Source organism: Triticum urartu, chromosome 3 (genome assembly GCF_003073215.2).
Source record: "Triticum urartu cultivar G1812 chromosome 3, Tu2.1, whole genome shotgun sequence".
NCBI classification, from domain to species: Eukaryota; Viridiplantae; Streptophyta; class Magnoliopsida; order Poales; family Poaceae; genus Triticum; species Triticum urartu.
This window is the reverse complement of record NC_053024.1, coordinates 714,250,426-714,322,236: the sequence shown is the minus strand read 5'-3', so window position 1 is coordinate 714,322,236 and position 71,811 is coordinate 714,250,426. Positions and strand designations below refer to the sequence as shown.

Sequence of the window (71,811 nt, the reverse complement as noted above, 5' to 3'; positions counted from 1 at the left end):
AAATGAGCACATACCTTGACATGATCTTGAAGGTGTTCAAGATGGATCAGTCAAAGATGGAGTTCTTGCCTGAGTTGTAAGGTACGAAGTTAAGACTTAAAGCTCGACCACGACAGAAGAAAGACGAAGGACGAAGGTCATCCCCTATGCTTAAGACATAGGCTCTACAGTATGCTATGCTGTGTACCGCACCTGAAGTGTGCCTTGCCATGAGTCAGTCAAGGGGTACAAGAGTGATCTAAGAATGGATCACAGGACAGCGGTCAAAGTTATCCTTAGTAACTAGTGGACTAAGGAATTTTCTCGATTATGGAGGTGATAAAGATTTCGACGTAAAGAGTTACGTCGATGCAAGCTTAACACCTATCCAGATAGCTCTGAGTAGAGATGCCGGATACGTATAATGGAGCAACAATTTAGAATAACTCCAAGTAGAACAGTTATTTGGAATAGCTCCAAATAGAACGTGGTAGCTGCATCTAGGAGATGACATAGAGATTTGTAAAGCACACACGGATCTGAAAGATTCAGACCCGTTGACTATAACATCTCTCACAAGCATAACATGATCAAACCCAGAACTCATCGAGTGTTAATCACATGGTAATGTGAACTAGATTATTGACTCTAGTAAACTCTTTGGGTGTTAGTCACATGGGGATGTGACCTTGAGTGTTAATCACATATCGATGTGAACTAGATTATTGACTCTAGTGCAAGTGGGAGACTGTTGGAAATATGCCCTAGAGGCAATAATAAATTGATTATTATTATATTTCCTTGTTCATGATAATCGTTTATTATCCATGCTATAATTGTATTGATAGGAAACTCAGATACATGTGTGGATACATAGACAACACCATGTCCCTAGTAAGCCTCTAGTTGACTAGCTCGTTGATCAATAGATGGTTACGGTTTCCTGACCATGGACATTGGATGCCATTGATAACGGGATCATATCATTAGGAGAATGATGTGATGGACAAGACCCAATCCTAAGCATAGCACAAGATCGTGTAGTTCGTATGCTAAAGCTTTTCTAATGTCAAGTATCATTTCCTTAGACCATGAGATTGTGCAACTCCCGGATACCATAGGAATGCTTTGGGTGTGCCAAACATCACAATGTAACTGGGTGGCTATAAAGGTACACTACAGGTATCTCCGAAAGTGTCTGTTGGGTTGGCACGAATCGAGACTGGGATTTGTCACTCCGTGTAAGCGGAGAGGTATCTCTGGGCCCACTCGGTAGGACATCATCATAATGTGCACAGTGTGATCAAGGAGTTTATCACGGGATGATGTGTTACGGAACGAGTAAAGAGACTTGCCAGTAACGATATTGAACAAGGTATCGGGATACCGACGATCGAATCTCGGGCAAGTATCGTACCGCTTGACAAAGGGAATTGTATACGGGATTGATTAAGTCCTTGACATCGTGGTTCATCCGATGAGATCATCGAGGAGCATGTGGGAGCCAACATGGGTATCCAGATCCGCTGTTGGTTATTGACCGGAGAATCTCGGTCATGTCTGCATGTCTCCCGAACCCGTAGGGTCTTACACACTTAAGGTTCGTGACGCTAGGGTTATAGGATAAATAGTATGCGGTAACCCGAAAGTTGTTCGGAGGTCCCGGATGAGATCCCGGACGTCAGGAGTTCCGGAATGGTCCGGAGGTTAAGAATTATATATAGGAAAGTGCCTATTCGGCCATCGGGACAAGTTTCGGGGTCACCGGTATTGTTACCGGGACCACCGAAGGGTCCCGGGTCCACCGGGTGGGGCCACCTGCCTGGGAGGTCCACATGGGCTGTAGGGGGTGCGTTGGCCTATATGGGCCAAGGGCACCAGCCCCAAGAGGCCCATGCGCCAAGAGAAAAAAAGGGGAGAGTCCTAAAGGGGGAAGGCACCTCCGAGGTGCCTTGGGGAGGATGGACTCCTCCCCCCCCTTGGCCGCACCCTTCCTTGGAGGAAGGGGCAAGGGCTGCGCCTCCCCCCTCTCCCTTGGCCCTATATATAGTGGGGAAAAGGAGGAGCAACCATACCTAAGGCCTGGCGCCTCCCTCTCCCTCCCGTGACACATCTCCCTCCTCCCGCAGCGCTTGGCGAAGCCCTGTTGGAATCCCGCTACTACCACCACGCCGTCGTGCTGCTGGATCTCCATCAACCTCTCCTTCCCCCTTGCTGGATCAAGAAGGAGGAGACGTCGCTGCTCCGTACGTGTGTTGAATGCGGAGGTTCCGTCCGTTCGGCGCTAGGATCATCGGTGATTTGGATCACGACGAGTACGCCTCCATCAACCCCGTTCTCTTGAACGCTTCCGCGCGCGATCTACAAGGGTATGTAGATCCAATCCTCCCTCGTTGCTAGATGACTCCATAGATTGATCTTGGTGACACGTAGGAAAATTTTGAATTTATGCTACGTTCCCCAACAGGCACGACTGATCCCGCAGAGTTCCTCCAGCTCTATGAGCTGGGCATCGAGGCTGCCGGAGGGGACGAGAAGGTCATGGCGAACTGGTTCCCCATGGCGCTGAAGGAAGGGGCTCGCACTTGGCTCCTGAATCTGGCCCCAGGAACGGTCTCCTCCTGGGACCAGATGCGCACCCGCTTCGTTGCCAACTTCCAAGGTACCCGCAACCGGCCACCTGCCGTGAGCGATATGCGCCGCATCAAGCAACAACCTGGAGAGACCCTGCAGAAGTACATCCAGCGCTTCAACAGCGCGCGCCTCAAGATCCCCAAGGTGTCCGAGGAGGCCATCATCTCGGCCTTCTCCGATGGCGTGCGCGACGTCAAGATGAAGGAGGAGCTGGCGATGCATGAGGACCTCTGCACCTCCCTGGAGCTGTTCAACTTGGCGAACAGATGCGCAAGAGCTAAGGAGGGGCGCCTCTCCCTCCTCGAGCTGCCTACTGCGGATCCAGAAGAGAAGAAGCCCAAGGCCAAGGACGTGAAGCGCAAGGGGGCTGCCGTGCTCGCAGCCGAACCAGACATCAAGCGTGGCAGAGATCTACCCGACTCCTCCAGAGGCAGCCGGTACTGCGTATACCACGACCTCCACACCCACAACACCAGCTAATGCCAAGAACTCCGCGCCGTGCGAGAAGGAAGGATCGGCCGCCGTCCTGACCGTGCTGACCGGGGCTACGGCCGAGGAGGAGGAAGAAACCCAGGGCGCTGGGAAGACCGCGGCCCGCGCCAGGGGTGGCGCGACCAACTTCGCGAGGACCGCTGGCGAGACCTGCCTCGCGAGGGGGACTGGAGGGATCAGCCTCGTGAGGATCGCCCTCACGGCAACGCAGGCCTGCCTCCTCTGCCACCTCCATCAAGAAGGAACGAAGACCGCCATCAGGACGAGGGGGCTGGGGGCTTCCAGGAGCCACGCGCAATCGCTTGCATCCTGGGCGGAGCTCAAGCCCCAGCCTCCCAATGCATCTTCAAGTAGTTCGCCCGCGAGGTGAATGCAGTCCTCCCCAAGCTCGAAGCAACGCGCCCCCTCAGGTGGTCGGTGTGTGCCATCACCTTCAGCTCAGCAGATCAACTCAAGTGCTCGGCTACAGCCGGAGTCCTCTCGATGCTTTGCTCCCCGGTCATCAGCAACGTGCTGGTCACCAAGACCCTCATCGACGGAGGGGCAGGGCTCAACGTCCTGTCCGTGGAAACCTTCAACAACCTCCAAGTACCCTACGACCAGCTACAGCCGACCAAGCCTTTCTCAGGAATCACCGACGGTTCCACGGTCCCAATCGGGCAGGTCCGCCTCCCTGTCACCTTCGGGGCCCGCAGCAACTACCGCACCGAGCTCATCGACTTCGACGTCGCCGACATCCGCCTGCCGTACAACGCCATCCTCGGGTACCCAGCGCTGGCCAAGTTCATGGCCGTGACCCACCATGGCTACAACGTCCTCAAGATGCCCGGGAGTGGAGGCGTCATCACCGTGCCTTGTGAAGAGAGAGATGCAGTGTGTTCTCTGGAGCGGGCCTATCAAGCCGCATCACTTGAAGACCCAGACCGCGGAAGCAGGAGGCTTCCGGAGACCACCACCAAGAAGAAGAAGATGTCGCCAGGCTCAGCCCCTCAGGAGGCAGGCACCTCAGGACCCATGCCTGCTCGGGAGGACCCTCCTTCCATCGCATAGGAAAGCGTGCCCGGCACCCTCCTCGGGCAAGGCTCGGGGGCTCTCACCTGGAGGGCCACCGACCTAGCCATGGCCACGAGGGAGGTGCTTGGGCGCCATGTGGAGGCGTGCTTCAAAGCGCGTCTCGCTCAAGGGGGAGCCAGGCGAGGAAGACCAGACCAACAAGAGTTCGTCAGCGAGGCCCTTCAAGAGCTACAGGAGGCAAGGATCATGAGAGGTTGCCGTCGCCCACCAGCTGTGCCCCCACATCCAGGCGAGGATGGTGGGCTGCGCGTCTGCGTCGACGCACCCGGGCTCAATCGGATCGCCACAACGGAGCGCCTCTGGCCCTCGCGAGTGGGGCGCTGCGGAGGACCATCCCACAGCCGTGCTCGCATGCCTCTTGGCCTGCCGAGCGTGGCTGCGGCGTGCCAGCGCCTCACGAGGGGCATCAGGGAGGCCCAGGAGGACAGGCGCTCCGCCGCCCTGATGGAGATGGAGGCGGCTCGCGAGGAGCCACCAGCGCCTCCGGAGCCTCCCGAGGCCCCGGGGCCTGGGGGCTCGTGAGGATCGGCTTCCGCAACCCACCGAGCCTACTGCACCGACACCACTTCGCCCATGACATCCTCAGGTGACATCTTCCAAGTTTCATTCTCAGCTGGGAGCGTCCTCCCAGGGTTGCGTCACTCCCAGGCCGCGTGGGTCCGTCCCCGCGGCGTGTATTTGCTTTTATCTTTCGGTCGTTAGTCTGCTTTGTTGGGGGCGCCCCTCAGGCTGCACCATCCCCAAGCCACTGGGGCTAGGCCCAGCGGCGAGTATCTTCATCGCGTCTATTTCCAACCCTGCATTTGCCTATCATGCATGATTACTCGATGCCTTCCTACGCCATCCCATCTTCTCCATGTCGGCTACTTGCATGTTAAAGGGGGGGTGCCTGAGCATCGCGACTCAGGGCTCTTACTGGCCCAACAGCCCTCACCCTCTGGTCTTGTCCACGGCATCGCGACCTGGCATACCAGCGACGGTCGAGACAAGCTCGAGGGCCGGGACCCGAGGACGTAGAGTACCGGCATGTAACCAAATTTTGCAGGGACACATTTCAAGACATGGCCCAGTGCCGGGCGCAACCCGCCCAGGGGTAGGGCCTCGTGAGTCCCGCGCTGGCTCACGGGTGCCCAAATACACCTCACCTACTCCAACCCGCAAGCTCCTGATTGACTAACGATCGACTAATGGCCCTTATGGCAGCATCATCTCCTTTCTGTGTTGACCCCGCAGGAACCTTGGAGAGAACTGCGCCAGCTAGGGCCCTCGCGAGGTTCCCTTCACCCTCGCCCGCGCGAACCGCTTGCACGTTAAAGGGGGGGCGCCTGAGCATCGCGACTCAGGGCTCTTACTGGCTCAACAGCCCTCACCCTCTGGCCTTGTCCACGGCATCGCGACCTGGCATACCAGCGACGGTCGAGACCAGCTCGAGGGCCGGGACTCGAGGACGTAGAGCAGAAAGGGAAGTGGAGGCGAGGGAGAAGGGGGGACTCGCGAGGACCTCGCCGGGCGGTTCTGCACCTCCAGCGCGCGAACCAGAAAGCAAACCAGGAACGATCCCTGACTCCTAAGATAAGTCACCGCTCCAAGCACTGGCTACCGTGGCACTACCCCCGCACTTAAAGCGATTCCGTGCTAGCAACGTTGCATCCCTTTCTCACCGAGTGATGGCTGCTTGGGCGCCAAAGGGGACCTCCTGAGCATCGTGACTCAGGGGCTCTTACCGGACTCCGGGTCACTCACCTCCTGGCCTTGACCACGGCATCGCGACCTGGCATACCAGCGACGGCTAACGCCGCCTTGGGACTGGGTCCTGTCGACGCAGAGCACCAAAGCCCTCGCGAGGTGCGAAAGGGAGGACCGAACTATGACGGAATTAGCAACTCGCACGGATCCATGGTAAAGGGTCATACATATCGACAAAAGGGGATTACAGACACCTTACAAGCCCCCACGGGGCGCATTCTGGTTCCTCGCAGGGAACGGATCCTAAGGGACGCTAACTACACAAGCTACAGCAGGAGACGCCATCATCAACAGTGGGCCATCAGGCACCGGCACCAACTCCATCCAGATCAGGGTCGGCCACGGCCTGACGGGCCCGCCCTGCTCCGGGAGCTACACCGGCTCGGGGGCTCATAGCTGTCGTCGCTCGTCTCCGGCGTCACGAAGCCTCCGCCGGAGTCGCTGGACCCTTTGGCACCTCTGCCAAGGGAGCGGTCGACGTGCCTGGCCCTCGCGAGGGCAAGGTCCCGGCTACCTCTCCCGCGGCAGCACTCCACCCAGCGACCAAGCGCGTCGAAGGCCTTGAAGAACATCACCCCCGCGCCGTCGTGCTCCAGGTGGACCGCGAAGACGCCCCTCTCTCTGCAGACCCGGGCGATCTCCCTCCAGCCGCGGGACATGAAGACCTCGCCCGGGGCGGCGACCACGATCTCCGCCTCGGTCGCGAGCGCGCTGCAGTCGGCGTGCTACAGCCAGAGCTCCAGGGCCCCCCCTAGCGGGACGATGGAGGCGAAGAAGTAAGGAAGGTGGACCCAGGACTGGAGAGGAATGGCGAGGTGGAGCACGCCCTCCTGGGAGGAGCCCTCGGCGTGGACTCCGGAAGGAACCACCCTCGCCTTCGTGACCCGACGATGCCGGCGCCGGCGCTGGCCGCGAGGATCAGCGTCAACACCTCCGGGGCCCTCGATGTGGGCATACAAGGGGAGCGGGAACCCCGGCGGAGCCCGCTCGCCCCAGGGCCTCGCCGCCGCCCGATGATCTCCTTCGTCACGGCTGCACAGGGCGAGTCGCTTCTTCAGCGGGAGAGGGTCTGGATCCTCTCGAGGAGCCTTCCCCTTCTCTGCCGCGGAGAACCGGCGAATGGGAGCCATCGCGACAAGACGGAGCAAGAGCAGAGGTGAAGGAGAGAGCAAGGAGTGACAAACTGGAAGGGCACGCGCAGTGCCATACTTATAGCCAGCCAAGGCCAACCGCCGGCCTCCACGATCGCAGGTAATCATAACATGATTTGCATGCAGGGACTCGTCCAACTCGCACGATCACCAAGGCGTCATGGGAAGTGGAGGCACCACGTCCAATCAACCGCCACGCGGCGCCCAAGGCCGCAGGCTATTAGGGCCCGCGGCGCTTCGCCCTTGCCCTTTCGCCTCTCGGCGCGGCCAAGTCCAAGCACGCCATGGGCCCGGGGGCTACTATCGGCGTTCTGGGAACGGGGGTCCCCAGACTTGCCTGCCTGCGGCCTGCGGCATGGCTCAAGTGGGGGCCCAACACGACCCATCTTCATCAACACAAGACTCAAGACCCTCACGAGGGGCCAAGCCTCGCGAGGCGGACGACACGGCACTTCCTCAGGGGCAGCCTCGCCAGGCTGGCTCGTGGGGAGGCGGAGATATCAAGGCGGGGTACCTCGCGAGGTGCCCATGACGTGAGCCATGACGACTCAGGGCGCCAGGCGGGTGCCAGCGCGCACAGCGTCCTTCTTTCCTCTTTGGTGCAAAGGGGACAAGCGCAGCCGCGGAGTACCGAGGCATCAGGCTAAGGTTGCCGTTCCGGTGCAACGAGACCAAGGCCAACAGACTACGAGACGGAGGTCACCATGGAGCCCAGCACGGCGTCATCACCAGAGCCTTTGGCAGGCGAAGACTGCTTTTGTCAGGATAGATGTACTAGCTGTCCCCCTTCAAATTAGCCCGCCATTGTTGGATCCCTTCCCGCTCAATATTTGGGAAGAGGACTAGGGCCTCTATAAATAGGACTAGCCACCCACACAGCAAGAGGGTTGGCCAGGGAACGATCATTGAGAGATTGGTAGAAGAGAGAGAGAGAGATAGGTGGCTGCATTCCCCCAGCAGTTCATCCCCCTAGCCAAGAACAGACCCTCGCGAGGCTGTTCTTCCTTGTAGTGTTCATCCTTACCAGCCCTAAGAGGCAATCCACAAACCGCACACTGGAGTAGGGTATTACACCACAATGGTGGCCCGAACCAGTATAAATCTCGTGTCCCTTGCGCGTTTCTTTCAGTAGCTTAGATTCTTGTGAGACGGAGAGGTTGAAGGCGTAATCTCCGTGCGCACCCCAGTGTTCGAACCTTAAGGGTCTGCCGGAACCCGAAATCCGACAAAGCTGCTTATATATTAGGCATCAAAATCTATAGAGATAGATCGAGACGCCTCATAGGTCTTTCACAAAGCACATACCTTGATAAGATATTGAAGAAGTTCAATATGGATCAGTCTAAGAAGGGGTTCTTGCCTGTGTTACAGGGTATGAAATTGAGCTCAGCTCAATGTCCGACCACGGCAGAAGATATAGAAGAGATGAGTGTCATCCCCTATGCCTCAGCCATATGTTCTATTATGTATGCCATGCTGTGTACCAGACCTGATGTAAACCTTGCCGTAAGTTTGGTAGGAAGGTACCAAAGTAATCCCGACAAGGAACACTGGACAGCGGTCAAGAATATCCTGAAGTACCTGAAAAGGACTAAGGAAATGTTTCTCGTTTATGGAGGTGACGAAGAGCTCATCGTAAAGGGTTACGTCGACGCTAGCTTCGACACAGATCTGGATGACTCTAAGTCACAAACTGGATACATGTATATTTTGAATGGTGGGGCAGTAAACTGGTGCAGTTGCAAGCAGAGCGTCGTGGCGGGATCTACATGTGAAGCGGAGTACATGGCAACCTCGGAGGCAGCACATGAAGCAATTTGGGTGAAGGAGTTCATCACCGACCTAGGAGTCATACCCAATGCGTCGGGGCCAATCAAACTCTTCTGTGACAACACTGGAGCTATTGCACTTGCCAAGGAGCCCAGGTTTCACAAGAAGACAAGGCACATCAAGCGTCGCTTCAACTCCATTCGTGAAAATGTTCAAGATGGAGACATAGATATTTGTAAAGTACATACGAACCTGAATGTAGCAGATCCGTTGACTAAACCTCTCCCTAGAGCAAAACATGATCAACACCAGAATTCCATGGGTGTTCGATTCATCACAATGTAACTAGATTATTGACTCTGGTGCAAGTGGGAGACTGTTGGAAATATGCCCTAGAGGCAATAATAAAAGCATTATTATTATATTTCCTTGTTCATGATAATTGTCTTTATTCATGCTATAATTGTGTTATCCGGAAATCATAATACATGTGTGAATAATAGACACCAACATGCCCCTAGTAAGCCTCTAGTTGACTAGCTCGTTGATCAACAGATAGTCATGGTTTCCTGACTATGGACATTGGATGTCATTGATAACGAGATCACATCATTAGGAGAATGATGTGATGGACAAGACCCAATCCTAAACATAGCACAAGATCATATAGTTCGTTTGCTAGAGTTTTCCAATGTCAAGTATCCTTTCCTTAGACCATGAGATCGTGTAACTCCCGGATACCGTAGGAGTGCTTTGGGTATACCAAACGTCACAACGTAACTGGGTGACTATAAAGGTAGACTACGGGTATCTCCGAAAGTGTCTGTTGGGTTGACACGGATCAAGACTGGGATTTGTCACTCCGTATGACGGAGAGGTATCACTGGGCCCACTCAGTAATGCATCATCATTATGAGCTCAAAGTGACCAAGTGTCTGGTCACGGGATCATGCATTACGGTACGAGTAAAGTGACTTGCCGGTAACGAGATTGAACGAGGTATTGGGATACCGACGATCGAATCTCGGGCAAGTAACATACCGATTGACAAAGGGAATTGTATACGGGGTTACTTGAATCCTCGACATCGTGGTTCATCCGATGAGATCATCGAGGAGCATGTGGGAGCCAACATGGGTATCCAGATCCCGCTGTTGGTTATTGACCGGAGAGCAATCTCGGTCATGTCTACATGTCTCCCGAACCCGTAGGGTCTACACACTTAAGGTCCGGTGACGCTAGGGTTGTGAAGATATGTATATGCAGTAACCCGAATGTTGTTCGGAGTCCCGGATGAGATCCCGGACGTCACGAGGAGTTTCAAATGGCCCGGAGGTAAAGAATTATATATAGGAAGTGCTGTTTCGGCCACCGGGACAAGTTTCGGGGTCACCGGTATTGTACCGGGACCACCGGACGGGTCCCGGGGGTCCACCGGGTGGGGCCACCCATCCCGAAGGGCCCCATGGGACAAAGTGGGGTGGGGAACCAGCCCATAGTGGGCTGGTGCGCCCCCCTAGGCCCACCCCATGCGCCTAGGGTTGAAACCCTAGGGGTGGGGGGGCGCCCCACCTTGGCTTGGGGGCCACTCCAGCCCTGGCCGCCGCCCCCCTAGGAGATCCAATCTCCTAGGGCCGGCGCCCCCCCTAGGGAGGGGAAGGAGGGGGCAGCCGCACCCTAGGTCCTGGCGCCTCCCTCTTCCCTGCTACACCTCTCTCTCTCGTAGAATAAGGCGAAGCCCTGCTTCTGTGATGCCCTGCATCCACCACCACACCGTCGTGCTGCTGGATCTTCATCAACCTCTCCTTCCCCCTTGCTGGATCAAGAAGGAGGAGACGTCACGCTGACCGTACGTGTGTTGAACGTGGAGATGCCGTCCGTTCGGTGCTAGGATCTCCGGTGATTTGGATCACGTCGTGTACGACTACCTCATCCCCGTTCTTTGAACGCTTCCGCTCGCGATCTACAAAGGTATGTAGATGCATCCGATCACTCGTTGCTAGATGAACTCATAGATGGATCTTGGTGAAACCATAGGAAAATTTTGTTTTCTGCAACGTTCCCCAACATTACCTTCACGTGAAATCTCACTGTGGAGACACACCTCATAATCAGCGATATCCAGGCTTCCGCAAAGCCTAGCTGCTACATCATACCCTGTAAATAAATCTAGTCAACGCGGTCATATGCCTTCATCATGTCAATCTTCCCAGCACAATATTCCTGCTTCCCTTTGTTCCTCTTCATTGAACGAACACACTCATAAGCAGTTAGCACATTGTCTGTAATTAGCCTTCCAGGGACGAAGGCACTTTGCTCTTCTACAAGCAGTTCATCTAAGATCTCCTTCAATCGGTTAGCTAGAGCTTTAGAACAGATCTCGTAAATGACATTGCAAAGAGAGATAGGTCTATACTGGGTAATATTTTGAGGGTTCTTTATTTTTGGTATGAGTGCAATTACTGTTTTATTCACTGCCTCCAGCATATAGCCACCATTTAAAAACCAAGAACCGCCAACGTCAAATCATCCTTGACGAGTTTCCAGTGGCATTGATAAAACTCGGCATTAAAGCCATCCACACCTGGTGCTTTGGAGAGGGCCCATTGAGAATAGCGCAGCCCTGACTTCCTCCGTACAAATTCATCCGGTCATTCACCATCGCAGGTACATGGTGCAGAACTGCATCAATGTTTGTGCCATCTTGGGCCTGATACAATCCCTCATAGAAATTCTGCACTTCATCATTGATTTCTTCCTTCTACACACACAAAGTTCCAGGTATTCGTGTTGTATTCGTGTTGAGAGACGTTCCGTTGTATTCGTGTTGTATTCGTGTTGTATTCCATTGTATCCCGTCCCCTCAAACAAAACAAAGTTCAGTTGTATTCGTGTTGAGAGACATTCCGTTGCAGTCGGGGGTGAAACTTATAAATACATGCCTACCATACACATGCAGCTATCCCATCTCCCGCCGCCCTCTGATAAAACAAAGTCCAGTTGCATCCGCGTTGGAAGACATGTAATTGGAGTCTGGGTTGAGCTTGCAATTGCATGCCTAATGTACACATGCAACTGTTCCCCCTCCCGCCGCTCCTCCGACAAAACAAAGTCTAGTTGCATCCGTTGGAAGACATGCAATTGCAGCCTGGGTCGATGCTTGCAATTGCATGCTTATTGTACACATGCAATTGTCCCTCCTCTCCTGCCGCCCTCCGACAAAACATAATCCAATTGCATCCGTGTTGGAAGACATGCAATTGCAGTCTGGGTCGACGCTTACAATTGCATGCTTATTGTACACATGCAATTGTCCCTCCTCTCTAACCGCCATCCGACAAAACAAAAACTAGCCGTAGGCATCTTAGAAAGGAGTTTAGTTGTAGCCGGGGAGCGACAACTGCAGTTGCATGCCTCGTGTACACATGCAACTCCCCCTCTCCCGCCCCTATGACAAAACAAAGTTCGGTTTCGTTCATGTTGGGGGGCATGCAGTTGCATACCTAGTGTACACTTGCAACTGCCCCCGTAGTACTGAACCCTATAAACAAACACATGGACTCGTTGACTAACAAAAAACAAACACCGCCAAGTTGCAGTCATGTTGATGACACGCAATTGCAGTCGGGGGCGACACTTGTAGTTGCGTGTTGGTGACGGACATGAAACTGCCGCCCTCCACAGACAAAACATCACTAAGTTGCATTCATGTTGAAGACATGCAGTTGCACTCAGGACGACACTTGAAGTTGCATGTTGATGGCATACATGCAGCTGCCCATCCCCTGACAAAACACCACCAAGTTGCAGTTGCGTTGAAGATATGCAATTGCAGTCGGAGCCGACACTTGCAGTTCCGTGTTAGTGGCAAACATGCAACTTCCCCCTTCCCGACAAAACACCACCAAGTTGCAGTCACGTTGAATACATGAAGTTGTGGTAGTTGCTGACACCTACATGTTCGTGCCTAGTGGTACACAGCAAATGTCCCTCGCCCAATGAAACCTATTGAGTTGCAGCCGAGGGGAGAACCTTTCAGTTGCATGCCTAGTGGCACACATGCTATTACCCTTTCCCCACAAAAGACACCATAGAGTTGCACTCACGTTTAATACGCGCAGTTGCTGTCGGGGGCGACACTTGTAGCTGCATGCCTAGTGGTATATATGCAACAACCCCTTCCCCTGACAAAGCACCATTGATTTGTAGTCAAATTAAACCCCAAAAAAGAGTTGCAGTCGAATTGAAGGCATGTAGTTACAATCGAGGACGACATTTGCAATTGTGTACCTAGTGGCATACATGCAACTACCCCTTCCCCAACAGAACCACCACATAGTTGCAGTCACGTTGAAGATATGCAATTGTGGTAGTTGCAATTGAATGGCTACTGGCATGCATGGAAGTGCCCCTCCCGACAAAAACACCAAAAAAATCCAGTCGGGACACGGCACTTGCAGTTGTGTGCCTAGTGGCAGACAAACAATTTTCCATTCCCCCGACAAAACTCCACATAGTTGCAGTCGCATTGAAGGCATGTAGTTACGTCGGGGCGTGACACTTGCAGTTACGTGCCTAGTGATAAACATGCAACTACCCCCTTACCCGATAAAGAACAATTGATTTACAATCGACGAAGTCAGGGAGATTGTGCAACCAAATGACAATGTTGTCAATTCAAGAATAAAAACTTGTTGCTCAATAAAAAATAAAAAAATAGGTGTGCAACCAGATGACATTCTTGTCAATTCAAGAATAAAAACTTGTTGCTCAATAAAAAAAATAAAAAAAGAATAAGGTATCTAGAATCGTGCAAAAAAGGTTTCAAAACAACCATAAAATGAAAAGAAAAGAGAAAAGCAAGAGAAAGGGTGAAAAATACAAAATTAAAAAATAAATTCAAACATGGCAAGGAACATAGACGAAAGAATCATTTAAAACACTTACAAGTAAATACAAAATTAAAAAATATACAAAATAGCTTTTTTAGGGGCCCTCGGTAGTCCTCAACCGCTTCCCCATCCCTATTCTTTTTTTTTGAGTAATCTCACCACTTTATTGATTAACAGGAATGTTCATGGGTACAATGCGCTGGTCCTGGGGAGTGACCAACCATACATGTCTTCCTGACTAAATATTACAAGCAAACTTGGCGAGATTGTGAGCCTCGAAATTAAAGTTTCTACACTCATGAACAAAAGAAACAGAAGTAAAGTTGTTTCTACGAACTAAAATCTCCTGAATGATAGCTGAGTGCGGTCCTCCTGTCCCTTGGTTTATATTGTTCACCACTCCTTGGCAATTCGATGGTATTATCATATGTGTCACCTGAAGATCGCTAGCAAGTGCCAACGCCTCCCTACATGCAAAAGTTTCCAAGGTAGTTGGATCAAAAACACCATGGTAAATCACCGCCAAAGACCCCAAATATAGGCCCGTGTGGTCTCGGCAGACCGCGGCGACAACACCGCCACGGCTGCGCCGCGCCACCGCTCCATCAACATTAAATTTCACCATCCCGGCCGGTGAAGCTAGCCATTTTTGTGGAGCTTCCTCCCTGACAGCAGTAGAAGCGCGAGGGGCTTCTGGTATTTTGATTTGTTCCAGCTCGCGGATGTAAGATTCCACAAAAGAGGAAGTCTGCATCGGAGACTGAAATATACCTTCATGGATCGCCTGCCTCCTCGCATACCAAACTGCCCAGAGTGCTACTACCATCTTTGTGTAAAGCTTGTGTTCAAGAACCTCCTGGAACTAAAATATCTAGTTCTTCGCTCGGGGTTCGGTGTTCTCTACCATCTTAGCCACCAGTTCAGGATCAGATAGCGTCCAGGTGCACCTTGCTGCCGTATAGGAGACTAGCACATGGCACCATGAATAGGTGGATCCGCACAATGGACACACGTCTCTGGTAGACATGTTTCTCTTATTGAGGATATCGGTTGTTGGTAGTGAATGCCGCGCTAGACGCCACAAAAATACTCTGATCTTTGGTGGGATAGTCAACGACCAAAGTTTGCACCAATCCTTCTCCTCTCGGTCATTGCTAGATGACCCGCTTCTGCCTTCTAGCCAATTCTCCCTTGTTATCTTGGTTTTGATTATGAACTTGTATGCTGAACTTACAGTGAATCTTCCCTTAGGATCTGGGTACCACAACAAGAAATCATCAACATTGCTCGTGCATACTGGTATCTTCAAAACTGCCTCCGCATCGGTTGGAAGAAATAAAGAACGGACAAGGTTCACGTTCCGGGACGCCATTGCTGGGAGTAGCAAGTCTGAAACAAGCTGTGCAGATCAGGGATCAAATAAGTAATGGGTCGGAGCGAACCCTCCTTTGGTAACCAGTTATGTGCCCATATGTTCGTCGTCTGACCATTGCCTATTCTTCGAATGATGCCTCATTTTAGAATATCCCGACCCTCTAAAACTGCTCGCCAAATCTGTGATGGCCTCGAACCGAGTTCAGCACTAAGAAAATCTGTATTGGGAAAGTAAGATGCTTTGAGAATCCTAGCACTCAACGTCGAGGGGTCTTGCAGCACCCTCCAGGCCTGCCTCACAAAAAGTGTTAGGTTGAAAAGTTCCAGGTCCCTAAACCCCAGGCCTCCCAAGTGAAGGAAATATGCCCTAGAGGCAATAATAAAGTTATTATTTATTTCCTTATTTCATGATAAATTTTTATTATTCATGCTGGAATTGTATTAACCGGAAACATAATACATGTGTGAATACATAGACAAACAGAGTGTCACTAGTATGCCTCTACTTGACTAGCTCATTGATCAAAGATGGTTAAGTTTCCTAACCATAGAGATGAGTTGTCATTTGATTAACGAGATCACATCATTAGGAGAATGATGTGATTGACTTGACCCATTCCGTTAGCTTAGCACTTGATCGTTTAGTTTTGTTGCTATTGCTTTCTTCATGACTTATACATGTTCCTATGACTATGAGATTATGCAACTCCCGTTTATCAGAGGAACACTTTGTGTGCCACCAAATGTCACAACGTAACTGGGTGATTATAAAGGTGCTCTACAGGTGTCTCCAAAGGTACTTGTTGGGTTGGCGTATTTCGAGATTAGGATTTGTCACTCCGATTGTCGGAGAGGTATCTCTGGGCCCACTCGGTAATGCACATCACTATAAGCCTTGCAAGCATTGCAACTAATGAGTTAGTTGTGGGATGATGTATTACGGAACGAGTAAAGAGACTTGCCGGTAACGAGATTGAACTAGGTATTGAGATACCGACGATCGAATCTCGGGCAAGTAACATACCGATGACAAAGGGAACAACGTATGTTGTTATGCGGTCTGATCGATAAAGATCTTCATAGAATATGAAGGAGCCAATATGGGCATCTAGGTCCCGCTATTGGTTATTGACCAGAGAGGTGTCTCGGTCATGTCTACATAGTTCTCGAACCCGTAGGGTCCGCATGCTTAACTTTCGTTGACGATATAGTACTATGTGAGTTATGTATGTTGGTGACCGAATGTTGTTCGGAGTTTTGGATGAGATCATAGATATGACGAGAAACTCCGGAATGGTCCGAAAGTAAAGATTGATATGTGGATAGTAGTGTTTGATCTCCGGAAGGGTTCCGGAATTCACCGGAAGGGGTTCCGGATGTTTCCCGAAATGTTTGGGCACGAGAACACTTTATCTAGGCCAAAGGGGAAAGCCCACGAGGCTTTTGGAAAGTGCAAAAGGAAGTTTTGCGGAGACCAGAGTCTAGACGGCAGGAACCCTGGCGTCTAGGGGGTAGACGCCGGGAACCCTGGCGTCTAGCCCTGGAGTCCGAGAAGGACTCCTGCCTTTCGGGTGAAACCGACTTTGAGGAGGCTTTTACTCCAAGTTTCGACCCCAGGGCTCAACATATAAATAGAGGGGTAGGGCTAGTACCAAAGACACATCAAGAAACATCAAGCTGTGTGCCGGCAACCCCGTCCCCTCTAGTTTATCCTCCGTCATAGTTTTCGTAGTGCTTAGGCGAAGCCCTGCGGAGATTGTTCTTCACCAACACCGTCACCACGCCGTCGTGCTGCCGAAACTCATCTACTACTTCGCCCTTCTTGCTGGATCGAGAAGGCGAGGACGTCACCGAGCCGAACGTGTGCAGAATTCGGAGGTGCCGTGCTTTCGGTACTTGGATCGGTCGGATCGTGAAGACGTATGACTACATCAACCGCGTTGATACAACGCTTCCGCGAATGGTCTACGAGGGTACATAGACAACACTCTCCCCTTTCGTTGCTATGCATCACCATGATCTTGCGTGTGCGTAGGAATTTTTTGAAATTACTACGTTCCCCAACAGTGGTATCAGAGCCAGGTTTTATGCGTTGATGTTGTGCACGAGTAGAACACAAGTGAGTTGTGGGCGATATAAGTCATACTGCTTACCAGCATGTCATACTTTGGTTCGGCGGTATTGTTGGATGAAGCACCAACTTGACAAACTATCGTTGTGGTTTTGATGCGTAGGTAAGAACGGTTCTTGCTCAGCCCGTAGCAGCCACGTAAAACTTGCAACAACAAAGTAGAGGACGTCTAACTTGTTTTTGCAGGGCATGTTGTGATGTGATATGGTCAAGACATGATGCTAAATTTTATTGTATGAGATGATCATGTTTTGTAACCGAGTTATCGGCAACTGGCAGGAGCCATATCATTGTCGCTTTATTGTATGCAATGCAATTGCGCTGTAATGCTTTACTTTATCACTAAGCGGTAGCGATAGTCGTGGAAGCATAAGATTGGCGAGACGACAACGATGCTACGATGGTGATCAAGGTGTCGCACCGGTGACGATGGTGATCATGACGGTGCTTCAGAGATGTAGATCACAAGCACAAGATGATGATGGCCATATCATATCACTTATATTGATTGCATGTGATGTTTATCTATTATGCATCTTATCTTTCTTTGATTGACGGTAGCATTATAAGATGATCTCTCACTAAATTTCAAGATAAAAGTGTTCTCCCTGAGTATTTACTGTTGGAAATATGCCCTAGAGGCAATAATAAAAGTATTATTATTATATTTCTTTGTTCATGATAATTGTCTTTATTCATGCTATAACTGTATTATCCGGAAATCGTAATACACGTGTGAATAATAGACACCAACATGTCCCTAGTAAGCCTCTAGTTGACTAGCTCGTTGATCAACAGATAGTCATGGTTTCCTGACTATGGACATTGGATGTCATTGATAACGGGATCACATCATTAGGAGAATGATGTGATGGACAAGACCCAATCCTAAACATAGCACAAGATCGTATAGTTCATTTGCTAGAGTTTTCCAATGTCAAGTATCTTTTCCTTAGACCATGAGATCGTGTAACTCCCGGATACCGTAGGAGTGCTTTGGGTGTGCCAAACGTCACAACGTAACTGGGTGACTATAAAGGTATACTACGGGTATCTCCGAAAGTGTCTGTTGGGTTGACATGGATCAAGACGGGGATTTGTCACTCCATATGACGGAGAGGTATCACTGGGCCCACTCAGTAATGCATCATCATAATGAGCTCAAAGTGACCAAGTGTTTGATCATGGGATCATGCATTATGGTACGAGTAAAGTGACTTGCTGGTAACGAGATTAAACGAGGTATTGGGATACCGACGATCGGATCTCGAGCAAGTAACATACCGATTGACAAAGGGAATTGTATACGGGGTTGTTTGAATCCTCGACATCGTGGTTCATCCGATGAGATCATCGAGGAGCATGTGGGAGCCAACATGGGTATCCAGATCCCGCTATTGGTTATTGACCGGAGAGCGATCTCGGTCATGTCTACATGTCTCCCGAACCCGTAGGGTCTACACACTTAAGGTTCGGTGACGCTAGGGTTGTAGGGATATGTATATGCAGTAACCCGAATGTTGTTTGGAGTCCCAGATGAGATGCCGGATGTCACGAGGAGTTCCGGAATGGTCCGGAGGTAAAGAATTATATATAGGAAGTACTATTTCGGCCATCGGGACAAGTTTCGGGGTTATCGGTATTGTACCGGGACCACCGGAAGGGTCCCGGGGGCCCACCGAGTGGGGCCACCTCTCCAGGGGGGGCCACATGGGCTGTAGGGGGTGCGCCTTGGCCTACATGGGCCAAGGGCACCAGCCCCAAGAGGCCCATGCGCCTAGGGTTTCAAGGAGGAAGAGTCCTAGGAGGGGAAGGCACCTCCTAGGTGCCTTGGGGAGGAGGGATTCCTCCCCCTTGGCCGCACCCCCTAGGAGATTGGATCTCCTAGGGCCGGCGCCCCCCACCTTGGCCCTCCTATATATAGTGGGGGAAGGAGGGCTTTCAGAACACGCCTTTGGTTGCCTCCTTCTCCCTCTCCAACACCTCCTCCTCCTCCATAGCGCTTGGCGAAGCCCTGACGGAGTACTGCAGCTCCATCATCACCACGCCGTCGTGCTGCTGCTGGTGCCATCTCCCTCAACCTCTCCTTCCCCCTTGCTGGATCAAGAAGTAGGAGACGTGGCTGTTCCGTACGTGTGTTGAACGCGGAGGTGCCGTCCGTTCGGTGCTAGGAACTTCGGTGATTCGAATCACGTCGAGTACGACTCCCTCATCCACGTTCTTTGAACGCTTCCGCTCGCGATCTACAAGGTACGTAGATGCATCTAATCACTCGTTGCTAGATGAACTCCTCGATGGATCTTGGTGAAACCGTAGAAATTTTTTTTGTTTTCTGCAACGTTCCCCAACATTTACCGTTGCCAAAGTTCGTCGTGCCCAGACACCACGTGATGATCGGGTGTGATAAGCTCTACGTCCATCTAAAACGGGTGCAAGCCAGTTTTGCACACGCAGAATACTCAGGTTAAACTTGACGAGCCTAGCATATGCAGATATGGCCTCGGAACACTGAGACCGAAAGGTCGAGCGTGAATCATATAGTAGATATGATCAACATAATGATGTTCACCATTGAAAGCTATTCCATTTCACGTGATGATCGGTTATGGTTTAGTTGATTTGGATCACGTGATCACTTAGATGATTAGAGGGATGTCTATCTAAGTGGGAGTTCTTAAGTAATATGATTAATTGAACTTTAATTTATCATGAACTTAGTCCTGGTAGTATTAGCATATCTATGTTGTAGATCAATAGCTAGCGTTTAGCTCCCCTGTTTTATTTTTTTGATATGTTCCTAGAGAAAACTAAGTTGAAAGATGTTAGTAGCAATGATGCGGATTGGATCCGTGATCTGAGGTTTATCCTCATTGCTGCACGGAAGAATTATGTCCTTAATGCACCGCTAGGTGACAGACCTATTGCAGGAGCAGATGCGGACGTCATGTACGTTTGGCTAGCTCAATATGATGACTACTTGATAGTTTAGTGCACCATGCTTAACAGCTTAGAATCGGGACTTCAAAGACGTTTTGAACGTCATGGATCATATGGATGTTCCAGGAGTTGAAGTTAATATTTCAAGCAAATACCCGAGTTGAGAGATATGAAGTCTCCAACAAGTTCTATAGCTAAAAGATGGAGGAGAATAGCTCAAGCAGTGAGCATGTGCTCAGATTGTCTGGGTACTACAATCGCTTGAATCAAGTGGGAGTTAATCTTCCAGATAAAATAGTGATTGACAGAATTCTCTAGTCACCATCACCAAGTTAGTAGAACTTCGTGATGAACTATAATATGCAAGGGATAACGGAAACGATTCCCAAGCTCTTCGTAATGCTGAAATCAACGAAGGTAGAAATCAAGAAAGAACATCAAGTGTTGATGATTAACAAGACCACTAGTTTCAAGAAAAGGGCAAAGGGAAAGAAAGGGAACTTCAAGAAGAACGGCAAGCAAGTTGTTGCTCAAGTGAACAAGCCCAATTCTGGTCCTAAGCCTGAGACTAAGTGCTTCTACTGCTAAGGGACTGGTCACTGGAAGCGGAACTGCCCCAAGTATTTGGCGGATAAGAAGGATGGCAAAGTGAACAAAAGTATATTTGATATACAGATTATCGATGTGTATTTTACTAGTGTTCGTAGCAACCCCTCGGTATTTGATACTATTTCAATTGCTAAGAGTAGTAACTCGAAACAGGAGTTGCAGAATGAACAGAGACTAGTTAAGGGTGAAGTGACGATGTGTGTTGGAAGTGGTTCCAAGATTGATACGATAATCATCGCACACTCCCTATACTTTTGGGATTAGTGTTGAACCTAAATAAGTGTTATTTGGTTTTTGCGTTGAACATGAATATGATTTGATCATGTTTATTGCAATACGGTTATTCATTTATGTTAGAGAACAATTGTTGTTCTGTTTACATGAATAAAACCTTCTATGGTCATACACACCAACTAAAATGGTTTGTTGGATCTCGATCGTAATGATACACATATTCATAAGATTGAAGCCAAAAGATGCAAAGTTAATAATGATAGTGCAACTTGTTTGTGGCACTGCCGTTTAGGTCATATTGGTGTAAAGCGCATGAAGAAACTCCATGCTAATGGACTTTTGGAATCCCTTGATTATGAATCAATTGATGCTTGCGAATCATGCCTCATGGGCAAGATGACTAAGACTCCGTTCTCTGGAACAATGGAGCAAGCAAAAGATTTGTTGGAAATCATACATACTGATGTATGTGGTCCGATGAATATTGAGGCTCACGGCAGGTATCATTATTTTCTGATCTTCATAGATGATTTGAGCAGATATGAGTATATCTACTTGATGAAACACAAGTCTGACACATTTGAAAAGTTCAAAGAATTTCAGAGTGAAGTGGAGAATCATCGTAACAAAAATAAAAGTTTCTACGATATGATCGCAGAAGTAAAGTATTTGAGTTACGAGTTTGGCCTTCAGTTAAAACAATGTGAAATAGTTTCACTACTCACGCCACCTGGAACACCACAGTGTAATGGTGTGTCCGAACGTCATAACCGTACTTTATTAGATATGGTGCGATCTATGATGTCTCTTACCGATCTACCACTATCGTTTTGGGGTTATGCATTAGAGACAGCTGCCTTCACGTTAAATAGGGCACCATCTAAATCCGTTGAGACGACACCGTATGGACTATGGTTTGGCAAGAAACCTAAGTTGTCGTTTCTTAAAGTTTGGGGCTGCGATGCTTATGTGAAAAGGCTTCAACCTGATAAAGCTTGAACCCAAATCGGAGAAATGTGTCTTCATAGGATAGCCAAAGGAGACCATTGGGTACACCTTCTATCACAGATCCGAAGGCAAGACATTCGTTGCTAAGAATGGATCCTTTCTAGAGAAGGAGTTTCTCTCGAAAGAAGTGAGTGGGAGGAAAGTAGAACTTGATGAGGTAACTGTACCTGCTCCCTTATTGGAAAGTAGTTCATCACAGAAATCTGTTCTTGTGACTACTACACCAATTAGTGAGGAAGCTAATGATGAAGATCATGTAACTTCAGATCAAGTTACTACCGAAACCTCGTAGGTAAACCAGAGTGAGATCCACACCAGAGTGGTGCGGTAATCCTGTTCTGGAGGTCATGTTACTAGATCATGATGAACCTACGAACTATGATGAAGCGATGATGAGGCCAGATTCTGCGAAATGGCTTGAGGCCATGAAATCTGAGATGAGATCCATGTATGAGAACAAAGTATGGACTTTGATTGACTTGCCCATTGATCGGCGAGCCATTGAGATTAAATGGATCTTCAAGAGGAAGACGGACGCTGATAGTGGTGTTACTATCTACAAAGCTAGAATTGTCGCAAAAGGTTTTCGACAAGTTCAAGGTGTTGACTACGATGAGAGTTTCTCACTCGTATCTATGCTTAAGTCTGTCTGAATCATGTTAGCAATTGCCACATTTTTATGAAATCTGGCAAATGGATAAACAAAACTACATTCCTCAATGGATTTATTAAAGAAGAGTTGTATATGATGCAACAAGAAAGTTTTGTCAATCCTAAAGGTGCTAACAAAATGTGCAAGCTCCAGCGATCCATCTATGGACTGGTGCAAGCATCTCGAAGTTGGAATATATGCTTTGATAAGTTGATCAAAGCATATAGTTTTATACAGACTTGCGGTGAAGCCTATATTTACAAGAAAGTGAGTGGGAGCACTACAGCATTTCTGATAACTATATGTCAATGACATATTGTTGATCGGAGATAATGTAGAATTATGTAGAATTATTCTGCAAAGCATAAAGGAATGTTTGAAAGGAGTTTTTCAAAGAAAGACCTCGGTGAAGCTGCTTACATATTGAGCATCAAGATCTATAGAGATAGATCAAGACGCTTGATAAGTTTTTTCAATGAATACATACCTTGACAAGATTTTGAAATAGTTCAAAATGGAACGGTCAAAGAAAGAGTTCTTGCCTGTGTTACAAGGTGTGAAATTGAGTAAGACTCAAAGCCCGACCACGGCAGAAGATAGAAAGAGAATGAAAGTCATTCCCTATGCCTCAGCCATAGGTTCTATAAAGTATGCCATGCTGTGTACCAGACCTATTGTATACCCTGCCCTGAGTTTGGCAAGGGAGTGCAATAGTGATCTAGGAGTAGATCACTGGACATTGGTCAAAATTATCCTTACTGGAGTAAGGATATGTTTCTCAATTATGGAGGTGACAAAAGGTTCATCGTAATGAGTTACGACGATGCAAGTTTTGACACTGATCCAGATGACTCTAAGTCTCAATCTGGATACATATTGAAAGTGGGAGCAATTAGCTAGAGTAGCTCCGTGTAGAGCATTGTTGACATAGAAATTTGCAAAATACATACGGATCTGAATGTTGCAGACCCGTTGACTAAACTTCTCTCACAAGCAAAACATGATCACACCTTAGTACTCTTTGGGTGTTAATCACATAGCGATGTGAACTAGATTATTGACTCTAGTAAACCCTTTGGGTGTTGGTCACATGACGATGTGAACTATGGGTGTTAATCACATGGTTATGTGAACTATTGATGTTAAATCACATGGCGATGTGATATAGATTATTGACTCTAGTGCAAGTGGGAGACTGAAGGAAATATACCCTAGAGGCAATAATAAAGTTATTATTTATTTCCTTATTTCATGATAAATGTTTATTATTCATGCTAGAATTGTATTAACCGGAAACATAATACATGTGTGAATACATAGACAAACAGAGTGTCACTAGTATGCCTCTACTTGACTAGCTCGTTGATCAAAGATGGTTAAGTTTCCTAACCATAGACATGAGTTGTCATTTGATTAACGGGATCACATCATTAGGAGAATGATGTGATTGACTTGACCCATTCCGTTAGCTTAGCACTTGATCGTTTAGTTTTGTTGCTATTGCTTTCTTCATGACTTATACATGTTCCTATGACTATGAGATTATGCAACTCCCGTTTATCGGAGGAACACTTTGTGTGCCACCAAACGTCACAACGTAACTGGGTGATTATAAAGGTGCTCTAAAGGTGTCTCCAAAGGTACTTGTTGGGTTGGCGTATTTTGAGATTAGGATTTGTCACTCCGATTGTCGGAGAGGTATCTCTGGGCCCACTCGGTAATGCACATCACTATAAGCCTTGCAAGCATTGCAACTAATGAGTTAGTTGTGGGATGATGTATTACGGAACGAGTAAAGAGACTTGCCGGTAACGAGATTGAACTAGGTATTGAGATACCGACGATCGAATCTCGGGCAAGTAACATACCGATGACAAAGGGAACAACGTATGTTGTTATGCGGTCTGACCGATAAAGATCTTCGTAGAATATGAAGGAGCTAATATGGGCATCCAGGTCCCGCTATTGGTTATTAACCAGAGAGGTGTCTCGGTCATGTCTACATAGTTCTCGAACCCGTAGGGTCCGCACGCTTAACGTTCGTTGACGATATAGTACTATGTGAGTTATGTATGTTGGTGACCAAATGTTGTTCGGAGTTTTGGATGAGATCACAGATATGACGAGGAACTCCGGAATGGTCTGGAAGTAAAGATTGATATGTGGATAGTAGTGTTTGATCTCCGGAAGGGTTCCAGAATTCACCGGAAGGGGTTCCGGATGTTTCCCAAAATGTTTGGGCACGAGAACACTTTATCTGGACCAAAGGGGAAAGCCCACGAGGCTTTTGGAAAGTGCAAAAGGAAGTTTTGCGGAGACCAGAGGCTAGACGCCAGGAACCCTGACGTCTAGGGGGTAGATGCCGGGAACCCTGGCGTCTAGCCCTGGAGTCCGAGAAGGACTCTTGCCTTTCGGGTGAAACCGACTTTGAGGAGGCTTTTACTCCAAGTTTCGACCCCAGGGCTCAACATATAAATAGAGGGGTAGGGCTAGCACCAAAGACACATCAAGAAACACCAAGCCGTGTGCCGGCAACCCCATCCCCTCTAGTTTATCCTCCGTCATAGTTTTCGTAGTGCTTAGGCGAAGCCCTGCGGAGATTGTTCTTCACCAACACCGTCACCACGCCGTCGTGCTGCTAGAACTCATCTACTACTTCGCCCTTCTTGCTGGATCGAGAAGGCGAGGACGTCACCGAGCCGAACGTGTGTAGAACTTGGAGGTGTCGTGCTTTCGGTACTTGGATCGGTCGGATCGTGAAGACGTACGACTACATCAACCACGTTGATACAATGCTTCCGCGAACGGTCTACGAGGGTACGTAGACAACACTCTTCCCTCTCGTTGCTATGCATCGCCATGATCTTGCGTGTGCGTAGGAAATTTTTTGAAATTACTACGTTCCCCAACACCAAGTACTTTGTCCTAGTCATGACCTCCCATGAAACCCAAGATGGCTTCCTCTGTCCCTGTTTGCGGCCCCACCAAAATTTTCTAATGATGGAGTTTATGTGATCCGCATAAACCTCTTGGCAGCTTGAAGCAAGACATCGAGTAAACAAGGATCGCTTGGGAAACTGACTTGATAAGTACTTCCTTGCCACCAGCTGATAAACACTTTCCCATCCATCCCTTTACCTTGTCTCATACTCGGTCACTCAAATATTTGAATGTTCCCCTCTTTGAGTGTCCCACATCTGTGGGCATGCCAAGATATCTGTCGCTTAAAGACTCATTGGGAACCTGTAAGCATCCCTTAACTGCGTCTCTCACAATCTAGGGGCATCCCTTGCTGAAGAAAATAGAAGATTTTTCCCTATTAATCCTTTGGCCCGAGGCCCTGCAATATGTATCCAAAAGGTGTGACACCTCATCCGTTCCATCTACACTAGCCTTGAAAAACAGCAGGCTATCATCCGCGAATAAAAGATGGTTCATCGATGGTGCCAATGGCGCCACCTTAATGCCGCTGAGTTGGAATGATTCATTTTGAGATTTCAAGAGGCACGAAAGGCCCTCTGCTGCCAGCAAGAAAAGGTATGGAGAGATAGGATCTCCCTGACGGATACCTCGAGTTGGTTTGAACTCCTCCAACTTACTTCCATTAAACAAGAATGAAAAAGAGACTGTTCTGACCATGTTCATGACAATGGATACCATTGTGCAGCGAAGCCCAACTTCTTCATAATTGCTTCCAAGTAATTCCATTCAACTCTATCATATGCCTTCATCATGTCGAGCTTGAGCGCACAGTGGTTATTTTTCTTTGACCGGTTCCTTTTCATAAAATGCAAACACTCATATGCTGAGATAATATTATCAGAAATAAGCCTTCCAGGAACAAAGGCAGACTGTTCCTCTGAGATAATGTCTGGAAGTATTGACTTTAGACGGTTGGCTAGTACCTTCGAAGCTATCTTATAAAAGACATTGCATAGGCTTATCGGTCGAAATTGAGATAACAGGGTGTGATTCGATACCTTTCGGACTAAAACCAACATTGTGTCGTTAACACAGGTCGGGCTCTCCTCCACCTGACTATGCTCAATACTGCTCTTGTAACCGAAGCTCCACATATATCCCAATGGCGCTGAAAAAGTGCGTCGGAAACCCATCGGGGCCGGGCGCCTTAGTAGGGAATATTTGGAACAACGCCTTCTTCACTTCTTCCTCCTTGTAAGGTGCCATGAGAGACTCGTTCATAGCAGCTGTCACTTTCGAAGGTACATGCTAGAGAACATCATCTACTCCTTCCACTCCTTCGGAAGTGTAGAGATTTTTATAGAATTCTTGGGCAAGTTGCTGCATCTCCGTGAGATCCTCTGTTAGTTGCCCATCTTGTTTCTGTAGAGCTTTAATCGGATTTTTTAGCCGTCGCATCGATGCCTGAAGGTGGAAAAAGTGTGTATTCCTGTCACCTGCAGATAGCCACTCCACCCTGGACCTTTGGCGCCACATCACCTCCTCACGCAGATAGAGCTCAATTAGACGATCATTAATTTTGATCCCTACATGGCTCGGGCCTACTCTGAGCGGGTTACTTCTGAGCCATTGTAGGTCCTTCTTTAGCCTTCTTATTTCAGCCTTGACATTGCCAAAAGTTGACTTACTCCACTCGCCTAAGTTGTTAGACAAGGATTCTAGGTTCGCACGAACCTCGGCCACCGTTAGATTAGGGCCGTTTGCCACCCATGCATGCTGGACCGTGGGGACTAACTCAGGGTGCGTGTCCCACATGCATTCATAACGTAACTGCCTTTCCTGTACCGGCCTTCTAGTTGGTGGATCCAGCTTTAGCAAAAGAGGGGAATGATCAGAGGTTGCAACAGTCAGGTGTTCTACCACAGCAAGGGGAAATTGTGCGCACCACTCGGCTGAACCGAGCGCTCTGTCAAGCCTCACCCTAGTATACGAGCCTCCTGCAGCTTTAGTTTGAAACGTCCACTTCTGACCCTGAAAACCAAGGTCCAAAAATTAAGCCCAAAACTAGACAAAAAAAAAAAAGAAACCTCTCAAGCCCAACCCATAGCGCATATTTGACCGAGACGAGAGAAAAGAAACAACAAAAGAAAAGGAAATTGGCCCATCGCGCACCTAAGCAATTGATTTCAATATAAGAGAGACATAGCTGCATAGATCTTGAAGCAACAACGATCTAACGGCCAGTGAGTAACTCCTGTATGAACCTAAACAGAGAAAAAACAAAATGAAAAATAAATAAAAAATAAAAATAATGGTAGAGAAAAAAAAGGCCTATGAACTAATACTGCTACTAACTAAGAACAAAAAAGCACACACAAGTCACTTGACTCTATCTGTTAGTTCCTTTCCTGTAGGAAAAAAATCAAAAATCAAAAAGAAACGGACCTAACCTTTTAGAACAACCGGCGAAATAAAGCTCAACACACAAAGAAAAAGACCCCCCGGCCAGCCCCGATGAAAAAAAGAATGGGCTGATTTACACGAAACAACAGGGCTGCACAGATCTTAAAGTAACACAAAGATCTCAGGGTCAACAAATCGACTAAGACTTGACTAAAAATTAGTCGACTGATTTTTATTAAGCCGTTTATCAAGAAATTTCCTTTTGATCATATGGCTGCCACTAAACAGTTAAGTTATTTCTTGTTTTCTCACCTGACAGCTTTGACTCTACCATGCATCAAGAGGATCGTTAACTGGGAAGTTGGTGCTCTTGGAGACGCTGACAAATGCTGTTTGGTGCAAGATGCAATTCGCAATTCGCTCGATCTGGTTTGCCGGGCCAAGGACCTCGCCACGCAAAACGACTCTTGTCCTCTTGAAGATCCTGCACCGCCTGCACTCCGCTACTCCATCTCGGTGGGCATCTTGGGTCTGGAGTTGGCTTAACGGGCGCCTCCTCCTGGAAGGCTGGAACCTCTGGCCGGCGAGCGAGCATTGGGCTTGCGCCTCTACCGTTCGCTCACCCGTGTCGCGGTGGGGGACGGCCAGACGAGTGCCTTCTTGGAAGACCACTGGCTCCCCTACGGTACGGGCCCATCCGCTGCGCCTTCCCCGCGCTGGCTACCATGCCACTGTTAGAATTAATGGGCTAGGCCCATAGCAATTTCTGAAATCTCAAAGCCCATGTGTAAAATGCCAATGGGAAGAACAAACCTGTTTTCAACAAGCCTACCAAGACTACTACCTTCAAGAAGAAGAAGTTCAACAAGGCTGAGCTAGAGTGCTACGCCTGTGGGAAGCCTGGACACTTTTCCAAGGAATGCCCTGAACGTGCAGACCGCAGAGGGAAAACAAGCTCCAAGACTGTCAACATGGTGACCGCTAGCAATACTGATGGGTATGGTAATTTACCTATTGTGCTTTCAGTATTTCAATCATCTTCGTGGTGGATTGATTCGGGTGCTAACGTTCATGTGTGTGCTGACATCTCCCTGTTTACTTCTTATCAGGTCGCAAGGGATTCTTCCATCCTGATGGGGAATGGGTCACATGCTTCTGTTCGTGGCATTGGCACGGTGGATCTGAAGTTTACTTCGGGAAAGATCGTGCAACTAAGGAACGTGCAGCATGTCCCTACTATGAACAAGAATCTAGTTAGCGGCTCCCTTCTATGTCGAGATGGATTTAAGGTAGTTTTAGAGTCCAATAAAGTAATCGTGTCAAGATTTGGACAATTTATAGGAAAAGGCTATGAGTGCGGAGGCTTGTTCCGCTTTTCTCTTTCAGATTTTTGCAATAAGTCAATAAACCAAATTTGTGCTAGTGTTAATGATGATGCAAGTATTTGGCACTCTCGTTTATGTCATATTAATTTTGGTTTAATGTCTCGGCTATCCAGCATGAGTTTAATTCCGAACTTCACAGTTGCCAAAGGTTCTAAGTGCCATAGTTGTGTGCAATCTAAGCAACCTCGAAAGCCTCACAAGGCTGCCGAGGAGAGAAACTTGGCACCTCTAGAACTCATACATTCTGATCTTTGTGAGATGAATGGTGTGTTGACAAAAGGTGGAAAGAGATATTTCATGACTTTGATTGATGATGCGACTAGATTTTGCTATGTTTATTTGTTGCAAACTAAAGATGAAGCATTAGACTACTTTAAAATCTATAAAGCTGAAGTTGAAAATCAACTAGAGAGAAAGATCAAGCGTCTTAGGTCCGATCGTGGTGGAGAGTATTTTCCAAAAGTTTTTGATGAATTTTGTGAGGAACATGGTATTTATTCATGAGAGGACGCCTCCCTATTCACCTCAATCAAATGGAGTGGCCGAGAGGAAAAACCGCACATTGACTGACTTGGTGAATGCCATGTTAGACACTGCTGGTTTATCTAAGGCATGGTGGGGGGAGGCTCTATTGACTTCATGTCATGTCCTGAATAGAGTTCCCAACAATAATAAAGAGAAAACCCCTTATGAGGAGTGGGTTGGGAGAAAACCATCACTTTCTTATTTGCGCACTTGGGGATGTTTGGCAAAGGTCAATATTCCTATTCCTAAGAAACGCAAACTTGGACCAAAGACAGTGGATTGTGTCTTTCTAGGGTATGCTCAACGGAGCATTGCTTATAGGTTTTTAGTGGTAAAATCTGAAGTACCTGATATGCATGTTGATACTATAATGGAATCTCGTGATGCAACATTTTTTGAGAACATATTTCCTATGAAAGATATGCATAGCATTGCTAGATTTTCTTCTGAGATAATTCCTGAATCTAGTACAACTGATGAATATTTCGAACAATCAAATGAGGAAGTCCTTGAGAAGGATAACAATGAAGTTCCTAGAAGGAACAAGAGACAAAGGATTGCAAAATCCTTTGGTGATGATTTCATTGTATACCTTGTGGACGACACACCCAAGACGATTGCAGAAGCATATGCATCTCCGGATGTAGATGATTGGAAAGAAGCTGTTCATAATGAGATGGACTCAATTCTTTCTAATGGAACTTGGGAACTAACTGATAGACCATATGGTTGTAAACCTGTGGGCTGTAAGTGGGTGTTCAAAAAGAAGCTAAAGCCTGATGGTACTATTGATAAATACAAGGCGCGGCTAGTGGCCAAGGGCTACACTCAGAAAGAAGGCGAAGATTACTTTGACACCTATTCACCCGTTGCTAGAATGACCACCATTCGAGTGTTACTTTCCTTGGCTGCCTCTTATGGTCTTATCATTCATCAAATGGATGTAAAGACAGCTTTTCTCAATGGAGAGTTGGAAGAGCAGATCTATATGGATTAGCCTGACGGGTTTGTGGTAAAGGGTGAAGAGAGAAAGGTGTGCAAGTTGTTAAAATCTTTGTATGGTCTGAAACAGGCACCTAAGCAATGGCATGAGAAGTTTGAAAGAACTTTGACTTCTGCAGGATTTGTCATTAACGAGGCTGATAGGTGTGTTTACTATCGCCATGGTGGGGGCAATAGTGTCATATTATGTTTGTATGTGGACGACATACTGATCTTTGGTACAAACATTAATGCAGACATACTGATCTTTGGTACAAACATTAATGCAATTAATGAGGTCAAGTCTTTTCTATCAAAAAGTTTTGACATGAAAGATCTGGGAGAAGCCGATGTAATTCTAAACATCAAACTTATTAAGGATGAGAGTGGGATTACATTAACTCAATCTCACTATGTTGAGAAGGTCTTGAACCGATTCGGTTTTATGGATAGCAAGCCTTCTCCAACACCTTATGATCCCAGCGTGACACTCAGAAAGAACAAGAAAGAAACGAGAGATCAATTAAGATACTCTCAAATTGTCGGTTCACTCATGTACTTAGCTAGCACTACAAGACCAGATATCTCTTTTGCTGTGAGCAAAATGAGTAGGTTAATGTCCAACCTGGGTGATGATCATTGGCATGCACTAGAAAGGGTCTTGCACTATCTGAGAGGTACTATGAGTTACGGAATTACTTATTCAGGGCATCCTGCTGTGCTAGAAGGATATAGTGATTCAAATTGGATCTCCGATGTTGATGTACTTTACGCAACAAGTGGGTATGTATTTACTCATGGTGGTGGCGCAGTGTCATGGAGGTCTTGCAAGCAAACCATATTGACGAGGCCAACTATGGAAGCAGAATTAACTGCTTTGGACACAGCTACTGTTGAGGCAGAATGGCTGCGTGAGCTCTTGATGGACTTGCCGGTTGTTGAAAAACCTGTACCGGCTATTCTTATGAATTGTGATAACCAAACGGTTATCGCTAAAGTGAACAATTCTAAAGATAATGCAAAGTCATCAAGACACGTGAAAAGACGTTTGAAGTCTGTCAGGAAGTTGAGAAACTCCGGAGTAATAACTGTTACGTATATACAAACAGACAAAAACCTGGCAGATCCCTTTACAAAGGGACTATCACGAAATGTGATAGATATTGCATCGAGGGAGATGGGTATGAGACCCATAGATGTTACACCATATTAGTAACCCAACCTTTGTGATCGGAGATCCCGTGAATTAGGATCTGGGAAGAACAAGCTATTGGTTAACTGAGGAGAGTAATAACTTATGATCGTCTCCAAGTGAAGATGCAAAACTCTCAGAGCTGTAAGGCTCAGATCTGTAAGGCAGGTCGGCAACATGCCTTAATGTGGTTCTATTGGCTATAATTAGCAAAGATGCTGTCCTACAGAGCAGTCTTGAAAGAACACACCTATATGAGTTCTGACTGTAAACGTCGCAGTCTATGAGATTTGGGTGATCTCTAGTAAACTCACGAAGAGACCAGGGAGTATGACGTATAAGCTCCAAACCGCGGGGTAGCCTACTGGCGGTCGGGTACTGGTTAAGACTTTGAGTGAAACCTGTTCACACAAAACTAGCAATTCAAGGCATAGTCCATTGTCAAGTTGTGAATGGATGTAGCTTAAAGTTCTAGGCAGAAGTTCAACTTAACAGTCTCTGCTGAAACACTGGTATATTAAACAAGTGGTGAGAGAAGGCAAATCTCTAAATGGGTATTTGAGATCTGGTGGGGGATTGTTAGAATTAATGGGCTAGGCCCATAGCAATTTCTAAAATCTCAAAGCCCATGTGTAAAATGGCAAGTGGTGGTGCTAAGTTTAGTCCCACCTTGGAAGTTGAAGAAGAGTTGGACCTCTTTATATAGTGGGTTCTCTCTACCACTCTAAGTGATGTGTGAGAAGAGAAAGGGAAAACCACACGCGCGCGGTCGCTCGCCTCGCCTCGCCTGGCCTGGCCTGGCCTGGCCTGGCCTGGCCGGGCCGTGGCGAGGCGGCGCGTACATGCGACATGCGCGTGAATGGTCCGCTGAAATCCGGTCCGTCTCCTTGCAGGAGCGCAGCTTCCTTTTGCCGTTTTATTTTTATGTCTTGGCAGACAAGTTTTTTTGATTTCTTGTCCGGTAAGTATACGAATTAGAAACCGAGTCGGTTTGGGATTGTGGTCGTGACACAATACCGCCTCTGGTCCTAATATATATACAGCTACCGGCTGCGGCCAGAGATACACCGAAAAACACCTAGGGTTTTGCCTCGTCTCACAACTTGCGCCGCCATCGTAGTCTACTCCATCCCGAACGCCGGCGTGCATCGGCGCGTGGGAGAGCAGGTCTCCGGAACCGTTCGTCTTTGCGATCCTGCACCGGGAGAGGACGAATTAGGTTTTTGGGAAGCGCTGTGCGCGACTGCTCAAATTCGTCATCACGGGTCGTCTTCCGTCCAAGTCGGGCGGTGCTACTCATCGTCGTATTCATCGCCGTCAGCAGCAGATCGTCGCCAACATCGTCATCAACACTGTCGCACCCATAATAGCTAACGATCAGTACGTCCAACATCCTCTGTTCATGTCTGTTTCTACAGCTACTGTTACGTGTTTGCTGCTGTTATGCATGTCTTGTTGTTCTTCTAGTTTGCTAGATTTTTGCATGCTAGTATCTCTTCTAGTCATGAATTATTTACTGGAATTAATCATGAACTTGCCTAATTTTCCAACAGCCACGAGCCCGCCCCGGAGGCGTCGGTCTGGGCTCGGCCTCCAGGCCCTCGACGCGGTCCTCATCCCGCGGCTTTCTGCCACGGCTGCCCGGCCGGGAACGCCTACTCTTAGATCCCTCTCATCGGACAGGGAGGTGATGCGGCTTCCGTCGACCTCCGGACCCTGTTGCTGTGCCAGAAAAGGGAAGGGGAGGTTTGACTCCAGCGGCGGCCTACAAGCTCTGGACTGGAGCTCCCCTGCTCCGTCGAGAGTCAGGTTCTTCTCCTGCGCAGAGCAGTTTTCCTCTACCAGCAACAATGGCTCGGCTATACTCGCAACCATATATATATATGCGCTGCGCCTTATGATTCTTTAATTTTCAAAGGGGAGAGTTCTTGTTCTTTCAGGCTTTAATTTGGAGCAAGTTGCCAATGCAGTCAATGGTCCTTTGGATGCTAATTAAGCTAGTGGGGGATTTCAACATGTATCGGCATGAGTATGAAAAATCAAGAGGGCGAATCAATCAACCGGACAGTAGTCATGGAGGATTTCAATGAGTGGATCAAACAATATGCTAATTTAGATGATATTGAGATCACCAACAGGAGCTTCACCACCCTGTATCAAGCTGCTGGATCGTGTCCTGGTAGTGGTCAATGCAGTGCTGCCTGGAAACTGGACCATCGATCCCTGATGTAACATCTGATTCTGATCACACTCCTGTTGTCGTGGACTTGAACAAGGACACTCCGAGGAGCAGGATCTTCCGGTTCGAGAATCACTGGCTGGGAACTCTAGCTTGCAGGAACTACTGAAGAAGGAACAAACACGTGGTTAATTATCTGGATATGCGGTGGAAGAATGCAGGCGGTTAACTGCTCTGGAACGTTCTTTGCGAGAATAAAAAATCTCAGCAACCCATTCTTTGGCAAATTGCTGCTTGGAGAAGAAGAGCTAAGCTGTCATCCTGGGTGTGTCTCTCTCTGGGGATGACAACTTTCACGCAACACACAAACTGTCATGCTCGGAAAAATTAAAATCAAGGTCTTGGTAGCTGATGGGGTCGAGCATTACGACAAGGGCAAAAACAAGCTGCAGTTGATCAGCCTGATGGTGCCACGACCTACTTTACCAGCAGCCTGTTTGGGCAGCGCAGCACAGTTTATCCCTGCCAACGTTAAATCCTAGTCCCCAATTATACAATCCGGTTCGTCTGAGCGTCTTTCTCTTTGGGGGGAGATTGTCTCTGCAATCAACAGATCGCCGAATAACCGATGGGTTCACAAATGAATTCTACAACAAGTTGAAGCATCTCTTAATCTTGTGGCAGATGTGCTATGTGTTGTCGGGAGTTCAATCTTCCTGAGCTTGTGCATCATGGAGCTTGGAATCATTGATATGCTCAAACTAAATCTGCCTCCCTTGGGACTGTATCTGATTAGTGTACCTTGAACTGGAGCTTGGGCTGCCATGACTTGCTCTTAGAGGACTGCCCTTCTTCCTTGGACATTCTCTGAAATCTAGCTACAGATAACTGAAGCATTGTCTCTTCTCGGCTGAATAGTTACTTCCTCAAACCTAAGGTGGAATGAAGATGATCTAGATCCATCATGGAGGTAAAGGTGAAATCCTCTACAACAGAACCCAAAAACCCTGGAAGGAGATATAGGAAGTGGAAAAAGGTGTCGAGATGTGTATCTGACTCAAGATAAGCAGAGGAAGAAGGTACGCGAGTCGTCAGACACAAAAGGATTTGATGTCTGCTCCCATGCGTCAGTTTCAGTTTCAGTTTCAGTGATACACGCATCGGCTCAGACACACGGGCCACTTGTGTCTGACGCGCGGCGTCAGCTTTTACACGGCTTCTGAATTAAGATACTTGTAAACTTTCACTATGAAGAATTTCAAATTCAACCTGATCGAGCACACTTTTAACACTCTACTTAAAGTACGGTTTCTGGTTTAAAATCGTGGAAAAGACTTGTGGGAATCACCAACCAAATTTAAACTGAATCTTGAACAACCGGGCCGGAGCCACATCCAAGAGGTGAACAAGTTGATTCTTCTGGGATGCCTTGTGGACGCTCGCGGTCGCGGCACCAGGAATGATTGCAGAATGAAGATACATGGGAGAAAACGAGTTACGCAGGGTGCCAGACACAGTGGAGCTTGTGTCTGCCGCCGGGCGTAGTCAGTTTCAGCCTCAGACACACAGGCCAGTTGTGTGGTCTTGACACCCCCGGCACCAGAGCAAAGTAGTACACTTGTAAATATATCTAAACTAATGTTTTGGCAAAAATCTTTTCGGAATCACCAACCAAAATTAAACTGAAACGGTGGTGGAGTAGGAGCGTATCTGAATGAAGACAAGGGAGAAAACGAGCTACGCATGGTGCCAGACACAGCGGAGTTTCAGTATATTCAACTAGCCCACGCGTCGCCTCAGACACACAGGTCACTTGTGTCTGACGCGCGGTGTCAGTTTTACTTCACCCGGCCACACGGTTTCTCACTCGAGATACTTTTAAGCTGTGATGATGATGAAGGATTTAAATCTCGACAAGAGCAAAGCACACTTCTAACTCTGATCTGAACTAAAGTTTCTGCACAAAATCGTGAAAAATCTTTTGCGAATCACTGAACGGAAATTAGATGACGAACAACTGGGCCGAATCCGCATCCGAGAGGTGAATGAGTTGAGTCTTCTGAGCTACTCCCTCTAGAGTCAGTACAAAGTCTGAGTCATCTATTTTGAAATGGAGGGAGTACCTTGTGGACAAAGGACATCACCTCCTCCTTGCCCGACTCACGCCCGCACCGTTAGTTTCTGCTCTTCTAACTGATCTTCTTCTGCCTGATGTTCCTTTGCTGTTCTGGGCAGAGCTAGTCACGGCAAGTTTTTTTTCTTTTTCTTTCATGGTAGTGTCCCCAGTTTTCATTATGTAGCGAAAAATAACATGTCACGAATCACATTTGCAAAAGCTATGCTACCTGCCTAATCATCAAACATGAAACTTCACGGGAAAACAAATGCAATCACCCACAAAAACAAACAAATGTATCCAGCAGTTTTACAATAGCAGAAAAGGCAATATTCCATACAAGAGAATATATTTCAAAACATAAACATCCATCTCCAGGTCAAGAGCAAATCCACCAGGATGATTCCACCATAACTATGCTTTGTGCTCTATTACAAGTTAACAAGAGACACGTGCATGATATCTCAGCGTGTCAAGATAGAGACCGTAGGGTTCGGCACATCATCAAACAATACAAGCAAGCATTGAATGTTTTGCAAAATTCCTTCACTGTCAATTGTATAGAAACAAAATCTTTCTGCTACCATTCTGGAACACATAGACTGCAACAAGGGTCTTCACATTAACCTCATTCCATTGGCATCCTCAAACTTTCCACAAGCTGCAATTGCACAAAAAATGAAGACATTATTTCGGCACCATCATGGAAAATGCTACCGAAACCTAGAGTCAAACATGTACTGCCAATATATATCCAGGTACAAATGGGAAGACGGAATTCCAACTGGCAGAAACAAATAATAATGGAAGTAAGTACATCTCAATGATCTCTCTGAAGAATCAAGCATTTGCATGTGTCAACTATCATCACCAAAAACGGAACCAGCCAAAACTGTAACTATGAAAACGCACAGCTTCGTCTCCACGTAACTGGAGCAGATGATATAGTGAGTACCTTCAAGCCCATTGTACCAAATGGCAACCAAAACATGCATTATTATTCAGGGATATATTCTCTTAATGAAGGAATCAATTTGAGATTTTCTACAAACTTGTATCAGTAATGAAGTTATTTACATCATATATGACAACCCAACCATTATGCCTAAAACTAATTCTCTCTTGAGGACCAGCCAGTCAGAGGTAGACACAATCTACACATGCAGAATTTTTTTTAGTGGAGATTTCCTTCAGAAACACTAGATGAGTGATGAGGTAAAACTTTCTAACACTACCAGGCAACTGGCCTCAAAAGGGTGCACCTAAAGAGTGCAGACCCAGCCTGCAGGGTCAAAATATCCATGCTGCCCAAAAGTATGAAACCGCAACTTCATGTATCATTTTTCATGCTTCAAGATGCACACACAGAAAGAGAGAAAGATAAACAATAGTACTCCCTCCGTTCCTAAATATAAGTCTTTGTAAAGATTCCACTATGAACAACATACGGATGTATATAGATGCATTTTAGAGTGTAGATTCACTCATTTTGCTCCGTATGTAGTCCATAGTGGAATCTCTACAGAGACTTATATTTAGGAATGGAGGGAGTAAAACATTATATAGTAATTTAACTACCATTAAAATGCTTTGCTACAACAGTAATACACGGGTGCTATAGCTCAATATTGAAAAAGAAGCAAAGTGCAGGGCATATACTGCTGGCACCAAAATAGATATTTTATGAGCTCACAAAACGAAATAAAGACGCAGTAATAAATGCAGAAAAGAACTTACCAAACTCTAAAGATGTACTCTTTCAGCGAACTGAGCCGCCACACCAGTTTGTGACATTTTATTCCAAATGCCTACATCACAGTCTAGTAACACACTCTTCAGAGCCGGCGGCTTAGGCAACCCGGATAATTTGCGGCATTGAAAAACACACCAGTGTATTACGCTTTTGAAACATAGAGGCGCTGCTTCTGACAAGGTAAGGAGTTCAGGCAAACCATGAAGCTCAACTCTTTTCAATCTCGGCAGTCCCAATTCTTCTGCCGCACTAGCAGAAATGAGAGTCCTCATCCTGCAGCAGTCCTTGATAACTAGCTCCTCTAAATTAACCAGGTTCAGAATCCAAGTTATGTCTGTTAACTTGTTACAGTTGTATATCTTCACTGATTTAATGTTCAACCCTTCGGGTTTCAAATCAATAGATACAAGGTTTGGCAGGTTACTAATTATAAATCTCTCAAGGCATGTGAAAATCTTTGGGGTGCTTTGAACCTCAAGATCCGTGTACACTAATTTAAGCACATGATGAGAGCTCTTAATTTGGAGTTCATGCAGTTTATCAAAGTCTGCAAGCAAGTACAGAAGATCAACCTTTTCGGTCTCAAACCTGGACAAGCACATATACAGTGGGCAAACTTCAGAGAGCTCTCTCAGTTCCCTCAATATATTTTCAGTTTCCACGGTGAACCCAGCCATGAGGCAATCCATTTCTAGCTCCTTTATCTCATTTATTAGTGATGTGAGCAGGCACCCAGTATCAAACAGATCTAATACTTTCAGTTCCTTTAGCTTGGCAATCACCCCTATCGGTATATGCTCAAGTTCAGGATTCCTTCGGAGAAACAAATACTTTAGTTTTGAGAGATCTCCCAAAGAAGAAGGGACTGAGGTTAATCCCGTGGATGACAGATTGAGGTACTCTAGAGCATTCATCTTGGTGACTCGTTCAGGGAAATTTGGAAGAGTGGCTCCCTCCATATCAAGAAATACAAGCTGGTGAAATTGGCAAAGATCAAATTTTATAACACAGCGACTAACCAACACAGTCACGTTAGACTGCAGCAACTTGGATCTCTCTTTGTTATTCTGATCCAGATAACATTTCCTCTTAAACATCTCAAAATCTTTTGCTGATGCCCAGACGCGCTGAGCTACAAGCCAAGTTTTCTCAGTTAATGAGGATCTCCAAGGCAAATCTGGAAACCAGTTCGCTTCCCTGTTATCCAATGTCTTTATAATGGCCTTGCGAATCATTGGGTTCATTCGAACATGAGTATCTTCACTTGAAGTGAGGGTGTTCTGCCCTTTCTCTAGTAAACATCGCTGCTGAAGCATTCTTATGTAAGCATATCCTTCTCTCTGTGCATTCAAGCCATCCAACAAGCCCATGCCTATCCACATTAGAATGAGGCTGTCGATGGGAATATTTGCATCTTCACTCCACAAGGAACAGATGAGGACAAGACACTCTTTGATTTTAGCTTCCAGCTCATCGTAACTGCACCGCAGCCTCTCAAAAAGGTTATCCTTTTTATGAGTAACCAGATGCAACTTGGCCTGTCTCAGCAGCTTTACAGCTAGTTCCCACTGTTCAGGTCCGTCTTTTATGGACATTGATAGTCCAACATTGCGCAAGGCTTCCGGCAGCAGACCACACTCCTTAATTAAGACAGAAGAAACCGCACAGAACCTTGAATCCTCCAAGGCCTTGGTACCCACTGCACAGTTGAAAATCTTAGTAGCATCTTCCTCAGTTGGACATGACATCTGCATAATACTGTCACACCCCATAGAAGCGCATATGGCATGCGTACGTGTTGTGAAGACAACCTTGCGGCACATAGCAGAGGCCGGGTCTGGAACAGGGACGCCAATTCTTGCAAGATCAAAAGGCTCTCGAACATCATCTAGCAGAAGCAAGAAATTGTTTTCACTCAAGTAACTACTGATGGTAAATGCCTTCACAGATTCAGTTACATCTGGCGTTAGCGCCAATCCCAGAAGGCCAAATAGTGCATTTTGAATCTTACAGATAGAGCTGTCCGAACCAGCATCAACGAACAGAATCTGGAAAGGGGTATCAGCAGCAGCATACTGTGAGTGGCACATAGAGATATTTCTTATGAGTACCGACTTGCCAACTCCTGCCATTCCCCATATTCCAAGCAGTTTAGAGTCTTCAGATTCATTTTTGATAAATTCAACGACCTTATCTGTATATGTCTTCATAATCTCCAATGGGTCTCCTGGTGATATTCTAGCAACAGGGCGTGGCCTTGGCTTTGACTCCACGAGGATTTCCTTGAATTGACTGGCCATGTCATCTGCCTTCTTAGTCTCTTTAATCGCTTTTCTGATATAATACCATTTCTTCAAAAATCCACCTTCAGCATAACTCTTGCAGATCATTTCTTTGTCCTTCTGTAATAGCACTACACGCTCCAGCCATTTGCCACCCTGGTGAGAAGTAGGGGATGGGTCGCTGAGATTGAAATCACGTTTCATCGCCACCACCCTTTGTACGGCATGGTTATAATCCGTCATATGGCGGCCAGGGTCAAGCAGGAAACAATAGCAATCAAAGATGGGATCCCAAATCTTGTTGAGGACCAGCAAAATAAATGCCACAGCCGGGCTAGTGAAAAGCCCAACTGTTTGTGGCAGCAGCCTTGCTCTGCAAATGAAAAAGACAACCGCACCAAAATTAGTGCAAGAGTGAGGTATTTATGGCAATAATAAGTCCATGGGAGAATGTTTACGGTGGGGGTGGAGGAGGAGCATGTGCTTCCATGATGATGAGGAAGATGTCGTGCCGATTGCGTCAATCAAAAGGGGTAGAGCCAGTTGCCCTCGCAACCCTGTACAAGTGATATAGAAGTACAAATATACTCAAATATAACTATAACAGATAATGAACTCGTGACATGCTTTTATTTTTACGAGCTAAAGTTCTAGCGCATGAAAATCACACAATATACACTGTAGTGCAAAGGAGGTAGCTCACTTATTCTAGTAGTGCAGTTTAACCATTGTAAGAATTATGCAAAAAGGTTAATTTAGATCTAATCATCATCTGCAGTGGCGGAGCTTCTCAGGGGCCAACCTGGGCCGTTGCCCCCCCAGCCCATGAAAATTTTCTGGAATACCCCTTAGTATTTGGCCCATATCTCAAGCAAAATCAGCCCAAACCACATATTCTTTGCCCCCCCCCCCCTAGAATTCAGCCCAAGCTCCGCCACTGATCATCTGTGCATATGGGACATCAACAATTAACAATCTGTATAGGGAAGTGACATCAAGGCTCATCTAGAATTATGCGAGAAGGTTCATTCAGAATTATGTGAAACTATTCCTGCCAGAAAAGGAGGAACCTGAGCGACTCCACCCTCAAATCACACAAAGATGGATCCAACTCCAGGTGCAGAACCACAACAGAGAAACACCAAATTGTTCAGAACTGGAGGCAGGTGACAAAGGAACTTTCGGTCCCCTTACATCTGTCAAAACATTCATAAAATGTAATGTAAAGAACTTCTAGAAGCCTCACATCACTCAATGCAGCAGTGCATCCCACAAAAAAACAGAGACAAGATCCCAAAGTACATGACATAACAAAAGGTAATATACAGAATTACAAAAAACTTTGAAGAACCAAGAGCAAGTGAGCAACTGCTGACAAAAAGAGCAACCAGAAGACTGAATCTTCATGTCTTCTACAACAAAAGCAGGACAGATAACCAACTTGGAATAGGATACAGAATAAGAAACGAGACAATGTATAATCTTATCTGCGAACTGATTGAGATTCGGGCATTGAGAAACTCAGAACAGTCATGTGAGATGACGCATAATGTACAATCTTGTCCATGAACTGATTAAAATTCAGACTACAAACAAACTCGAGACTTCAGGGTTCCCCAAGATTCAGGCATTCGGGGCACAGAACAGATAAGCATTTCAAAGGACAGGAATAAACAAGCATAACTCTTTCCTGACCATTCACAGAGCCATGGATGTGTGGCCATTGCTACTACCTAGCTTGGGGGTGGTGATGGCGGTAAAAACAAGCAGCAAGTGGGAGACAAGTACTGTCAGGACAGCAGCTGTCGATGAGATTCAGTTATCACAGGGACCAGATGAACCGTAGTTATGAAGATCTAGAGGCTCGTGATGCTTGCCCATGTACTGCATTGTTACACTTGTTGTCCTTTTTACTGTCTCTCTTCTTTCTTTGCCCCGGCTACCCCATACCCAATTCTAGAAATCTCTATTATATTCTAAACATACAGTTTATAGTGGAGAATGGATATTTGGTAGCATATACTCCCTCCATAAACTAATATAAGAGCGTTTAGATCACTAAAGTAGTAATCTAAACACTCTTATATTAGTTTACAGAGGGAGTACTAAACAGGACAGTATGGACACTGATTGATACAGTTCAAACAGCTGTGATGGCTTTGAGTGAACTACTGAAGACAGTGGGACCAAATGGAGCTTCCAGTTCAGCACTTCCATCCCAGAGATTAGAAAATCAACATGCAGCAAAAGTTGAGACTGAAACAGAGATTCAGCACACTACTGAACAATAGCTTCAGATTCAAAAAAAAAAAAACAGCCATAACATCTGCTTTCAATTTGAAAGCTCAACATGAAGGAAATACATTTTGGGAAGAGAATGGCAGAACTTATGAGAGAGAGATGAAAACCCAATTCCTAAAATCCATTACTAAGGGACCTAGAATGCAATTCCTAAGTTTGATGAGCAAAAACCAGTAGCATATACTCCTCTCTCCCCATATAGAGCTCAAACCATAGCTCAATTTCTTCCTCATAACCCTGATCAACGGTAGAAGACCGTCACAGGTACGTGGTCATGCCGAGGCCGACAAAGCAAAAACCCTACCCTAGGAGAGGAGGGAAGGGGAGAAGAGGTGAGGGCTTTACCTGGGGGAGAATGACAGCCTGCAGGACGAGGACTGGCGTCGAGGAGGCGGCGGAGCGACGGAGCGTCGGGCGGCAGAGTGTTGGGGGTGCGTCGGGGCGGCGGAGTGTCGGAGGTGCGTCGGGGCGGCGAAGCGTCGGAGGGGCGACGGGGCGGCGGAGTGTCGGAGTCTCGGGGGTGCGTCGGGGCGGCGGAGCGTCGGGGGTGCGGCGGGGGCGGGGGGGCGGCGGAGCGTGGGGGGTGCGGCAGGGCGTCGGGGCGGCGGTCGCCTCCGTCTCCGCCCGTCTCCTGTTTTTTTTTTAGGGTACCGCGTCTTCTGTTCCGCTAGGGCATCGACTATTTTGAGCCGTCCCCCGCCTGGTCGGGGAGAATCGGAGTCGGAGGGCTGGCCCGGACAAACGCCTGCGCGCCAATCGGGCCATGGGCTTTGCGAAATTTCTGGGCCCATCGATAACTGTACATAAATATCAAGTTTCTACTATTTCCTAGTCTCAAAAAAATTGTCTAAAAAAAAAACGTTTCCATTTCATATAAAAAAATGTAGTATCACCCAAACCGATGTGCTGGTCTGCCGGCGTTGCGCTGGCCGTGGCTGCGGCGGCCATGGCCGGCTGCAAGTAGCAGTTGCTGCATCTCGCGCCGCCCAGGCTGCTGCTCACGGGCGCATCTGGCACCGCCCGGGCTGCTGGCCGCCGGAGCCACTCCATGGTGCTGCTCACCCTCCGGGCTGCTGGTCGCTGGGGCTCCGCTTGGTGGTTCTAGCCCGCCTGGGCCGATGGCCGCCGGAGCCGCCCTGTGGTGTTGCTCACCCGCCCGGGTTGTTGGTCCCCGGTGCTCCCCGTGGTGCTGCTCGCGGGGGACATGATGGACAGAGATCGGAAGAACATATTGGAGAAAAGGAGGAGAAGAGACGGAGACTGAAGCGAAGTGAAATGAGAGCCGGGTACTCCTCCGACAGTGCCTCCTCCTCCAGAACTCGCCATGCAGAACCAGGTCCACCACACGCTCCGCCACCGCATCGTCGTCCCCATACATGGGCTTCATGATGGGCTCGGCGTGCCACCGCGCCTCTACCCGCTAGTATTTATCTAACTGTGCTAAGATAGCAGCATTGCGAGTGCCCTGGCGAAGAGAATGCATCATGAATCACATTCTGGCATTCAAAAGCGAAAGAACGTGTGAATAAAAGAAAAAGTAACACGACACAGTGTGCTGGGACCTTAAGTAATTAGTTTTAGTAGGGGACACATAATATACCGTATATTCCATACTGGAAAAAGCTCAAAATAAACCTTGAAGTTATAGACAAAAGCTAAATCAAACCCTAAACTTTGAATCCTGGAAATTGGCACTCTAAACTTGTAATCCCAGTCTGTTTTAGACCCTAGACTTGTTTGGCACACTGGGAATACTACAATCCCGGCCGGGATAACCAGCTACTCTCACGGACAAGAATTTGGGCCGGTCCACTATAACACAAGAAGAATTCGTGAAGGTTAAAAAATGTTCGCACGTTTCTAAAATTGTTCAGAAGTTAAAAGATGTTCATGTTTTATATTTTTAGCACGAATTTAATTCATTTTGTGTTTTTTTATATTTGGAATTCTGAAATTCTGTTCGCATTTTAAAAAACTGTTCGCAATTTCAAAAAAGTCACATTTGTCAAAAAATGTTCAGAATTACAACAGTTATTCACATGCTATTGTTTTTCTCGAATTTTCAGAATTGTGTCGCATTTGTTGAATAATGTTTTTGGATTTTCATAAATTATTTCGTAAATAATGTTTTTAAAAATGTTTCGGATTGTTGGCTGCGGACTCGACTGGGTCGGACCATCAGACATAAAGCGAGTTTTCTTTTCTTATCATGTGCAATAAAAATTCTTTCTTTCTATTTCTTAACGCGCGACGTAATAAATCCAAGAGAGAAAAACATGATGTGGAGTCGAACTTTGGACCTGGTAGGGTTGACTTGATTTCTCTAGCCACTACAGCAGACGACTATGACTTACATAATAAGAGGCAAAAAATATTTAATCAAAAACCAAAGCGTCAAACTTTGAAAACTTTTTTTATGATCAAACAAGTATTGAAAACGTATTTATTTCTGAATTCTTTGAACATTTTATAAAGTGTGTTTTTGAAAATTTAAAATAGTTTTATAAAACCAGCAACTTTCAAAAAGAGAACACCTTTTGAAACATAAACATTTTCTTAAACCTGAACAAAATTTTAAAGTGCAAACACCTTTTGAAACACATTTTTTTATGAAACCTGAACAAAATTTAAAAGTGCAAACACTTTTTGCAAAATGTAAAAAAAATGCTTGAGTGTTGTAAAAAAAATGTGTCATAACCGTAACAGAATATACGTGACATGTGTTTGAAAGTGTATGCAAATTTAAAATTGTTGAACCATGTAAAAGAGTGTTCGTGTAGTGCGTTAAAAATATTTAATGTGTGCGATGAAAATATATAAAAAAATAGACATGTGTAAATGAAAAAAGAAAAAAAACTATGAGAACCAAATTAGTGCGCGTGCATGAGCGACTGCGCTACTGGGCCGGCCCAATGCAGCAAATACCAGCGAATTCCCCTCAAGGTTAAAAATAGACCGGGATTAGAAAGTTTAGTGTGCTGATTTCAGGGATTCAGAGTTGGGGGTTTGGTTTAGCTTCCGCCTACAAATTCAATGTTTGTTTTCGACTTTTTTGCATACCCCTATGAACAAGATGAAGCTAGAGAGAGAATCAGTGCACACGGCAATGGAAGGTGCTATAGCAATGCTGCAAAATGCCAAGCCTCCGGTCCATAAATGAAAATCCAATCTAAGATCCCGTGCAGGGCAGGGCCCCAAACACGTCCAACAGCAAGCAAACGGTGAATGCATAGATACATTCATAAGAAATCTATCCACGGCGGACCCGGAGTTCATGCATGCTCTTGGATGTGCGCTCACATGCAGCTCCTGCTGTAGCAACAGTCAACAAGGAACGAACAAAGTAACTCCCAGATGAGAAGAGATAACGGTGTTGTGTTGTGCATTCCAACACGTAAGCCAACTTCCCGTTACAGCTCGACCGGGGACAAGAGTCACGAGAGCTAAGCTAGCGACATCGCTTTCAAGCAGTAGAAAAATAATGCCTCTCATCACTCACATTTTGACATCCAAAAGCACAAGAAGAGAAAAGGGTAGCACGACACACTGTATACGTACAAGAGGTGCACGCCGGGACCTCAATAGTAACTGATTAATTTTCACTAGTAGCAAACACGTGACACGAACACGCACAATAGAGAGCAGCAATGCACGTCGGCACGTACTACTCGCGGATCTATGCATGCATGGACATGGTACTCCTACGTACGTCTGCATGACAATCAATGGATCTCCCTCCCCTACCTCTGGGCTCTGGCTGGTCGTCGTACTTTGACGTGTCAGAAGAGTTGCGCCGTGCATCCGGGCAGCGAGGGGGCCCGGATGACCTGCAGGATCTGGACCACCTCCGCCATGGACGGCCGGTTCGACGGGATCTGCGACGTGCACACCACGCCCAGCTTCAGCACCGGCAGCGCCTCCTCCTCCGGGAACTCGCCGCGCAGCGCCGGGTCCACCAACCGCTCCGCCGCCGCGCCGTCGTCGTCCACGCCCGCCCCCTGCTCCAGCGCCACACGCACCTGGTCGGTCAGCACGGCCACGTCGTCCTCGCCGTACTCCACGGCCCGCCGCCCCGTCACCAGCTCCAGCACCAGCACGCCGAACCCGTACACGTCGCACTTCTCGTTCACGCGCAGGCTGCTGCACGCCAGCTCCGGCGCCGCGTACCCCATGGCCGCGCTCTGCATGAACCGGCAGCTGCCCATCGCGCCCACGCCGCCGTTGCCGTCCGGCTGCTGCTGCTGCTTCGGCTTCCGGAGCAGCCGCGCCAGCCCGAAGTCGGCGATCAGCGGGTTGCACCGCGAGTCCAGCAGGATGTTGCTCGGCTTCAGGTTGTAGTGGATCACCGGCGGCCGGAACGACTGGTGCAGGTACGCCAGCCCCCTCGCCGTGCCGGCCACCACCCTGAACCGCTCCGCCCACGTCAGCGGCGGAAAAGACGCCGCGCCTTCGCCGTCCTTGCCGTGGAGGCGCCCCTCCAGGCTGCCGTGCGGCGCGTAGTCGGTGACGAGGAGCTGCAGCTGCGGCGTCCAGTAGTACCCCTTGAGCGGCATCAGGTTCGGGTGCCGCGCCTTGCCCAGCACGCGCGCCTCGCGATCGAACTCGTCGCGGGACTCCACCACGCTCGCCGTCGACAGCTTCTTCGCTTCTTCACGGCGACCACGCGGCCCTCGCCCACCGACGCGCGGTACGTCGTCCCGAACGCGCCGCCGCGCCCGATCTCCGTCGCCTTGCTCAGCAGCGCATCCGCGCCGCCAACGAAGTCCTCCGTGCGGAGGCTGCTCCCCGGCCCGAACGTCACCATCTTCCCCGTGGCGGCGAGCTTGCTCGACTTGGTCGAGCTGCCGGACACCACGCTGCTCTCCAGCTCCAGCTCCTTCCCCTGGAACAGCCCGTCCGCGAGCCGCCTCCGACACCCCTCCGCCGCCGCGCCGACACGTTGAGCAGGGCGATCACCACGACTCCGAGGACGATGGACAGCGCCGCGCAGATGGCCACCATGGCGGACACGCTCAGGAACCGCCGTTTCCTCGGCGCCGTCTCCCCGCCGCTGCCGTCGCCGTTCGCCGCGAGGTCACTGTCGTTATTGTTGCCGCCGTGCGTGTACTCGTTGGGGTCGAGCACGAGCGGCTTGGGCACGTTCATCACGCACGGCTCGGCGACCAGCGGGCTGCACACGCCGAGGTTGCCCTCCAGCGCGCTGGCGTCCAGGCTCTGGAACACGCCGGACGCCGGCAGCCGCCCGACGAGCCGGTTGTGCGAGATGTTCACCGCCAGGAGGCTCTCCAGCCCGCCCAGCTGCTGCGGTATCTCGCCGGTGAGGTTGTTGTCCTCCAGCCGCAGAATCTCCAGCTTCTTCAGCTCACCCATGCCCGCCGGTATCGGTCCCGTCAGACTGTTGTGCCCCATGCTCCTGCCATGGCAGCAAAACAATCAAATTTTGTCACCCAAAATCTGTCAAATTTAATTTACAAAGTGTAGCAAATTTATTAAGAAGTCTTACAGTAGGTAGAGAGAGGAGCACTTCCCGATGTTGTCGGGGATGGGGCCAGCGAGAGAGTTGCCGTCGAGCCTGGAGCACGGCGAGGCTGCCGGACTCGCAGAGGTCGCCGGGCACGGGCCCGTACAGCCCGCTGCTGCGGAGGTCGAGCACCGTCAGATTGCGGAGCAGGCCGAGCTCCGGCGGCAGCTGCGTGCGGAGGTCAGTGCTGGAGAGGTTGAGGTAGCGGAGGTTGAAGAAGAGCGCCATCTCGGCCGGGATACCGCCGGTGAGCTGGTTGCCTGATAGGTCGAGCCACTGCAGCGTCTCGGCCAGCCTGGTGGATCCCGAGGGCAGCACGCCCGTGAGCGCGTTCGACGACATGTCCAGCGTCTCCAGCCCGACGTCGAACAGGGCGTCGGGGATGCTGCCGCTGAGCTGGTTGCCCCTCAGATGCAGCTCGGCGAGCCTGGTGCAGCCGGACATTGCCTCCGGGACGGAGCCGGCGAGCCGGTTCTTGGAGAGGCTGAGGTAGCTGAGGTCCTTGAGGTCGCCGAGCGAGTCCGGCAGGTTGCCGGTGAGCGCGTTGTCCGATAAATCGAGGTGCTGGAGCGCGGCCAGCCCGCCGAGCCACGCGGGCACGGCGCCGGAGAGCCGGTTGGCGGACGCGGAGAGGCGCACCAGCGAGGCGAGGCGCGCCATGGACTCCGGGAGCTCGCCGTCGAACGCGTTGTCGCTGAGGTCGACGGCGCCGAGGTGCGGGCAGAGGCCGATGTCCTCGGGGACGGCGCCGGAGAAGCGGTTGCCGCTGAGGTCGAGGGTCTTGAGGTTGTGCAGCCCGCCGACGCCGGGCGCCACAGGGCCGGAGAGGCGGTTTCTTGACAGGTCGAGCGCGCGGAGCCGCGAGAGTGGCCAGAGCGCGTTGGCGAAGTCGGGCGCGCCGGAGAGCTCGTTCCCGGAGAGGTTGAGGTGGAGCAACAGCGGGCTCCCGGCGAGGCCCGCGGGCACGTCGCCGGAGAGGCGGTTCCCGGAGAGCACGAGGAAGCGGAGCGCGGGCGGGAAGGAGCTTGGGAGCGGGCCGGAGAAGGCGTTGGATGAAAGGTCGAGGTAGCGGAGGGAGGCGAGGAGCGGGAGGTCGTCGGGGAGCGGGCCGTGGAGGTTGTTGCGGGAGAGGTCGAGGAGGCGGAGGGAGGGGAGGAGGGAGAGGCCGGGGCGGAGGGCGCCGGAGAGGTTGTTGCGGGCGAGGGAGAGCGACTGGAGGCGCGGGAGGCGGTCGAGGCCGCGGGGCAGGCCGGAGGCGGAGGAGAGGGCGAGGCCGTCGAGCGCCAGGCGGAGCACGCGGGCGGTGGCCGGGTCGCACTCGACGTGCGGCCAGCCGCAGGGCGTGGCGTCCGACTCGGCCCACGCGGCCAGGGCGCCCGAGGGGTCGGTTAGGGCCGAGCGGAACACCACCAGCCCCAGCACCTCCTCGTTCACCGGCCCCGGCAGCACGTCCGCGTACGCCGAGCGCGGCCCGACGACGACGCAGAGCAGCAGAAGGAGGAGGAGGGAGCACGGTGGTCGGAGCCGCCATTTCTGACGCTGCCGGGATGGGATGGGCTGGACCGTTGGAGTGGCAGTGGGATGGCAATGGTGGAGTGATATGGAGGTGGCGATCGACGGCGATGGAGAGATCTAGTGAGGTAGATGGACAGTGAGGGAGTGGTACAGTGGGCGAGGCGAGCTGGGCGTTTTGGTGGGAGCATGGTGGAGGCGCCCGTGAGCGAGGGGGGTAGGTTGGACGCATGGAAAGCAACAAAGGAGTTCACGTTCTCGCTGCCGCCCGGGGGGATCCAACTTGGAAGAAGGCACCGCGCGCGCGCGGCAATTGAGGCGGCGCGGCGACGCACAGGCGCTGTTACTGTCCGTCTGCCTGTCTAGTCTACTGGTGGTAGCGGTGGAAATAACAGCATGATGATTTTGGGCAGTTCACTTTGTTGTAAGTTGTAACTGCTAGTAGCTCTGAATGCCACGCAGAGTGATTCAGACAGGTTTGTCTGACGAACACGGTGCGTGATTTTGGCCGCACGGGAAGTAAATCTAGCCTTGGTTTGTGTCTTTCTCATGTCAGCTTCTTGTTGTACCGGATTTGAAAGAACATATGCTCTTGGCCCATGCTGTTGCTAATCACTCTTCTCTGGTAACTAAACCAAAAGAAATCTGATGAAAATACAGTAGATAAGAAGCTTACCTTTACACATGCCTTGCCCTTCAACTGCCTGGTGTGTTCAAAAAAAACTGCCTGGTTGCACAACTGCAAAGAGAAAAAACTGTAACGGAGAAAAACAGTGAGAAACACTGCCGCTTTTTACCAACGAAGGTATTATTTCATTCACATCATGGGGGGTGCGACTATACATGCCGTGTGTGTGTTCTCTACATACATTCTGAGCTGCTGCCAGTTCCATTATCCATATGGCCACCACATCTACTACATCCACATGAGCACATCGCTTGCCACTTGTGCTGTCATACATTGCATCAAGCCCAAGGAACCCGTGGCCACTCACTGTATACATACCACTACTCCACCTCCGGCCAACTTCTACAGGTAAACAGTAAACAGACACGAACCAAGCAAATCCACGGGCGCCTTGCCATTGCCCAGCTCAAAGCCTCAAACACAACGCAGCAGCACTCCCATCAGTCGCGCGGGCCGTCGAGGGTCTGCGTCTTCCGGAGGTTCCAGTGGAGGCCCTCGTGGATGCTGCGGAGGAAGTCGGTGGTGGAGTCGACGAGGCACGCCGTCGGCACCGGCCAGGGGGAGATGCTGCAGATGAGCGCGTCGCCGGGGGCCAGCTGCTTCCGGTCCTTGCCGTCGAAGGACGCCCACGCGTGGCCCCGGCTGTTGTAGGGCACTTGGATGCGCAGCGTCACGTACTCCGGCAGGATCAGCGGCCTGAACGACAGCGAGTGGGGGCAGATCGGCGTGAACAGGATGCCGGGGACCTGCAGATGCAGATGCAGATGGAGGACGCCAACGGTTAGGAACCAAACTAGCAGCGCTGGACAGGAGAAATGGCACGGGGAAAACAGCAAACTTATTCGGATGGACATTGGCTTGGATCTGAGGGCAGAGTGAAGTGTTTAATGGGTAGAAAACAAGAGATTAACTGCACTTCTTGCTTTGTCAGAGAGCCCTCAATCACAGGCTACTTCGAAAAGGAGAGGTTGCAGTGCAAAGTACAAATTGATAACAGAGCTAAGCCTGCAATCATCCCTCTTCACTGTGCTGACTAAAATGAATTTGGAGCGAAGCATCGCTCTAACTACTAATAATGACAAAATTTACTGCAATAATGCGAGCACAAGGCTGCAAATCAGAGTAGGGCATACCTGCGGATGAACCATGGACCCTCCGGCCGCTAACGAATACGCTGTGCTTCCTGACGTGGTTGATATGATGAGTCCGTCCCCTTGTACGCATGTGACGAATGAGCTGTCGCAGTAGCATTCCAGGTAGGTAAGGTAGGATGATATTCCGCGGTCAATTGTAACTTCGTTTAGCACCAGGATTGGCTCCTCGGTCACGATCTCGTCCTTGGCTGCGTCACGGATTACATGACACTGGAGACGGTTTCTCAGTGTTATGCTGAAAGGTCCCTTCAGCACGTTGTCCAAGCAACCACGGTATTGCTCGCTTGCTGAAAACAGGTTAAGGACAACTGATGCCAACAGGAGAATAGAGACCATCATGTGTGATTGATTTATTATTTATCAGCTACCAAGCATGGGGGTTTTAGACCAATTTTTATCTAGGCTTACTGAAAATATAGGTCAGAATAGCCAATCATCGACAACTAATCATCATAGGGAAGAAAAATATATGCTATATATGAACATAAAACTTCAAAGTTTCCATATATCATGCAAAGTTAAAAATGATGCCTCATATGTAAGCAGGTACCCCAGGTAGATAATAGTATGAGGGAAGAAAAATGCTATGGAGGACATATAAGCGTTAAATTTTAGCAGCATATATAGCAAACACTCATCATCGATCATAAAGGATACGGAAAGGTGTCATGAAACCCAGTGATCCCATGGCGAACGCAACAACTGGAGGAACTGGTCCTTTGAACAATGATGCCGCCTGTCATGAGGTTAAATCAGTAGCCAGTTTCAGTAGCAGTACAGAAGAAACTGATCCAAATTAAGTCTTGCGTGAAGTTACGAATCAAAATAAGAATATAGCAAGCAACTGGTTTCTCTTGACAGAAAATATAATTTGTCCAGCCAAATGATGGCAGTACTTGAAATAGCACACAAGATATATAATTTTGTCAAATGAAATAGCACGCTACTATGAAAATCAAACATCTAATATATGAATCAGCAAAGCAAAATTTATCCGTCACAGCAAACTATATTAGAACTTTCCATTCTGAAGTAAGTAACTCTCATAAGAACTAATACTGGAGAGATCTGTAGACCTACTTAAGTTGTTCGCCTATGGTACATCACATAAACCATGCATGTTGATTATTGACCAAATATGCATGTGAAACTGCAATAAACTACTAAGTCCGCATATTCAAAAAATCCTGACAGGAGCCTAAAGCTCTGCAATGCCTGACATGGGATGCAATTACAGATTCAGAGGAACTATTAATAAGTATTGTACTAATACAAAAAAAAATATAGGTAGTTTTAGCCATTCTGGAGCAAATTATAACTCAATGTGGCAAGTATGAAAATTGTACAAAAACTTGAGTCCATACAAGAATCTGCAAGGATGCTTTACAAAATGGATCAAAGAACTGTATTTGCTTACCCATAGAACAGTTCCATCACCACCAAGAGTTACAATGAGGTCAACCTTCTTGTGCAACATCTTTTTGTCGTCATCTATCAGAATTTTCTAATTAGTTGGAGAGAAAGGGGGTGTTGCTAGGCGAATAGATTAAGTAATGGAATGATTTAACAGACTAACAGAACTCAAAAGATGAACACAATAATGAACAAAATAAAAAAATGTTGGCCAATATAATCGTACAATGAAAGGTGGGTTAGTCCTAAATCCACAACTAAAATTAAGTTTTTAGTGGTTACAACTTCCAGCTATTCTGCAACTTATGTGCACATTCTAGACCTTTTGATAAAAAAGCACAGTTTTAATACTGTGTACAGTTCGGCCAATAATGATTTACGTATATATCTAGTGTAAGGAGCTTTATTCAGATTGATTCAGTTATCAGGACCATTCTTCCTTCATAACAATATTAGAACAGAAAAAACTCTGGTCCATAGCTGAAATAATAATTTAATTCTTAATTATATCTAATGTTCTAAAATGACTAATCTGGAGCAGCATGAAAGGACTGCATTACATGCAATAAATTATCTTACCATTATCCCATGTTTGCACTGTGTTGTTAGAATCGTCTGTTAGAAGTTCCTTGCTAACCCACGGTTCCACAAAGACATTAATATTTTTGTGCTCTTTAAGCCATCTGCAGTAAAATAAATGTCACTTCGGAGTTTTAGTGCTGCAAGTGCAATACATATTTTACCATAGCATGATGGCATATATAACCTATCTAACAAGTGCTTGCATCAGCGATATCAAGATAATTTGGATAAGTAAGTGTTTAACTGAAGACAAGTGCTTGCATCAGCGATATCAAGATAATTTGGATAAGTGTTTAACTGAAGACAAGTGCTACGTGCAGTGGTGAATGTGTAGCAAAATAACTCACAGTTCAGAAACATGGAAAACATACACTTTTTGAATATGTTCACAGATAAGGTTCACATAAACATGACAGTAAGACTGGCAACCAGTGCTGCAATACAGAAGAGAACCCACCTGACCATTTCAGCACAGAGAACACGAACAGAGTTGGAGTTGGGTTTGGTTATGAAAAGCACCGTTTGTGGCCGGGATTCCCACTTCAGCAAGATCTGAAACCAAGGCATCCATTGTTAAGAAAGATAGACATGTTTAACAATGAAAATTCTTTGATCAAGTGATTCCAGGTTCCCGAATCAAATAGGTACAACATTTTATTTCAGAATGAAACAAACAGAATAAGAGGCTCAACCTGTTTACTGCTGCGCTCTGCGGTTGTAATGTCTCCTTTCTCAAAGGAAACAAAGTCATGCTTGTGCTGGCCGTTTTTGTTCCCATTGCATCCCCATGAAAGTCTAAATGATGCCTTTCTTCCCACCATACTGAGACTAGGTCTTGGGTTAGGTCCAGGAACTTCGTCCTGGAGAACCTCGTGTGAACATATCCCATGGTTTCCACAACATCCTGTTTGATCAGATGCAGGTGCCTCAAGTGATAGTTGGCTGGCCATTTTCCCTAGGTTATCATCGGTACAAGTGCCACAGTCTGCACAAGGTTAACAGTCCAATTAGATTTTTTCTCAAGGGTTCCAGTACATTGGAAAACAGCATAATGCATTTCACGGTGTAAGATACGGATTAACCATTCTGGGATCCATCCAATTATACTAGTATGATACTCCCTTTGGAAAAATAAAAAGTGTGACCACATGAAGCACGTTGTGATGACCCAAGACTCAAATTTAATAAAAGCTTCCTTTTGTAAACAGCCATGGGCATCAATCTGTGTGTAAACATCTAGATTTGCATTGCACGGTACTTTCATAAGAAAAGCTTCCTTTTGTAAACACATGCTGATAAATACCAACAGTAAATTTCAGATTATTGAGAATCTGGAAACTATTTGTTTAGTGACCTGAACTAGTACGCCACTTCATTAAACCAACTATGAACTCAACGGATGATACTGTCTGTAAATAGTAAAAGCATCAACTGCAAATGTATAAATCTGACCTTTGATTCTGGTTTGTTGCTTTTGCGCCGTCTCTAACTCATATTTCCGTTTCCACTCTGCCGCCTCCGCTTGAGCAGCAGCCTTCCCTTCAGCAACTTGTCGCAGTGCTTTTGCAACAGCTTCAAATTGACAAAATCGTACCAGTCACTATTTGGTGTGCAGGTAAAAATCACAGCATATGTATATGTAACTGTATATAAGAGGATTCAGGTAGGGTCATCTGAAAGTGTGTGTGTCCTTACTTCTCATAGCCTCTGAAAACTCCACAAGATGTTTATCAGTTGACTTGATAGGAGTTTGAGCAAGGAATTCATAAGCTGCCTTCTCTGATTCCACTGAACTAACTGTAGAGATGGAGTCATTTTCACTTTGATGCGAGGCTGTGAGGTCCAGATTTACTGTTTGATCGGAAACCTGAAATACAAGGAAGGTCTGTCAATAAGACAATGGGAAATCTGATGAGGGGAACAGAGTCAAAATGTCTCCAATTCTTTATTTTCCTTACGGTGCGGACGTTAATCCCTTTCAGTTCAAATCCAACAAACCGATTGCGAGCTAACATTCTAAGAAGATGTTCACCTTAGTTTAGCCTTGCTATATATATTATTACAGCAGATAATCCCAATAAGTAAATTTACAAGCTCTGAAGGATTTCCAGATCAGCTCAGCGTATAAGCGCATACGGGCATATGAACTTGTAAGATGTAAGCTTCTTAAAGCTAAACTGGGGAGATGATCAATTCACCCTATATCGATTAAAACAATCACAATCACAACATAAACTGAGCAATGCATGTAAGGTGAAATGTTTGCCTGCCAAACCCTGACCACGAATTGGACTCGTGCTCTGCAAAAGTACATGCGCGACGACCCTCAGATGCAAATGAGCCGCACGTTTTTTAATCAAGAGAATCACCACGAAGATTGGGTAAACGGGCTGATAGCCTGAAGATAGCCACTGCATTTGTTTAATTGGGAAAGTAAACTAATGTCGAGAGGAATTCAAACATTCCCCCAACCGCAGGACAAGCAAGTTAGGTGGCTGAAAAACGTGCGGAGCCGTACTCCGGACTGTGGTTAGTTGGTTGGAGGTAGCGCCGCCCATGACCGTCAGATTCAGGCCGTCAGGCACGCAACAACGCAAGCGGAAGCGGAAGCGGGCAGGAAGAAGATGCGTACGGCATGACCCGGAAAGCGACACGCATTTTATTTCATCCAGTGTACCGTGTACGTACCTTCTCCAGCAGCGATCTGGAGCTGGGCGCCGCCGGGATGGGTATCGGCCCCGGGTTGAGGCTCCGGAGCCTCGAGTCCGGCTGCTGCGCGAGCTGCTGGACCGCCTCCTGTCAGACAGAGATAACGAAGCATTCGTTCGTCAGCAGCAGGAAGGCAACAGCGACGTTTTTCTTGAGAAGTTGAGGTAACCAGCAACAGCAGCATGCCGCGGGGCCGATTCCGAGCACCCGCTGCGCGGAATGCCCGGAATCGAGGCGGCCGCGAGGCACGCGGGGGGCGGGGACGGGCAGAGCTCGGGCTCCCGGCCGCAGAAAGCCCCCGGCCCCCGAAAAAAAAAGTAGCTAGTGCGGCGGCCGGATCGGAGGGCGCGGGTGCGTACCTGGTGGGCGGGCTCGCCGAGGCTCCGCGCGGCGTCCGTGGCCATGGCCGTGGCGTGGCGTCCTCTGCTCCGCACTGGCGGATTCCCGTTTGGCTTCCGCTTCGGTGCCGGGTGTGTGTTTTGGCTTGCTTGTTGGGGGCAGTGGTGGTGTGGTGCTACGTGCGTGGCCTGGGATTTGCGAGGGGTGGGTGGAGGTGGTGGTGGTTGGGCGCTTGCGCTTGCGCGGGTCGAAGGAGGCGAGGACGAGGACGAGGGGAGGCTGTTGCCGGGCACCACCACCTCCCCGGTTCACGGGCTATTTATCGGCGCTGACGCCGACGGGAGATGAGACGAGGTGGCTGGCCGGGTCAGGGGCTGGGGCTGGCGGGGCCCGCTGCGCAGTCAGGTCGACGCGTGCGCCGGTGGGAGCGAGGGAGGATGGATCTTTCTCATTTGCTTCGGTACGGGGGAGGGAGGGTGGGATGAATAGGTCCACGATTCAATTCAAATCACCAACCCAGGAAGAGCACTTTGGCCCCTCAAAAAAAAAAGGAAGAGCACTTTGGTTCACAAAGAATTTTGAATACAAATTTCAAGGACTCCACCACAAATCTATCGTCAGATTTTTGACCATGGCAAAATCAGACTTTCTTGTGGCAACTTCTGTTTGCCGAGGCTCACAAGTTTACTTAGCAAGCATCGCAAATCCGACTCGGTTTATTTATTTATTTTGCCAGAAGAAAATGCCGTGATCATAGACTAAATTTGACGTCCTCGTGCCAAATAAGTTTGTATGACTAATTCAATTTTTCTAAAGGACCTTTACTCTTTTTTCAGAAAAAAAAACTAATGATTTATTTGCACTTTATTTCATGGGTAATTTTGCATCCACTTAAAACCACTTCGAAAGAATCATCCCTTTTTGTTAATGGCACAACCAAACATTCAAAACCAATCTTGCTTGCAGGACTTGAATACCAAAACATGCTTAGTGAGAGAGGAAAGACTTATTGCAAAACCCTATAATTTCCCTTTTGTGGTTGCAGACAACATTTTTCAGCATCTAGCTTGAAAGAATGGTAATAACAACATACCAACAAGATAATGGATTTAAAGAAAATATGAAATACTATATTGCCGTTCTTGGAACCTTCGTGATTACTACTATGAGGAAGACACTGATTGCTTGGTAGGCCCATTCTCCTTTGGGAATCTAGGAGCAAAATGGTAGTACTACTAAATTAGTCCCACACTTATTTGGGAAATACTGATGTGGCTCGCATAGTTTGGTCAGTACTTGAATTTTTTTAACCCTGTACTTTTTTTTCCGACCGTGCTTCAAAAATCATCCTCTAACACTGTACTTGATGTTAGAGCTTTGTTATCAACGAGACATATACCTAAACACCTTTAACGCGAATATTATCTAGGATGGACGGCTTATTTTACAATCTCAGGGAGCAAAACTCCCATAATAATATCCCGCACAATCAAGCTTTATGATAATAGAAAGAAAAACATGTAGTTACTTGCATTTGAAGAGTTGGTTCCCGAAACCGTGTTTGCGTAGTTGGTGTGTATATCCATAGCTGTTCAAAATGATTGTTTTTTTTTTCTTTAGTCATAGGCATAGTGTATCTACTTGTTTTTTCCTTGTGTGTGCTGAAAACGACTGATTTTTATGTGAAGAAACAGAAGGATTAAAGAAAGGCACAAGTCAACTATCCACAATTACCCCTAGAATTAATTCTACATTTTCCAAGCATGCTGGCTGGACGATGGCGACAACCGACAAGTTAAGCAAGCAGCTGCTGGCTAGCTTACTTGCAAGACTTGTCTTGGTGTGCTCATCTCATCTGCAAGACTTGACCGGCTAATTCAAGTCCCTTTTCATTTTTATCTATCAAACACACGGGCAGAGTACTTCACCAGCTGCGATATGCGCCTTTGCAGAACACCGTCAAAAAATTTCTTTTTTTACGAAAATGACCCAAATCTATTATTAAAATTCAGCAAAAATACAAAGCATCTCGATCATAATAAAATTTACATTGAGATTCCAAGACTCTCAAACAACCACTCCTGCCGCCGGCGCGCCGCTGTCGTCGCTCCCCTACCGGAGCCGGCTTGACCTTGTCGATGACAGCCGGGAAGTGTTCGTGCACGTGCCCCTAAGGGCCAGCGCCCTGGAGCAGCAGTCGTCGTCGTCGTTGAACCCTTGCATATATATATATCTAAAGCACCTGACAACAAATATCGCCACAAGACGAAAAACCCTAACCTCACCGCCACAAAAAGACGGCAGGAATCTATGCTGGAGCTCCGTCAATGACATCCAAACGGATGAACTCGAGGAGGATCGAATCCCGGAGAACAAACTCGAAGAAGTAGCGCCGCCATCCACCCAAGCACCACACCTGCGAGGACTAAAAAACCCTAACCGATTCCCTGCCGAGAAGGTCCTGGTCATCGATCGGCCGTGCTCCCATTTTCACCCGGTAGCAGTTAAACACCGCCAGAAGATCGAAGCCGTGCGTTCACTGACGAATATATTTTTCAGCGGAGGTGTATATTCAAACGATTCCCTATGGACAAGGTCCTGGTCGTCGATTGGGCAGCTGCACGCGGCCGGGCCCTGGAGATCGACGCGCGGACAAAAATCTTTATATAATATATGCCTTTAATAATAACGGTATAAAAAGGGCGGGAGCTGCAAAGGTTAAAAAGGTGCTCGTGGGCAGAAAGGGAGAGGAATGAGCGGCATTTTTATGCTTGTTTTTGGCGTTGGATGGACTCGTGGAAACGTGTGTGATTGCCCGCGCACGCACTTTTACCACGAGCATCGTCCAAAGCTAGGCAGCCATGCATCGTGGTCGTGGGGAAAGACGTGGGGGTCGTGCCGCCACGCCACGGCGGCCCGGCGGAGGGGGGGGGGGGCGGGCGGGGCAGCGGCACGACGAAAAGTGAAGGCCCGCCGGCGCCGAATGTCAAAGGCAGTAGCACTAGTACTAGTGGCAGCAGGATGCGGCGTGCGGTACGTTCCGCGGAAGAATTGGCACGCGCGAGGGAGCGACTCGTCCGTCCGTCGCGGCGGTGGTTGGCGGTTGACGGGGCCGTACCTGCTACGTGCGTAACTGGGGTCTGACGGTGCTTGTTCCATTCATCTCAATCTAGAAGGCTCCAGAACAACCGTTGTGTGGTTAGGAAGTTTGATGTGTTCTGTTGCCATTTTTAATGGCGTACAGAATGAAGATGATATGTCAGAGCATCTCCTCCAACCTTGTGCTTCAAATTGGACACGTCAAACGTCTCCAGATAGCATAACACTCACGCTCATCTCATCTGCAAGACTTGACCGACTAATTCAAGTCCTTTTTATTTTTATCAAACACACGGGCAGAGTACTTCACCAGCGGCGATATACGCCTTTGGAAAAACATGGCCCATTTTAATTTACCCGGTATGTACGTACTGGCCAGCCAAAGGATCGGTCCAAGACGTACGTACGCTGCATATTCAAACGATTCCGTCCTTGTCGTCGATCGGCCTGCTCCCGTTTTCACCCGGTAGCAGTTACATACTACCAGCCGATCGAACCAGAATCTTTGGTGTTTTTTACTAGAACCAAAATGTAGTATGCCTTTAATAATAACGGTATAAAAAGGGAGGGAGGTGCAAAGGTTAAAAAGGTGATCGCGGACAGGAAAGGGAGAGGAATGAGCGGCATTTTGATGCTTTTTTTTGGCGTTGGACGGACTCGTGGAAACATGGGGTGATTGCCCGCGCACGCACTTTTACCATGAGCATCGTCCAAAGCTAGGCAGCCATGGTCGTGGAAGGGACGTGGGTGGGGTGGGGGTCGTTGGCGGAGCGACGTTGGTCTCCGGTGAGGACTCGTCCGTCCGTCCGTCCGTCCGTCGCGGAGGTGGTTGGCGGTCGACGGAGCACCACCGGAGCCTGAGCATGGAGCAAGCACCACCGGAGCCTCAGCGTCGACCGGGGCAGTCAGGTCCAGCGGCTGCTACCTTCGGCCTGCGAGTCTTGCTCTCACCGGCCGGTCGGTCTCAGACTCTCAGGCCAGACTCTCAGGTTCAATGTAAAGTTCAGACGTACACCTTGCAACAACGGTCGAGGATGATGGACGCAACGAGATCAGATAAAACGCGTCATCTTTGCTGGTACCACGAATGGACGATGATAATTTTAAAAAGACGCCTACGATCGAGTCGCTTGCTTGCTTGCTCGGTTTTCTTTCTTCAGGGTCGTCCCTGTTGCTCGCGTGTCTGTGATTGTAATCTCAATCTGAAGGCTGCAGAACAACCGCTGTGTGGTTAGGCAGTTTGATGTGTTCTGTTGACATCTTTAATGACGTATGGAATGAAAGGTGATATGCCAGGGCATCTCCTCCAACCTTGCGCATCAAGTTGGACACGTCAAACATATGCGGATAGGAGAACACTTATCTAATTCTATGCACCTTATAAAAGCAGACACAATTCTATGCACCTTATAAGATTTTCTTTACATAGCATCCCATGTCCTACTCTTCGCCGGACATGGGCACGCCTGTGTTTTGTGTCCTATTCTTCTTCACTGGAATCCGTTGTCCGGCCGTCGACATCGCTGGTAGAAGTGAGGTCCATGATCGAGCAGGATGGTCCGGCCTCATTGTCGTTGTGCCCTGACATGAATAACGCAAAGTTATCAACATTGACAACATTCCCGTCCGACACCGCCTGTGCCACCTCCGCCGCGATCTCCTCGAACATGTGGTCATGCTCCGCCTCATTGATATTGGTACAACGTCCGCTGCTCGTCGACGAAGCCTAGATTCTCCTACGAGCATGGCCACGATGGTAAGCTCATTCGCTTGGCCGCCGTTTTGCCATTCCACAATCTGGCGATGCTTGAGGAGTTTGCTGGTTGTGTCGTTGCTCCTCTTGCAACAACCGGAACGCGGAGACCGGCGGCGCCTGCTCCTTCAACATGATAGTGTCGTCTGCGCCACCATCATGGCTGCTACAGCGCACATTGAGACTGAAGCCAGAAGCCAGAAGCATTAATTTAGACGTTCCTAAGCCCTCAATCATGACGTTACCTTGGTTCTATATCGCCAGTTACTAGTAATAACTCAGATGTAATTACTTAGACTTAAACTCATCCGTAGCATGAAGGGATGTGTGGGGTAGCGAACTCTACAAAAGCACCCTACTGGCACCTAGTTACGCGGCCAGAACCTTTGTATTCACACACTCATAGGCAAGAACACTCCTCTCTGGAGAAACAAGACTGCAGATTTTACCTCCACAACAGAGGGACCTAAACATGTATACATCTTGTGTAACCCACCTACATAGCGCCAGACCAAGCCTTGTTTCCCCCCTCTCTTACTGTGAGATTTATCCCCATGACACCACCTCCCCAATTCGAGGGTTGGATGAAGAGGTCTATATGATTCAATCCAGGCTCCCAATCTTCGGGTGAGCCCCCATGTATTTCCTGCTCCTTCCCACTAATATTGCTCCTTCCGATTAAAAAGAGCACTTATTACAAACCTCTATAATTCATCTTTTCTAGTTTGAGCCGACATTTCTCAACATTAACATGAAAAATGGTCATAATGAGATATTACAACCGTTATAGATTTTAAGTAAATACGAAATATTATATTATCGTTCCTAAGACTGTTAGATGTGGACTTGTGGAACATTCGTGATTAGTACTATGAGGAAGGCTCATTATTAGAAAAAGAGCTAAAGATGAAATTGACACTAATAACGCATCAGAGAAATGGTGCGCCATTACTATATATTAATGGCGCACCACGTGGAGACACTAATGGCGCATAAGGTGCGCCACTAGTAACAAGTTGTTTTTTTTTTCATTTTTTCAAACATATTAATGACGCATCGAGGCAAAGTGCGCCATTAGTAGTTAGAACTACTAATGGCGCACCAGCCATAGAGTACGCCACTACTATATTTTTTTTTTACTTTTTTACAAAACTACTAATGACGCACCGTCGCATAGTGCGCCATTACTAGTTTAAACTAGTATAAAAATTATTTTGAATTCATGAATATCATTAATATTTTGATATCATAAATATTTTTAAGTTGTAGCCTTCATTTCTCGGGCACTTTTTGATATCATGAATATTTTTAAATTTCATGGGCACTTTTTGAATTCATGAGGACACTCGATCTCGATCCCCCTCTATCTTGATCTCAATTCCCCCTCCATCTCGATCGCTATCCCCCTCCATCTCGATCTCGATCCCTCCCCCCGCTCCACCGCCGCCGACGAGCACTCCCCGCACCCGCCCCCGCTCCACCGCCGCCGTCGAGCACCCCCCGCACCCTCCCCCGCGCTCCACCGCCGCCGACGAGCACCCCCCACACCCTCCCCCGCTCCACCGCCGCCGTCCGTTGATTTTTCAAGCTTCGGCAACTTTTTCTTAACTGCTGCTGTTGCTGTTATGCTTGTATTCACTGCTGCTACTGCTGTACTTGTCATGATGTTGTACTTGTGATGATGCTACTTATGATCTTCTGAATGACCCATTGGCGACTTCATTATGCGGGGATAATGATTTTGCAGGTACCCTAAGAGGCCCTTGATTTTGCCAGAATGTCGATTAACTTCCGTTCCGGCAAATTCGGGTACTCCATATGTCCTATTTTCAGCAAAGGTCATGCTGAAATTTTCCGTGAATTTTAGCATGACTTTGCTAAAAATAGGACATATGGGGTACTTGCGACTAATGTTGATTATCTTCTGCTCAAAATTTATGCTGCTATAATGTTGTAAGGGTACTAATTGGTCTCTTCTGCTGCTTATCAGAGATGGGGGGAAGCAGCCACCGCCGCTCTGCCTCACCGGAGTACGAGTTGGATGCTTTCGAGTTCTTCACTATCATACCTTCTTCTTCAGTATCAGCCACGAGGCAGGTATATAAAACGAGAGATCTCCCCTTCACCCATCTCATTATGATAACTCTGTTGTTTGCTACATCATTCCTTGTCCCAAATTGCAGAGGCTGCCTGACGCTTTTATGAAGATGCTGGGTGAAGATCCTCCAGATAATGTGAAGCTCCGACAGGCCGGCAGCGGGGTTCGCAGGTTGTGGGACGTGGAGTTGGTGATCGAGGAGGGCCACATGTACCTGTGCCGTGGCTGGGAGAAGTTCTACAATGCCTACGACCTGCGGACCGGGTACTTTCTCTCTTGAGGTACGACGATGACGTCACAATGCTCATCGTGAAGATTTTCAACAAGACTATGTGTCGCATGCGCTACGCTGAAGACGAAGATGCCAGTGCGTTCTGCCTCTTCTTATTCCTCTACATTTGGCTTTGTCTCACATCGATTGTTAACGGTCATTGTTGCATTTGGACAGGCAATGGGAGCAGCAGCAGCGACACTGGCTACAGCCAAAGCAGCAGCGATTATGGCTGTAGCAAAAGCAACAGCGATTCTGGCCTTAGAGAAAGCAGCAGCGATTCTGGCAGCAGCGAAGACAACAAGAAGGATGATCCGGACTGGAGTGGGGGATAAGAGGAGCAGAGTGGGGATGAGGAGCTGCAGGATGACGATGGGCATCAGGCTGAGGATGCCTAGCGCTGGTGGTGGCTGACCAAGGGCAAGAGATGGTGGTGGCTGACCATGGGCAAGAGATGGTGGTGGCTGACCATGGGCAAGAGATGGTGGTGGCTGAGGGTGGCCTCGCAATGGTGGTGGTGCCTGACAATTACCACGCACCGGTGGTGGCGCCGGCGATCCCACAGCTGGGCGACATGACCACGCCAATTGTGGTAGAAGACTACATCCCACAGCTGCCTCCACCGCCTCGCCGCTCTTGGCGCATCAGGCTGAGGAAGGAGAAGGAGAAGAACAATGAGAACTGAACTATGTCAGGTATGTCAGATCTCCAAAATGATATATATATATATATATATATATATATATATACTTAGTTACCTATTTATCTCTAATATGCTTAGTTTTTTATAGGTTAGCTCCAAAATTACTTATGTTAGCACAAAATGATCAAGTTTACATAATAAGCTTATAGTCTTCTTCTTATTCTTCTTCTTATCCAAAATGACATATGTTAGCTTCATTTTACTTAAGTTGTCTCTAATATGCTAACTTAGAGCTTATATGCTTACTTTCCTATAGGTTAGCTCCAAAATTACTTATGTTAGCACAAAATGATCAAGTTTACATAATAAGTTTATAGTCTTCTTCTTATTCTTCTTCTTATCCAAAATGACATATGTTAGGGCCCTCAGGGAGCGCCTAAAATCGCCGCCTGGGGGTGAGCCGACGCAAAAATTGGGCCTGGGGGCGAGTTGGTTCCCAGCCGCCGGCCCCAGGGCCGCCCCCAGGCACGTTTTAAAATAAAAGAAGTTCGGCTAAACATGATAAAATTCGGCCAAACACGATAAATTTCGGCCAAACACGATAAATTTCAGCACATTTCGGCGAAGTTCGCGGATTTTCATTACATAGCACATATACATAAACTAATCTAAAGGAAAAACTGGCTGAAGTCGCCGCCGTCGCCGCCATCGTCGTCGTCGGCCTTCTCCTCCTTGAAGCGGGCGCCCCTGCTGGGCCCCTGCCCGGCGTCGCCATGGCGGACTGGTGGCGGCGCATCGTCGTCGTCGTCGTCGCTGTCGCAGATGACGACGACTCCGCCTTCGTCACGGCCGCGTCGACGTTCCGCGAAGCGAAGCAGGGCGGCGCGCCGGCGCTCCTTCGCCTTCTCCAGACGCTCCTTCTCCATCGCTATGGAGTCCCTGTGCGCCCATTCCTGGGCCACTTCGTCGTCGTCGAGCTCCGTCGTCACCGGCGCGGCCGGCTCCTTCTTCACCGGCGCGAGCCCCGGCTCCGTCTTTGGCTTGATGAAGCGCGGAGGAGGAGCCGACGAGGAGGCGCGCCGGCCGAGCGGCGTCTCCGCCGCGGGCTCGGCCTTGCCGCCGAGCAGGGCCGGAGTGCCGGAGGAGTGCGATGAAGATCGGGAGGAGGAAGAAGAGGAGGAGGACCCGAACCTCCTTGGCGCCCATGGCCCGGCGCGTCGGCCCTGCGCCGGGGCGGCCGCCCTCGCTGGGTACGCCAACGGCGGGTCGTTGCCGCCCTCGAGGTACGTTAGCACGCCCTCGAGTGTGCGCCCGGGGACGCCCCACCACAGGTGGCGCCCCTCGCTGTTCTGCCGGCCGCCAACCACCGGCGCGCCGTTGATGGACGCTAAGCGCTGCTGCTGGCGGCGCTCGAAATACGCCGCCCAAGCCGCGTGGTTGTCGGCAGCGTACTGGGGGAGGGAGAGTTGGGCGTCGGTGAGGGAGGCGCGCACGACCTCGACTTCCTCGGCGAAGTACGTCGGCTTCGCCACGGCGTCGGGCAACGGGGGAATGGGAACTCCCCCGGCGCTGAGCCTCCACCCCGTCGGCCCGGCGCGCATGTCCGGCGGCGCCGGGATGTTCGCCTAGAACAGGAGCCAAGACTCCTGTTCGCGGAGCGAACGGCGGCCGAAGCCGTTGGCCGCCGCCTCGTCTTCGGGGTAGCGTTCCGCCATGGCGACGGGCTCGGGAGAGGTAGAGAGATAGAGGGAGGGGCTGGGCGGCGGCGCTCGGGAGAGGTAGGGAGAGGGAGGAGCTGGGCGGCGGCGAGGGGCGGGGCTGGTGTGGGCACAGGCGAGTGCAGGCCACCGGCTATATAGCCGCGCCGCACCCGTGTGTACGCGTGCGAGGGAGGGGAGGCATCGGCGCGCCGTCCCGTGACGCGCCGCCCGTGAGGAATCAATGGCAAGGCTGACCGGCGGCAGCCTTGGCATTGATTCCCCGCGGGAACCGAGGCCGTTGGGGGAAGACGAGGCGCCGTGTCGCTGACGCGGCGGGCCCGCGGCTGTTTCGGGCCAAAACAGTTCACCCCGGCGCCCCCGGGCGCCCCCCAGCGCGCCGGGTTCGGCCTGGATCCGCCGGCGCTGTTTTCGGCCCAGGCCGGCGAAAATCGGGCTCCTGGGGGCGTGACTGGGCCTTTTTTTGGCGCCAGCGTGAAAAAATCGCCTGGGGAGGCCTTCCTGGGGGCGCGGCTGGAGATGCCCTTAGCTTCATTTTACCTAAGTTGGCTCTAATATGCTAACTTAGAGCTTATATGCTTAGTTTCCTATATGTTAGCTCCAAAATTACTTATGTTAGCACAAAATGATCAAGTTTACATAATAAGCTTATAGTCTTCTTCTTATTCTTTTTCTTATCCAAAATGACATATGTTAGCTTCATTTTACCTAAGTTGGCTCTAATATGCTAACTTAGAGCTTATATGCTTAGTTTCCTATAGGTTAGCTCCAAAATTACTTATGTTAGCACAAAATGATCAAGTTTACATAATAAGCTTATAGTCTTCTTCTTATTCTTTTTCTTATCCAAAATGACATATGTTAGCTTCATTTTACCTAAGTTGGCTCTAATATGCTAACTTAGAGCTTATATGCTTAGTTTCCTATAGGTTAGCTCCAAAATTACTTATGTTAGCACAAAATGATCAAGTTTACATAATAAGCTTATAGTCTTCTTCTTATTCTTTTTCTTATCCAAAATGACATATGTTAGCTTCATTTTACCTAAGTTGGCTCTAATATGCTAACTTAGAGCTTATATGCTTAGTTTCCTATAGGTTAGCTCCAAAATTACTTATGTTAGCACAAAATGATCAAGTTTACATAATAAGCTTATAGTCTTCTTCTTATTCTTCTTATTCTTCTTCTTATTCTTCTTCTAGTTCTTCTTCTTCTTCTTCTTCTTCTTCTTCTTCTAACTTCTTGTTTATCTTTTTGCACATTTGATTTAATTCACGGAAGCTTGCATGGATGGAGTGCTTCTTTTCCATTTGTGTTTTTATTTTGTATCAATGTGAAACTTTTGTGAATTGATGGATAACGGTGTTGAATGAACATTGTGAAACTTTTGTAATATGTAACGATGGAACTATGCGTTGGCTATGTATGTATATATGATGAAACTTGTGTGTTGGATATGATCTGGTGGACGCAAGTAACATCGTTACATATGACCCCCTGTATGTAAGCTAAGCAGATCTGTGTTGTATATTATCTCTAATATTTTTTAACCTGTGAAAATATCAGAAATGAAAAAAATCCCTAATATTCATACTAGTGGCGCACCACACAATACACTAATGGCGCACTGTTATAATCACACTAATGGCGCATCACCCAACAGTGCGCCATTAGTATGCCTCCCAGGGGGCCATATTTAACCATGTGCTTTGGCATACTAATGGCGCATGATGTTCTATACTAATGGCGCACTGCTTGGTGCGCCATTAGTATACCAGATACTAATGACGCACCGGTGGTGCGCCATTAGTAAGAAATACTAGTGGCGTGATACTAATGGCGCACCAGCAATGCACCATTAGTAGGCAAAACTGATGCGCCATTAGTAGGCCTTTTCCTAGTAGTGGCCCATTCTCCTTTAAGAATCTAGGAGCAAAATGTGACTAAATTAGTTACACACTTTTTAGGAAAAGAATAATGTGGCTTGCATAGTTTGGTCAGTACTCAATGTTGAGTTTTGTTAGCCGCAAGTGACAAGACATGTAGGTAAACACCTTTATCCCTAGTAGTATTATCTACTACTCCTTCCTTCTCAAAATATAAGGCGCGGAGGGACTGCTTATTTTACAGTTTTTATTGAGCAAAACTCGGACAATAATACCCTGCAGAATCAAACTCACATAATAATAACAAACAGCACTGTAAAATAAGCTTGCGTGTCTCATAAGGCAGCCCTGACTTGCATTTGTGAAGTTGATTTTGAAAAGCGTGTTTGCGTGTGTTTGCTTAGTTGGTGCGTATATCCGTAGCTATTTAAAATGATTGTCATTTTATTTTATTTATCTTGGACATGTTGTCTTGTGTGTGTACTGAAAACGACAGGTTTTGTATGGAAAAACAGAAGGGTTAAAGAAAGGCACGGGTCAACTATCTACAATTCTCCTATAGCCTAAAACTTGCACTTATTCTAGCATACTGGCTGGACGATAGCGACTAGTTAACCGAGCAGCTACTGGCTTACTTGCAAGACTTGTTTCTTGTTTGATTACCTCATCTGCAAGACTTGAACGACTAATTCAAGTCCTCTTTGTAAAACAAAAAGGTGTTCGAGTACTTTATCATGTGTAGTGTACATAAATTCATAATAATGCAGTGATGTATGCGTACATGGAAATTCGGAAAACATCGCCCATTTTGATCTACCCGGCAGGTACTTTTAGCACGAAGTCCATTTTAATCTACCCGGCCAGCCAAATGGATCGACGACGTACAGTGCGCATATTCAAATGATTCCCCGTCGAGAAGGTCTTCTTGGTCGTCCATCGGGTAGATGCACACGGCCGGGCCCGGGAGATCGACGCGGACAAAATCTTTGGCATTTTTAGAATATATATGTATTGGCTCACCGGAATATTTTTAGTACTGGTGGCCGGGGAGTGGTTGGTATAATAACGGTATGGTATGAAAAGGGTGTTGCAAAGGTTAAAAAGGTGCTCATGGGCAGAAAGGGTGGGAGATGGCATTTTGATGCTACTAGCTAGCGTTGGACTCGTCGAAACGTGTGTGATTACGCACGCATGCACGCACTTTTACCATGACCAAGATGCAAGTCTGCCGGCCGGGGTCGTGCAAAGTCATCGTGGGAGCCGGGCGACGGGGTGGGTGGCGGTGGGGGTCGTGCGGCCACGCCATGGCAAGGCAGGGCAGGTGGCGCCTCTGCTCTGCTCTGACTTCGTCTACGCCGGGCCGGAGGAGGGGTGGCGGGGCTGCTGCACGGCGCACGTACGGGTACGGTGGCAGAAGAAGAAAAGGGGAGACCCGCCGGCGCCGATTGTCAAGGCAGCACGACACGGCGTGCGAGAGGCCCTTCCGTCCGCCCGTCCACGTTCCACGGAAGAAGAAGGGAACGTACGGTGGAATTGTCACGCGTGAGCGGCGCACGCTATAGTCTACGATTTGACGGCTCGTCCGTCCGCCCGTCGCGGAGGTGGGTGGGCGACTCGTGCGTGCTTTGCTAATGCTTGGTGGCTACCTTGGGCCTCAAAGGTGAAAGGGAAGGCTCCCGTGCCATGACCCTTCCATCCACTGGTCCACGACCACTTCCAGTTCCAGCTACTAGTGCTAGTACGAGCGAGTCCCTTTCCCAGGCTACGGCGCCGGCGGTGCGTGCTTGTCGCTAGCTCGCTTGATTCGATGCCACTTCAGTCACCGAGGAAAACTACTGGCAGTATTCCCTCCGGTCCTTTTTAGTTCGCATATAAAATTTGGTTGAAGCCAAGCTTCGTAAAGTTTGATCAACTTTGTAGAAAAAAATGCCTACATTCACAATCTGAAATCAATACCACTAGATGTGTCATGACTTAAAATTTTATATTATATAACTTTAGCATGGCAGATGTTGATATTTTTTTATATAAATACGGCCAAACTTTAGCAAATGTTGACTTTAGAGAATTCTAATATGCAAAATAAAAAGGACAGGAGGGAGTACATACGTCCGGTGAATTAAGCTGGTCAGCGTCGACCGAACCAGTCAACTGGGCGAATGCTAGCTCCGGCTGCTCCATCTTTTCTTACCTACTGCGAGTCTTGCTCTGACCGCCCGGTCGGTCTCAGACTATCAGATCAGACCGCACGCAAATTTATCCTACTACTAGTACCACAACCGCTCATGCTCATCCCGCTGCCGACGTGCTGTGAGAAAAGCCGAGCTCACTATCTGTGTTTGTTTGACTTTGATCGACCGTGTTCGTAGTGCCACCTTTTTTTCATTTGAAACAAGTGCGACCTGTTAATAATAAGCCAAAGACGCATGAGCTTTGAACCAATAGCAAAATTCAGCCTAGTCAAGTAAACGAGCTGGCTAAGTTGACACACCTTGCAAGATTGAGGATGAGGACCAAAAATGGACGCAACAAGAGCGAGATCAAATATATAACGCGTGACCTGCCAAACTTTGGTCCGAAGAAACGAGGATTTAAAAGACCCCCCAACGATCGAGTTGCGTTTTTCTTTTTATTTTCTGTTAAGGTCTTGTGTCGCTCGCATATGTTATCCGTGATCCTAATCTCAATCCACAAGGCCCCAGAACAACCGTTGCGTGCTTAATTAAGCAGTTTGATGTGTTTTGTTTGCCATTCTAATGACTACTCGCCTGTCCCATAATATAAGATGTTATTACATAATGTTACTATAGGACGGAGAGAGTAGGGTTTAAGAGAAGCCCCCACGATCGAGTTGCTTTGCTTGCTCGTTTTTCTTTTATTTTCTGTTGGGGTCTTCTGTCAATGGCATATGTTATCCGTGATGGTAATCGCATTCCAGAAGGCTCCAGAACATCCATTCTGTGGTTAAGCAGCTTGACATTTTTTTTTGAGGAAAAGCAGCTTGACATTCTAATGACGTACAGGCGGAAGGAAGATGGGTATAGTAGCTTGGCTTTAGTTTACTCCAAAGATGCGTGCATGCACCTTGCTGCCACTGCTCCAATTCTTGAATGGCATGCGATAAAATGGAACAGGGGGAGCTCTGGATCCTGGTTGTCTACCCACGCACGCAAAAAAAAAGTTTGCTAATTCTAAGTGGCTATTCTATTTGAGGACATATTTCTGTTTAGTCTGGATTGCCATATCATTCATCCTTTCTTTTTTTCTAAGAAAGTTTCGATCCATTCATCATTTGTCATGGTAGTACAAGAAGCATCAGAAATAACTACCTGCATCCATATCCGTAGACAAGAAGCACCATAAATAACTAAACTACATCCAGATCTGTAACCACTTAGCGACGTCTATAAATACTGAATATGTGAGCCGAAGCCATGCCGCTGTCATCCCTTTTTCCTCACCAGGGCCAAGCTAAAGTTGTTGTAGTAGACAGTTGAAAATTCATTGTGCTAATGCCCCACAGTAACAACACACCAGGACAGCAAACGTCCCCAGTGAAGAGAAGTGTAGACTGGAAGGATAAAAGATGTAGACACATGACTGAAGAATAGATTCAAACAGAAGTATTGAAGACCAACACGGACCAAACCTCATGATATCCAACGGAGACACACCATCACACTTCCTCCGACAAATGATAAAT

The 71,811-nt window shown here is 48.2% G+C and overlaps 2 protein-coding genes and 1 pseudogene across 3 annotated transcripts; all 3 read right to left on the bottom strand.

Moving 5' to 3' along the window:
- Positions 1-36,662: 36,662 nt before the first annotated feature.
- LOC125546137 (disease resistance protein RPS2-like) lies at positions 36,663-43,275 on the bottom strand. 2 transcript variants are annotated; one of them, XM_048710296.1, is made up of 5 exons: positions 43,068-43,275; positions 40,880-40,978; positions 39,864-40,794; positions 38,124-39,827; positions 36,663-37,047 (listed from the first exon to the last, which is right to left on the bottom strand). In XM_048710296.1, exons 2-4 carry the CDS (start codon positions 40,909-40,911, stop codon positions 38,130-38,132), a joined length of 2,661 nt encoding a protein of 886 aa, XP_048566253.1. In that variant the 5' UTR covers positions 40,912-40,978; positions 43,068-43,275; the 3' UTR covers positions 36,663-37,047; positions 38,124-38,129. The 2 variants fall into 2 exon arrangements, with proteins under 2 accessions (XP_048566253.1, XP_048566252.1); XM_048710295.1 differs by having other exon boundaries at positions 38,124-40,794.
- A 2,967-nt stretch (positions 43,276-46,242) lies between these two features.
- LOC125546135 lies at positions 46,243-50,091 on the bottom strand (annotated as a pseudogene).
- Positions 50,092-50,513: 422 nt separating this feature from the next.
- Positions 50,514-56,944, bottom strand: LOC125546136 (probable NAD kinase 1). The gene is made up of 11 exons (XM_048710293.1): positions 56,661-56,944; positions 56,281-56,388; positions 55,288-55,459; positions 55,045-55,164; positions 54,285-54,577; positions 54,050-54,144; positions 53,590-53,693; positions 53,015-53,088; positions 52,255-52,333; positions 51,577-51,884; positions 50,514-51,189 (listed from the first exon to the last, which is right to left on the bottom strand). The coding sequence occupies exons 1-11, from the start codon at positions 56,703-56,705 to the stop codon at positions 50,884-50,886; spliced, it is 1,704 nt and encodes a 567-aa protein (XP_048566250.1). The 5' UTR covers positions 56,706-56,944; the 3' UTR covers positions 50,514-50,883.
- Between the last annotated feature and the right edge of the window lie 14,867 nt (positions 56,945-71,811).

What these genes read in the sequence shown, in the direction of transcription:
- LOC125546137 (XM_048710295.1), bottom strand. Translation starts at nt 40,911, where the DNA reads ATGGAAGCACATGCTCCTCCTCCACCCCCACC. An exon ending in GCTCCTCCTCCACCCCCACC is followed by an intron (nt 40,795 to 40,879) that starts GTAAACATTCTC and finishes TTTCATTTGCAG; the next exon opens with AGCAAGGCTGCTGCCACAAA.
- LOC125546136 (XM_048710293.1), bottom strand. Translation starts at nt 56,705, where the DNA reads ATGGCCACGGACGCCGCGCGGAGCCTCGGCGAGCCCGCCCACCAG. An exon ending in TCGGCGAGCCCGCCCACCAG is followed by an intron (nt 56,389 to 56,660) that starts GTACGCACCCGC and finishes TCTGTCTGACAG; the next exon opens with GAGGCGGTCCAGCAGCTCGC. An exon ending in CCAGATCGCTGCTGGAGAAG is followed by an intron (nt 55,460 to 56,280) that starts GTACGTACACGG and finishes CTTGTATTTCAG; the next exon opens with GTTTCCGATCAAACAGTAAA.